Source organism: Parasteatoda tepidariorum, chromosome 6, assembly GCF_982258835.1.
Source record: "Parasteatoda tepidariorum strain Cologne lab strain chromosome 6, Ptep-v5.0, whole genome shotgun sequence".
NCBI classification, from domain to species: Eukaryota; Metazoa; Arthropoda; class Arachnida; order Araneae; family Theridiidae; genus Parasteatoda; species Parasteatoda tepidariorum.
The window spans coordinates 83032691-83098025 of NC_141760.1; the positions used below are offsets into that span (position 1 = coordinate 83032691).

Below are 65335 nucleotides of genomic sequence, written 5' to 3' on the forward strand. Positions count from 1 at the left end.
AGGATCACAATTTCTGAGGGGCCTCAAAAATTAGTAAAAAGTCGAATGGAAGGTGGGGTAGCTTTGTGTTGGTTTAAGTACTAAATAAAAAATAATTACAGCTTACAATAAAAAAATAATTCAGCTAATCAGTGACTTTTAGCAGAAATCACTGACTTCAATTGTAAGTGGTCACCAAACTATTTTTATTTTGACATAATATTGGTTTGTTGTTTTATATCTTGCTTTAATTTATAGATACGTAAACTTTATCGTAGAAAATAATCTTCAATCGTCTGCTTTCAAAATTTCTTAGAATGTTTATCTTGAATCATGCAGTTCATTATAGATTTTTTTCATTATTATAGATAATCATGCAGTTCATTATAATAGATTATTTTCTATTGTTAGGACTAATTACTCAAAATATTATGTAAACTTCAGTATTTTCAGTAATTTCAGAATATTTTGTAAGAGGCCGGGAGAATTTAGTGGGTCTTGAGCCTAAATTTGTTTTGATCGGTCCCTGTTCGTTGTAATTAGAAAGTTTCACATTAATAAAAGAAAAACAAACTAAAACATATTATGAAAGATTGAAATAACACGACAAGTATTCTTTAAAGATTTGAACTTTATTGGAAACATGAATGTCAAAAACAGGAAAAAGTATTCATGTACAATAAGTTATATATACAACAAATACATGATTTATGCAATAGGCTTCATCACATGAACTAATGAAACAATATGTTATAAAGAATGACAAGACAATGCTATTGATTATGCGAACAACATAAATTAAACTGTGAAAAATTGTATGTTTTTATTTTCTGCTGGGTCTTCCTACATGCATTCTCTGTTCAATCAAGACGAGATAAATATTAATTATTATCTAAGAAAAAGTATTAGTATGGGTAAAAAGGTGTTGTCACCAGCACATTTTTGAAAAGGTGAATGAACGAACATGTTAAGTTGGCTAAAGAATAACTTAAGAGTGCTAAGTTTAAAAATCATTGTCGGCAAACAAAGTACAAATAGTAGGAAATTATTTATAGGTAATTAAAAACAATTTGCCGAACTTCTAACGGTACTTTGTTAACTAGTAACGTTTTAGAACGATTTTTCTAATTCTAATCGAATTCTCAGTTTAAGAGTGCACAATAAGGGAAATAGAAAAACGATTATTTAAATTAATTATATTGAGTTTCCTAGAATACATACTTAGTCTTACAACTTAATCAAAAATAAAATATTAAAATTGAATTGAAATTAAAATGATTTTAATAAAGCTTATTTTGTAAAATAAATTACGTCATTATTAAACAAGTAATGCTAAAATAAGTTTTTGCGATGCAAATTATTTTATGACGAAGATTTTCTTTTCGGTATTTCTTGAGAAAAAAACTCTCTTTAGTATATTAATAAAAAAACTATAAATGTGGGGCGTTTTTTAATGTTTCAATATTATGGAGAAATAGTTTTAACATGTCCACACACCCAACTTTTCAATTGTTCTCGATTTCTTGCTCCATCAAAAAATATCAACAGCTAATAACATTTGAAAAATAAATCTCAGTTACCTTTTTTAACACGCGAAATAAAATGACAAACTTTTCTAAAATCTCATAACTGTTAGCTTTCAGTTTTTTAAAGAAATAAAAAGAAATAAATTTAAAAAAATAAAATAAAAAAACTTCTCTTTTTTGGCAAATACTGGAAGAGAAAGAAAATTATCTCAACTTAAATAATGTCTTTTAACGTTCTATTTCTACTTTGAAAAAAATTATTGTACATACAAAAGATGAAGAAAAAGGTTTTAAAATTAAATTCCTCGTAACTTGAAAAGATCGGTTTTTACATTTTGTTCTAAAAAGTTCAGTACTAGTATATAAATGTAAAAAAGTTTGATGTACTAGTACAACTATAACCAACAACACTAATGAAAGAACTTTAACGTGAAAATTAACTAAAATACGTACTAAACCTTTATAAAATAATAGCACAAAATTAAAAATAAGTGATATACAATGCAATCAGGAAGAAAAGAATCAAAACATACTGATCCATTCTCTGACCAAGGCAATGAGATAAATGCCGTCAGAATGACGTCACACAAAAACAGACGTCACGTCATTCTGTAGCTGTCTATAACTGAAACTCCTTCATAGCCTAGTTAGAGAATTGGTCTGATAGACTATGAATTAAATTATATTGCACAATTTTGTTAAAAGAATAAAAAAAAGTAAGTTTCTTTAACACTCTTTATCATATAATTGATCAATTCTTTACACTTTACAGTTGTTTTACAAACACACATACGATTGTCAAACCACATACCTCTACACATATCTCACACATTTCATCTTCTTTTTTTTAAAAAAGGAATAAATTTCATTCTATGACTGTATTCATTATTTATAAAGTCTTTTGCGTCGTCAGTATCTTTAGTTGCCAGCAACTTATCACATATCACATATTCAGTGTCATTCAGGTATTATGAATGCAATAGGTGCACGCATTACTCTGAATAACAATGGTAAAAACAGTCCTTAAACTATGAATTTCAGTTCCTGCAATTTAAGTAGCACAAAAGCATTTTAAAAAAATGAGTAACACGTGTACCACTTTTGAAATCTCATAAACCAACACATTTCTACATTTTACCACATATTTAGGTTTTCTTTAATTTTATTTTAAAATCACCAATTGGTGCTCTTTTGGACAGTAAGAAATTAAACCAAAATTAGGATGTGCGTTAAAAAAAAAAACTCACCTGTGCGTTAAAAATGAAATCAGGCATTGGCAAAATTTTAAACACGCTTTTTGCAGCTGTCGGGCAGTAACATCTTAAAATCATCTTACTTGCTCAACATAATAAAAAACATTTAAAAAATTTGAATTTTTAAATATCTATGAACAAACTTCTAACGACATTTATGATTAAGAAAAACTATAAGAAATTTTGTTGAGCAGTATTGTCTGTTATACTGATTTATAAAACATTAGCAATAAGTACGCTAATTGTTTAGTTCGTGCGCATAAGAGGTGTATGGAAACTATTAAGGAATAATACATCTTTGTAATAAAAAAGTTTCACTACAAATCAAATGAAAAATTTGCATTACAATATAAATTTGTCTTGATGTATTTATAAATTCTTCATTTAACAAATGCTCAAAGCGGAAAGTAGGCTGATATTAATTTAGTGTATAACAATCTAGCCAGGTACACACCAGTCTTAAAGCCTAGTAATATTCCTAAATACTTGAAATTAATGTGTGGTATATACATAAATAATAATTTTGACAATTGGTAATTATTTTTCATAAAAAGAATTGAAAATTAATTAAATAAATAAAAAAAACTCAAACTTATGGTATGATTAAATAAAGTAACTTTTTTATACCAATCGTTTATAAAGTTATACACCCTCAGTTTGCTTTTTTGAGAGAATACTGATAAAAGAAAACCATATAAAAAGAAGTTATTTCATGTTATATCAATCAACATATATTTTAAGTAAGGTAGATAAGTAAGTTCAACTTAAATTTAAAATGAATTCACGACATACTTTCCTCAGAACATAAATTCTAAACTTACTTCAGGAGGCAAGATCTATTTACATTATATATAACCTATCGATTGAGTTGGCAACTAAGTTCCCACCGTTTCAAACATTAATTATTCATCACGAATTATTCCAAATAGGGATTTTTATTGTTCGAGTTAATTTTCAGGTCATTAAAATGGAATGTCAAGTTGAGAAAAACAAGCATTTTTAACACCTTTTTTTTCTGGCCGTCCAATTGAGTTTAATGAAGAGCGTTTAAACCAAATTTTGTTCGAATAATTCGAGTCAAACGACAAAGAAACTGGCAGAAAAAAATAGAACATTTTCACTCATCTTTTAAAACATTAAAAAAAAACCATCAGGAACTAAGTTACTAACCCAAGAGTTTAGCAAAAGATGCCAATAGGTGCTGATGCTCACCAATGTAGATTTAAACACCTGTAGTTGATCTCTAATCTATCACTTAAGATTAGAGACTAACTATTAATTCGCTTAGAGACTTTCCGTTAAAACAGGTTCTATTTAATGTAACTAGTTCTTGAATACAACGCATCAATTAGCACAATTCTATTTTCAGATCTACATACTAAATCCCCGTGGCATTTTACACCGAAACCAACTTGGACCAGTCTACCTCGCAAAAAGAGGTTTGAAATTTCCCAACCACAATACCACAAGAAACAAGAAAGGGAAACAAAATACTCAAACAGCCCGAGCGAAAAGCGATGAAGTTTCTTCCATTTCATTTGTAAAAAAAAAAAAAAAAAAAAAAAAAACGAATATCATCAGCATGGCACAAGAAATAAAATGAAACACAGACATCACGATTGAAACGAAATATGAGTGTCGCATCCAGCATGACACGGATAAAAAAAAAATACAAAAATGTCATGAAATATTTTGATAGCAATCACAGTTACAGGTACCGCATTCTCATCATTTGAGCAATGGCAGTAAAAAACGCAGTTGTGATAATGTTACAAGCAACGGACAGAGGCACGCCGTCATTGTCCAGCGAGGCTTGCCTGGGAAAAGGTGTCACTACCGCATCGTTTTGTCCCATGTCAACGTCCAGCTTCTCAGAACCATCTACCGATTCATTATCGTCGTATTCATCGAATTTTGGCAGTTGCGTTGATTCAGATGTGATGTTAATATCGCCACCAATATAAATGGGATGCTGATCACCCTCGTTAAGGGATGCTTTGGAGAGATCTTCTTTGCTAGAGGATTGACAGTCGAACCACCAGACGGATGTAGAACGAGGATAAGCTGGATCAGCTTTGTCAACCTGAAAGACGAAAGAGAAAAAACTTCATAAATAAAATATTAAATTGATTTTTTTTAATTTTTTTTTGTAAGTTTAGTTTTATTGATAACGTTGCAATAGAAGATAGGGTATTCGCGACTACCAGAGATTAATCCATGATGATCCGAATATAACACGGTTTAGATTGGAGTAGTCATAACCACTTGGCCTTCGAAACACGCTTATTAACTGTGCGTAGATTTTTTCAACTTTGAAACATAACATTTGGGGGACCCCAAATCGCAACGACTCAATCGGAGAAAGTACAATTTGATCAGATATCCAATCATGGGAAATCGGACCTAGGTTCAAACGGCAAAAGACTTCAATTTTACCCCCAATGTCGTGTGGGCGTCAAAATTTTCTCAACATATGAGCTTAAACAATCGGTAATAAATAAAATAATTAGTTCAGGATGAGCACAACTAGATGTGTTATTTATAAATGCACAACCTGAAGGTTATGTAAATATAAAGTAGACATAGAGCAATTCATATCTATACATATACTAAAAATAAGGAATCAGTCAGTCTGTTAGTTTGAGCGCAATTGGAAGTAAAGGCAAAATGTAACTTATACAAAAAGTTGCATGGCTTTTTTTTTCTTTTTCAAGTTTACTTCGCAATTAACAGCACTGTTATGGTTAAAATTTATTGCAAATGATTTTGTTTATAAATGATGAAACAATATTAAAATCATTGTTGATATTAAAATGCTTGCTTTAGCTTTAATAAAACGGCTTGTTTTACTTTCGTACTTTTGGGAACTTTTTGGATGTTTTTTGTTACGGTAATTTAAAATTACGCGCGCTTTCTGAAACTCATTTTCTTAGTTCTTGATTTGAAATTGTTCAACGGAATGTCACGAAGCAGCGAGTTCACGAGACGACACAAAGCATTCACGGCAACGTTGCTGAAATCTGTAGGTTATATGTTTTTATGTTTCTCATGCCGCCTTCCTCACTAGTATTTAGACAGAATATGATTGCAGGGTTGTTTTTCCCAGTTTAAATATTAGTTCGTGACGCTTAATGAGCAAGTTTGTTCATTAAGGATTTTAAAGTTGTTCTTATCAAGAATTCTTAAAATATACATTAAAAGTGGTTATTCTGGCACACCTTATACATTGAAGTTCAATCTTTAAATATACAAAATGTTTTACTTGAAATAACGTGACATTGCAGCCCATATAGTAATGCAATGTTTTTTAAACTGCAAAATTTGCAAAGTTAAAATCTTAAGAAACTTACCGAGAACGACCTGTCATTGAACCTGTAGTATTCTCGGCCTTTAAAGAAATATGTTTTTTGGTTGACCCATTGCAAAGCGGCATTAATGTTTGAGGGTAGGCCTTCCCAAGTGCTGATTGGTTGGGGATATCGAGAACTGACAGGTGGCTCATTCCTGCTGTCGAAACGCCAGTAGTTCCTTCCTGTAAAAATTGAAAAACGAACAATATAAACTAATGTTTTAATTTCAATAAACAAATTTTGTCTGTTTCTAAGAAAATTGAACTCTTAAAGAAAAAGCTAAATCAGAATGCTATCGAAATCTGTTGAATCACTACTGAAGAAGGTGGTATTAGAAGTATCGAAACTTGTTTGATTGCCGTCGGAAAAGAGTAGAAAGATCTCCAGGTTTTATCAGGCAATCAAACTAGTCTTGATGATTTTAATCGCATCTTCATCATTAGGATTTGATGAATTATGATAGCTCTCTTATGTTTTTTTTCTCGCCTAAATATTAACTTGCGATAGAATTTTTTACTTCATTTTTGACAAGGATTCAAAAAGTATGTACTAAGAGCGGTGATTAGGAAACATTCTGCACAGAAACTAAGTTATTTTCAGTGCCATTTTTGAAAACAAGTAGTAAAACTGTTTATTTTCATCTTCCGTTATTCGTACGCTTTAATCCAAAGAAAAAGTTAACAATAAACACCAGGAAATAAGGTAATATATAAATTTTTAATTTCACATATCTATATTAAAAAAAAAGTGTTTGCAAGTATTTTTTATCTCAATAGTTTGTGACAAGGTCCTAAATTCTAGACAGCGGGTGCAAGAGACATTTTTAATTCCCAATCAGAAAATCTTTAATATTTTTCATTCATCTGTTTACACGAAATGAATTTTGAAAATGAATTTTTGTCATATAATTATTACACGTTGCTAGCTTACGGCTCTGCTATAATCAAAAAGGAGTTACACTAAGAGTTAATCCAACGTTTTTTATTGGAATTTTTTTATTAATAATTTAAATCCGATTTTTTTATGCCATGCATGTTTAAATAAAATTAGATGGAAAGTGGGGGGAGGGGGATAGCGGAGGGGAAAGTGGGGGGATATTACTGTATTAGCAAATTGGAAACTATCCGAAACCACGTGGTTATTAATTTTTTTTATGGCTAGACTCTTAAGGCGCGGTTTGATAAACCTAAATTAAAATCAACGAAAATTAAAAATTAAGTTTCCTACTTAAGTGATAATTCATCGGGAAAATTACTTGACTTAGGTAAAACTTGACCATCATGTGTTGGTCAAGATCAATAGCATCACTTTCGGTGCCGAATGATGCTAAATATAATTCTGAAAACATTTAATTTATTACAATTCATTGATTGCTTATGATTTTTCTGCATCCCTGCCTGAAGAACAGACAATCAGAAAATTATGTAGTGAAGAAGAAAATAAACTCGTAATATGCGATAAATAATTTTTTAAGAAAAATTCAATTAAACTTATTTAACTTTTTTTAATTATTACATAAAAAATAATAAATTTAAATTTTTAAAATTTTTTGTATATTATTGAATGTTTTTTTTTTAAATGAAGTACTTTTCATGATTTCTACATGAAGTACTTTTCAAATTTTACTAGATTCATATAATAAAATATTTATTTGCTACAAAACTGTCCAAAAAGTACTTGAACTGAATTTCTCACCGTTCTACAAATTTTTCAATGTAAATAAAGTCTACGAACAACGATAGTAAACTATAGTAAAATACGATAGTAAACTTTATTTGTTTCCTTGGCAAGCGCTATATAAAAGCTTACAAACAGAAAAAATAGTAATTTCGATGGAAGGGTAGAAGTAAAGTATTAAATCGAAACATTATATACACTTACCTTGTTCAAATAATTTTTTTAAAATAGTAATAGGAGAAAATTATACACTATTTTATTTTAAATATGCTCAAAGATTAGTTAAGTGTTATTTTATGTTTTATTTTATAACATGCGTTAAACAGCCGCCCAATTCTGAGTTTGCAACTTTCAACGTTCAACTCCGTAGACTTGCAATGCCAAACCCAACCCAGAAGACAAGGTAACTCCTGGATCAAGCATTAAAGCAAACTAGCCTTCGTGGAGAACTTTTAGATGGAACTAATCCACATTTGCGTTACATAGTGAGGAAAATCCCGAAAAACTCCCGTGGTTAGCTCTACCGCAAAGGGACTTGATTCTTTGATCCATCTACCACTGAGGATATATGTCAGCACTGTGGTCTTGTGCAAACCTTGAGCATAATTCGTATCAACAGTCAAAGCTGGGATTCGAACAGAGGTCACCTCAATGGGAGATGAGCACTCTAGTCCCTGAAGTTAAGGGTTATTTTTTATTTATAAAGCGAATGAAAAATATTTTTATAAAAAAAAAAATTTGATTTAACTTATACTTAGTTTTATAACCGTCGTTGAACAGCCGACCCAATTTTTGGGTTTACGACTACTAATGTTCAACTCCGTAGCCTTAAAATTTTGAACCCTATCCAGAAGACAAGGGAACTCCTGGATTAAGTATTGGGAGAAATTTTGCCTTCGTGGAGGACTTTTTGATAGAACTAACCCGCATCTGCGTTACATGGAGAGGAAGACCACGAGAACCTCCCACGGTTAACCTGACGGCAAGGGGACTCTGACCCATGATCCGTCTACCACTCAGGATATTTCACGTCATCAAAGTTGATTTTAATTTACAGTATTATTTTTTTCGATACTTTTTTTAAAAAATTTTTTTATTTTAACTTGTAATATTATTTTTTTACGATACTTTATTTATTTATCTTTATTTTTATTTTAACTTAGAGTATTATTTTTTTTCGATACTTATTTTTAGAATTTTTTCATTTTAACTTATAGTATTATTTTTTTTCAATACTTTTTTTTTATTTTTTTATTATTTTAACTTATAGTATTATTTATTTTCGAAACTTTTTTTTTTATTTTAACTTATAGTATTATTCTTTTTCGATGCTTTTTTTAATTTTTTTTTATTTTAACTTATAGTATTATTTTTTTGGAAGAGTGAGATCCCCCCGCACTGTGTTATTTACGCCACTTGAAATGTTCTCTGGTCTAGCATATTGGACGCTGAGTCTTAGAGGGTTAAAGATAGAAACTTATGTAAAAGAATTCTTCAAATGATTGAATGAGCGATAAAAATCCAGTCCCGAGATAAATGATTTCAAAACAAACAAAAGCTACTGACCTTTGAGAAAATAGGTCTTCCCATTTCCACTCCAAACAAATGCGGCATCAATATTATCGGGAATACCTTCGAAGCCAACAGAAATTTCCTTTGGGTATCCAGAGTCCATGTTTTTGTTTTTGAATCTCCAGTATTGGTGTTTCTAAAAATAGAACAGATATGCTCTGAATAACGATTCATAGAAGTACAAATTCATCAGAAACAAACAGAAAGGAAAAAACTGTTCATTTATTTTGAGCAGAGAAACGAAAAAGATCATGTGTCTTGGAGAGGAGCCAGAGCAAGAATTAGATCATAAGAGAATTATAATGGCTCCCCAGAACAAAAAGAAAGTTTATGGTTGTTGTCCAACACATGGCGATAATTGCAAGTGCTAGAATACATACTGAATTCTTAATCAACCTTTAGAAAATTATTACGTTAAAATATTTCTAAGACTATTATTTAATAATTTTAAATAAACGTTAAACGCTGGAAAGACAATGAGAAATACAGTAGCTGTATGTTAAATTTTTTTTTAAAATGAGTAGTGCCCTGTCATTATGTTATTTTTTATGAAGTAATGTTGCATTAATGCACAAAATGTTGCATTACCGCAACATTTTGTCTTTGGGAGCAAGAGGTTCACGGGTTTGGGGCACCACAGTTTCGTGACCCACGGTAGGATTGTGTCAATGTGGTCAGCATTGAGCACTGACCGCCTTTACTTCCCAGATAAGCTGGTATCCATAAAAATGAAGTCCGATGGTTAATAATTATAATGCATTTGTAAAATAGAAAATAGCCTTTTATGTAAAATGATAGAAATTAGCTCTTTTATTTTTTAAAAATTTTTTGATAATGCATATTTCTTACTTAATGTATTTTGTTTCAAATTCATCTTTTTTAAAAATATATAATATCGAATATAGCTATAAAAATATTCTTAAACTTGAAATTCTTTTTCGTTTTTTGTATACAATAATATTAATTTCTTATAACATAGATACAGATATGGCCATAGATCTAGTAATAGCAAGATATAGCATAACACAACTATCAATGCCGCTTTTTTTTCATTGCTTATAAGCAAGGGTTTAATTCGGTGAAATTTCGGTACGCTAATTGACTTTAAAAAAATTTTATATCTTAAAAATATACAATATTTCACCTTTTGAAAACGGACACATCAAAATCAAAAAAATCCCTCTTTCAAACAAATTGCTTTTATCCAAAACTAAAATTAGATTCACAAAAATTATGAGTAAATTTTTCACAATTTTACAGAAACCAAGTCTTAATGAAATGTCTGTACAGACTATTAAAAAGATTAAGCAATCTCAAAGAGTGACCAATACCTAAAGGTTACTCTGTCAGAAAAATAGGTTTAGAAATAAATTATAATGTACCTAACAATATTTAGAAACGTGCGACAGTATGTTTAGCTCCGAACAATGTTACACTTAATAATGGATAAATAAATAAATTACAGGTAAATATCGTTATAAATTTTATTTATTGAGGACAGCCAAAGGTATTCCAGATATTCTTTGATTAACCCGTTGACGCAGAAATTTTATTAAACATATTTTTTATTCTTTTCTTTTATTATAATTTGGTGTTAATTTTGGTCTTGATGAAATATGTTTCATGCTTTTTCATACTTTTACAAACACCTTTTTTCATTAATTTAGGCCAAAACAGGTGAAAAATATTGTATTTAGCGTTTTGATAATTTATGGTTATGAAAAAAAAGCATGAAAAGCCGGTGTCTGTTTTTGCGTTAGAGGTCAAATCTTCCAAACAAGGATCACTTACAAACAATAATTTTTAAACATTTGAACTATGTTGCAGTTATTTAGAACTAAGAGAAACAATTATTCATCGTTGAAATTTCTTTAACTTACGAAATAATAATTGATAAATTTTTGAATATCTATAGAAAAAATAATTTTCCAAACAACTATTTTTTGGATTTTATATTTTAGTACAAATATAATTCCGACAATCAAACAGATTTTTTTTAAACTTACGATTAAACTGTTTTTCATAATTAAAAAAATCCCAAAATATATTTTTGCTTATAATTAGAGAATCAAAAATATATAAAAAGGACACCGAAGCCCCATCTTCGTCAAAGGGTTAAGGATTCTTGCACATGATACTTTCGGCCAATAAGAAATAAGAATACAGTCGCAACAATAAGAAAGGGGTTTAGACCAGTCTTTTTTCATGTTATAAAAATACAACATGACAAAAAGACCACGCATTTTTATGATTAATAAATGCACCAATGAAAATTTGTAATTTCACAACAAATAAATCGTTCAGCTTCTTACTTTGAAGAAGAATGTTTTTCCATTGGTCCATGTCAAAGCGGCATCTAAATCTCCTGGTAGACCATCCCAATCGTCTGAAACCTTTCTCGGGTAGCCATCAGATATTCCAGATTCTGATATCTCCCAGTAATAATTTCCTGCAAACAATATGCACTCAATTTTAAATTTAAAAAAAAAATCTAACTGAAGTTTAAAATTTTTAAGTACAAAAAAAGTCAGAAAATATGTGTTAATTTGTAATATCACGTGTTGTAGGAAAACGAGGTTGCCAATAATGCTAAATGAAAGAATGATTCGACCAACTCTAACCTCTGAAAACATAGGTCCTTCCATCCTCTGTTTTGGTAGCTGCATCAATAGTAGAATCTTGACATAAGTCTGGAGAATCACCTATATCTGGAGTTTTATTTCGTGGTTTGGTTCCAGGAGGAGTAGGAGCTGCAGATTCCTTTCTTGGACGACCTGTAAATATTATTATTAGCAACTGAGAAATGTTACAAAAAATAATAATAAATATGGCAAAAATATGAAGTAAAACAGAAATATTGCGAACTTTTCGCACATTTTTCTGGATCACTTCTAAAATACTTAACGTTTATGTCTGATACGTAAGCCGCGATGGTACAATAATTAACAGCTGCTTCAGAAAGTGTTCCGCGGAACCCTAGGGTTCTGTGGATGAATGACAAGAAGTTCCGAGAGTTAGGATTTTTTTTAACGAGTAATAACTATATCTATATCCAGACAATAATTCATAATTTATTTAATATTTTGTTTGTTTACATAAACTGCCATTGAAAAATGCAATTGAAATAAAGTAGAAAAATTTAAAATTAAACAAAAAATTTTTTTTCAATAATAATCGTTTGAATAAATTATAAAAATAATGTTATGAATTTATTAAAATTCCATAATTATTTCGCATCGAGCTGTTCAATTTAAAATAAACCAAAGCATATGATAATCCAATAGTGCTAAAAAATGGTTCTTCCCGAGAGTTATTATTACACAGTGAAAATTACACAGTGATTATTACACAGATTTATTACACAGTGATTATTACACAGTGTTCCTGTCAGCACGCTTTAGTCGCTTTTCTCAGAATCTGCTTTCATGGATGTAAACCGTTCTTTCTCCTTGATTTTCATGTAAGTTTAAATCTTTATACCCAATATAAAAAGCTCTGACTGGAAAAAAATAAATTAAAAATTTAAGAATATTTATTTTCCTTTTGTGAAAAGTATACCACATACAGTATTAAATGTACGATAGAATAGAAAAACTATTTTGCGGAAATTCCTGAAATGTATTTTGGCAAACTTTTTCAAAAAGAAGAAGAATATTTTTAGAATTATTCTTAATTTATTTAAGATTATTTTAGTATTCTTAGCATTTATTTATTTTTATTATCCATATACCTTCTGTTGAAATTTTCAATGAGTATTCATCTCGGAAAAATTTATAAAAAGCATATCACACATTTAAGCGTAAAATTATCTGACGTGAATTAAAGACAATATTCGATATTTCAATTTTTGTTCAAATTGTACAAATTTTTTACATAGAATATTACGTACCATACAAAGCTTGAATGCCCAAAATATCATCTTCATCCAGATTAAAAGAAGGTTCGTATCCACGATAAAATGGCGCCATCAGAGATGCTTTAACGTCAGAATGAGAAAGACCCAAAGAGTGACCGAACTCATGAGCTGCAACTTGAAATAGGTTTGTACCTACAAAATAATTAGGTAAAACAATTATGTCACTTGCAATGGTGTTACAACAAATAATTAATTCAGTGGATTCAAATTTTTAAAAAAATATTCGAAGATTTAGTTATTCAAATATAACCACTTATAGTGGTGAAGTTATATATTAACTTACAAAAACAATCTTAAAAGTGTATTTGTTTATCATCTACATTTTAATATGTCTTTAAAAGAAAATACAAGCTGTTATGAGAGTCTATTAGAAAGTTCGATGTTCTGTCGTTCTCCCGCAGTGGACTGATCGTTAAGACACGGTTCCCAGCAGATCACTGAAGTCAAGCATCATTGGCTACGGTCAGTGTGCGGGTGGGTGACCACTTGGATCAGTCTGCGTAGGGACCGAGGGTGTGCGGTATTGGTCCTAGTTAAACTGTTCTACCGTAAAGTGCTCTACTTCGCGTGCAGGTCATCAGGCTACTGAAGCAGGGGTGCCATCTCCTTTGCAGAGGATCAAAATTGTGATGGCATGTCTTCGGATCATTCTCAGGGGTGTTTCCCAGACCGTCGCCAATAGCCCATTGCGTAGTAAATTAAAATTCTGATTCCATTTTGCAAAAAAAAAAATAATAATAATAATAATAATAATACTTTTATTTACACGAGTTGCTTCATCATAAAGTCATAGCAACCTGAAAACCACCTCATTTTCTTTTTAAAAATAAAATGAGACAAAGCCTAGCTTATAGCTCACACACAATTATATAATATAAATAAATGAAATCTATACTTTTAAAACTAGTATCCTATTACTAACAATAACACTATAAATAAAAATACTAAATATTAAGCAGGGAAAATAGAAATTTTTTTTAACAATTTTATTGTAAATCATATTGAGGCTAGAGTTTTGAAATTTAAACAAAAATTAGCAGCTTTATGATAACTGAATACAAGATTTTAAACAAATGAAAACTTTGAAATTAGCAACAGTTCAAAAGAGACATGCTACATCATTTGGAGTTATCCCATTGTGGTTTTTTTTGTCCATTTACTTCTAAATTAATTTTTCGGTTATTTTCCTTCCTTTTAAATGCAATATCACAAAATATTTTAGTTTGAATTACTTGAAATTTTGCATGAATGCTTTCTATGCATATGTTTAGAGAAAAGACTACCGACTGGTAGATTAAATGTACTTAAAATGTCATTTAGGAAAAAAAAAGTAATTTGGAGAGAGAAACTGATTGCATATTTGAAATGATCGACTTAAAAATATCCAAGATCCGTTAAAAAAAATCTTATTCAAAATATAAATAAAAAATTGTTCTAGAGTGTAATTCGCCATCATTCGCCCTTTCATGTGTTCAGATAATGCAGCGTTGGAGTAACTTTTCAAAAATTAAAAAAATTAGATTACATATGATTTTAATTTCTGCGAAACTGTGACTTTTCCGCTGACTAAAGATAGGCGCTACTAAAGATAGGTGCTGAACTTGATCTAAAAGATATGAATAATTAATTGTTCCCAACTCACAACAGTTAGAAAATTAGCATATTATTATCAAAAACGCGTTGTCAGCTTACAACAGTTAGAAAAATTAGCAAATTATTATCAAAAACGCATTGTCAGCTTACAACAGTTAGAAAATTAACATATTATTAAATAAAAGGGGTTGCCAGCTTACAACAGTTGGAAAATTAGCATATTAATCTCAAAAACACGTTGCCAGCTTACAACAGTTAGAAAATTAACATATTAATCACATAAACGCGTTGCCAACTTACAACAGTTCGAAAATTAACATATTAATCACAAAATAGCGTTGCCAAATCTCAGCGGTTAGAAAATTAGCATATTATTCGCAAAAAAAGCGTTGCTAACTTAAAGCGGTCAGAAAATTAGCACATTATTCTTAAAAAAAAAGCATTGAAAATCACAGCAGTTAGAAAATTAGCATATTAGTCATTAAAAAAACATTGCTAACTCACAGCTGTTAGAAAATTAGCATATTATTAACAAAAAGATCGTTATTTCATGTGAGGGCAGAGCCTTCGAAAAAAATCATTTAATATATCATTTTTCAAACCCTTAGAATAACTTTCAATTTTCTACAAATGATTGCTATATTAGTGAGAACGGAACATCCTGTGTTTAAAGAGAAACCTATAACAACTCCAATTACCATGAAATTGATTGATAGTCCATTTTTCTTCATCGTCAAAATGAGCATCGCCACCATATTGTGGAAAAAAAGCATGTGCCAGTGTCCTGCCTGGTCCATCAAAGCGTTCACCATCGCCATGTTCACCTTCTTCGAATCTTACATCGATATGTACTCTCCCTTTGTCAGTATTAATAAAATTAAGGTTAGTGACATCACTCCAGACCTGAAAAAAAATTATATTTGTATCGAACAAAACCAGGCTAAGATGTAGGTAAATGAGAAAATAAAAACTTTATTTGTACTAAAGATAAGATAGCTATTCTTATGCAAGTATCAAAGCAGAAAACAACGCAACACTCTCGAATAAAAATAGTTAGCATTCCAGATTTTTTTTGTACCAGACCTTGTTTTTTGTTACTTTGTGAAAATTATACTGATCATTTTGAGAATTTGTGTTAACAAGGTTCTTGTTTCGAAAAAATTCTGCTTGTTATTTTCTGGATTTATAATTACTGTCGAATCAAACTTCTTGTGCTATAGTCTTGTTTTGGTGAATATGTGAAATGAAAATCCTGTGTCATAAACTCAAAAATCACGACTTTAATCACGAATTAAAGACTTCTCTGATTTTGTTTTTCATAAGAAGTATTTATAGAATGGATATGGAAAATATTGCAAAGGATTCATTTTTATGATTAAATAACTTAAAAGGTCCTTTAACAGACACAAATGTCTCCTTAACTGTTGTATAACTGTATTTTATAACTGTTCTGTTTTATAACTGAACTATTCTATAACTGTTAGCTATATACTATGCTATAAACACTCAGCGTATACAGGGGTATTTTTTCTCAAATACACCCTGGTTAAGTTATATTAAGAAAAAGCACTATAGAGACATTTAAAAAACCGTTTATTTTTATTAGTAGATGTATAGAGCGAAAAAAACACAGACCATCCAGAACAACTATTGATCTAATTATCGAATCTTCACGCTCTAGTATTCACTCTTAATGGTTCGAGGAGGTGACCTCATATATGCTAATTAATTAGTGAAGACGGTATTTTAAAGTACACAATTTTTGGGTTTACGACTTCTAATGTTTAACTCCGTGGCCCTGCAACTTTGAACCTAATTCAGAAGACAAGGGAACTTCTGGATCAAGTATTTGGAGAAATTTGTCTCTGTGGAGGACTTTTTTGATGGAACTAACCCACATTTGCTTTACATGGAGAGGAAAATCCCAATAATCTTTCACGGTTTCCGGTCCCCCGGCGGCAAGGGGACTCTAACCCACTGAGGATCTTTTACGCCAGCACTGTGGTCAATACGAGCCGGGTGCGGAATTCGTATCGACCAGACATCGTTGGGATTCGAACCCGATCACCTCATTGGAAGGCAATCTCTATCCCCAGAGCCACCACGCCATGCCCATAAGTATTGCGCAAGTCCGACACACGCGTCAGTGAAACTGGGTAAATTCAAGTATTATGTATAGTCTGTGCATTAAGTATAACCAATGGAAAGGTCTTACTGAGAAAATACACTTACTTCTGACAGCACATTTGTGACGATTATCTATTAATTGGAAGGGTGCATTATCTGTATTTTTTTTAAATCTATTTTCAGATTCATTTTGTAAAAATGTTTGGTAATTGTAAAATAATTACAAGCTAAAGAAATATCAAAATTGCTAAATTTTTTAGCAACTCAAGACAAACGAAAAAAAATCAAAACAACTGGTACAAACGAAAAAAAATCTCTTGCAGTACTATTCATTCAAATATAGTCCAAGTAAAGAAGATTTATTTTTTATTGTTCATAATTTTTTATTAATTAATTAAGAAACTGCCGAAAAAACATAATAATAAAAAATCCACAAACAAGTAGTGAAAAGTACGATTTTCCGAAGATATTTTAAGAAAAGGAGTTTAGTTTTTACTGATGCTAAGTAATCATTCCTTCATCGAAAATATGACTTATAAAAAAATAATAACAAAAAAAAAAAAATAATTCTAAAAATTAGCCGATACGTTGATTATAGATAGACAATAAGAAATGTTACGTTTAAAATCAATCTTTAAATGTAATCAATAATGCATGCACTATCACCCAAAATAAACAGCAATTATCAGAGATATGAAACCACAATAGTGTTTGGCTCACTCAGATTAAACATAATAAGCGGTACTTAAGAATTGAGTGCTTGTTTTCCAACTAACTTAAAATAGAGAAAAAGAAATAAAGAGGGGGGAATCAAACCCATGACCTTCATCTAAAGAGGAGAAAGTGAGCTTCGCTATGTTGTCGGTCCATTACTGTTAGGCAGGAAACATTTTCCTAATCGCTTACCCAGTGACTCTAGTCTTTTACATTGTTAATGTCATAATTCGAAGGATTTAGAATTAAGTTTTAATCTTCCCTTATGCCTGCTAAACGAAGCGAGGAGACAGAAAATGTAAACAGACCATTCCCGAATCAAATTAAAGAATATAATTTTATTTTAATAATTTATTTATTTTAATCAATCATGGATGTTTTCTTATAATTTTTTCTCACATGCATGCAGTAATATAAAATGAAATTTGTCATTTATTTTTGATTTATATGGAAAAATGATAATGGATTAAAATATATGATATAGATGATTTTTCTTGCATTTCAAAGATATTTTTTTGTGATTTCATTCATTTCACTTTTGTTTACTAAACAAATTAGCTTATTTGAAGGTTGCACAGTTACTTTTAAAAACTTATTTCTCACCTAGGCAGAATAATATCAGGTAAGATAGATCATTTCTTTTTTATATAAAGAGTGTAATAATTAAAATAAAAATGTATATTTTATTTTATCAATTCTATTACACATTTTCCCTACATTTTAAAGATGTTTTTTTTCTTTGATTTATTATTCTTCACTTTGCTAGAGTCATTTTTTATGAAGATCAAACTTAACAAGCAATATGATTTGAAGGTTGCATATTTTTTTAAAAAATAATTATTTCTCCTCTAAACAGAATAATTTAAAATGCAATATATTATATACTTTTAATATAAAGTGAATATTTATTCAATACTAAAATAGTGTTTTATTTTAGCATTTTTCCTAAGATGCATTCCTTACATTTGAAAAAAAGTTTCTGTATGATACAATCTGCTGTACTTTTACAATCGTCAATGTCGATTAAACTTATTTAATTAAAGAAATTAACTGATTCGAAGATTATTTATAATCGATAATAAAATAATTGACGCGCATAATTTAGCATTTAATGCTTTTAAGACAACTGCTTTATGAGCATAGCATGAGCAAACGCTAACTATTAGATACAAACATTTCTAACAATAGTTAAGATAGACAAATATTAAATGTAAATAAAATTTTAGTCTTTTTACGACTCGATGTTTTCCAATTAAAAATTGCAATTTTTCTATTAAAAACTGAAATGCAATAGACTGAACAATTAGTGTCTTTGAAACATTCCATAATTTATGATATAGTTCAAGGCAAAAATTATTACAATCAATTTTACATTTATATAATGTTTTATTCATAAGCAATAATGGAGTGAAAAATTAACAATGAAATGATTATGATAAATTTCTTACAATAAATTTATTTAAATAAAGTCTTGTGCACTTATTAACTTTTACGAAAAAAGAAACGATTAATAAATGATAAATAAAATCGTAATTTTTTTTCTTCATAATTGAACTTACAGCATTGTGATTATCATACTTGCGTAAAATAACTATTAAAAAGCGTACAATTTTAGCTTAAAATTTAAATTTTAAAAATAAAAAAAGAAATTATACAACTTTAATAAAGTCATAAAAAAAAAACTTTTACTTTTAAGGCTGTTTCCAACCATGATATAAACAATTTGCATGGCTTAATTGCATGAAAAAAAATATCATTTTATTCAGTCAAACTTCATTATAAAATATCTTCATCTTAAATTAAAAGGAAATTACCTTGAATGCCTTAGCAATCTCTTTGTCTACTTTCTGCCTGTCCTTCAATCTTCGAGGATACTTGCTGATTCGATAGCTAAGATCAGTCACACGCCATTTGCTTCCTGCAACAAATAATGTATTGGTGATTTCGTTAGCACATCATGTTCACTTCGTTGTATATTGATTATGCATTATGAGATCATAACAAGAAACTGAATTCCAGTCACTTTAAAACACATTTTCCTCCCTTTAAAATTTATTTAGAAATGCAGAAATTATATATTATAAGCAACGGTTTTTTAAAGACATAAATCGTTTTTATTTAACCGGCAAAAATAATATTTAAACCTCTGAGGCCGTGAAATTTCTGATTATATGATGATTACTGATTAAAAGATGATGGTCGTTATAACCTTGATATTTGACATACTGATCTGGATTAATAAGAAAGAATTCATTAGAAGAATTAATAATAATTTATGAGGGAAAATCGCTGTTGTTCTTAAACACAAATTGCAAAGAAACATTTTGAATTTTAGAGATATCTAAAGTTCATCGACTAAAACAGTGTTTCCCAAAGTGTGGTACGCGTACCCCCAGGGGTACGGGAACAGTTCAGTGGGGGTACACGTTCTTATGCAAAATATATCTTGCAACCAACGAAAATTTCAAAAACATTTATTTAAGAACAAAGCTAGCCATGAAAATTTACGATCACGTATTTTTCTATTGACTATTTCTTGCAAATAAGTGGTGTCAACAACCAGCTGTGATTTTTAACTTTTGTGCAATTTTTTTATTGTAAAAAATACATTCATTTTCTTTATTAGTAGTACGCAGCGCTGCGAAAAATTTAGAAAGGGTACACAAAAGTCATAAGTTTAGGAAGCACTGGACTAAAATGAACAGTATTTTTCTACTCTATAAGCTATAACTCTTTTCAGTGATCGCTCAGATCAGACACACGACCTCAAAGGGTTAAAATAGCATTATCTTCATTAATACCTTCCTAATATTGCCGCACTTACAAGAAAGATACCCTAATCAAGTTGATACTTTTAATATATAATATAAGAAATTGTGATCCAAGGTGAACCACTAGTAGCTTCTTACTCGAATTTATCTTGTAAAAACCTCGTCAGTTTCATATCCTTATCAAAAGTATATAAAAGTTCCAAACATGAACGTGTTATATACATATAATGGTTCATATTACGCTAGCAATAATTTATACAATCCTATATTTAGTTCAACACGTGCTGGATGAAAAATAAACATGACCTTCCAGAAATGATTCAGTTTGTATCTCGTGCAAGAGGATTTCGTGGTCTATTGAACACATTTTGTCAGAGGCTGTAGGTTTTCAGGACTACCGACATACGTGCAGATCACCTTATAGTTTGTATGATTTTCCTATTATCGCTGATGCCCATGTTGTTGCTTAATGAATAAGCTTATTGTTTCACTCAAGCGTGGCTAATTTGATGTGGCTTGAATATAATTTCGAAGCCTTAAAGCGTTGGTCATCGCGCTAAGGATTGCAAATTATTAGCCAATAAATTAGCAAAATATCACTAGTATTCGTCAATTTTTGAAAGTCTGCAAATCTTAAAAAAATTTTATGATTACTTTTTTTCTCCATCGAAAACTATTTTACCGTAGTTTGTTTCAGGCTTATATTATTTGGACCCAATTCATTTCTACTACTACTACTACTGCAACTACCAAAATTATTGTAATCGAATAAAAAATACTGATTTGTTTAGAAAAATTCATTTTGACGTAATCTCGAGGATCGAGTTAAATACATATTTTTCTTTCCAGTAAGAAAAATCATTCGACAAAACATTATTTTATTCAACAAATTTACGATTTTATCGCATTTGGCAAGGTGGCGAATGCTTAAAGCGAGACCTAATTTAAAAAAAAAAACTTTTCTTAACAAAAACATATTAGGATTCTGAGAAGAAGCACTTCAGAAAATTGTAGTAATTATATGACTACGTGTAAATTAAGATGCAGAGATTAATGTTTTGGTATTGTGGTTTGACCTATTGCACGATTCAAGACACTCAACTGCGGTAGAAGAACTAACCAGAAAGATGAGACTGATATGATTATCAATCATTTAGCCAATACCCGGAAGGAAAAAAATTTTAACAAAAATATCATATAATTCAACTAACAATCTGTGTTTGTCTTTCATAATGATGTAATTTTCCTTAACCATTATTTTAAATATTTCTCAAAATTATGGAAGCTACTAATTAACTAGCCCACTATGACCACAAGGATTGCGTCAAACACCACCAATAACCGTATGGTTCATGGGCTATAGTCCCAATTCAGCCAGGCTAACCGGGAACAGTTTTTGTGGTTCGAGGACAAGTGGTTTCTTTGTTGCTCAAGGGTCTCATAAAGTCCTCCTCGAAAACTCTTGATTTGAGAGTTTCCTTTTTTTTCTAAATTGGTTTCCAGATTCAGTAGAGGATAATTTAAAACTGCAAATCATTGATTCAAATTGCAATGTGTTTTTAAAAGAAAATGTGCAGCATTTCTTAAGAGTGCAACTGAACTTCCATTTCTACTCAAATCCAGATTCTATAAAATACTCAAGAATCAGTTCCTATTTGATATTAAGAATCTATTTTTAAATTGAGCTCTTAACGTTCTACACTATTAGAATTTTCATCCTGAAATAACGGTAAAATAATCGGCAGCAGTCTGTCCATCTGACGAACCATTAAGTTCATGGTTATGAACATTTCGTTACTTTTACGGTTTTGACATTGCTTACAACTGGTATAGTTAAAATCTTGCGAAAGCAAAAATATACTGTTTGGATGCGTGAATGATAGTTTTGTCTAGGATCACTGATTGAAAAGTGCAGGACACTAGAAACTTTTCAAGTATTGAAAGAATGGAAGAAATATTGTAGTATCAATGCTGGAAAAAGAGTCCCTGTTAAGTCGGTCATCAAAATTGACCGATTACTCTCAGCTACAATATGTAAAGAGCCGCAGGGAACAAAATGCCTTTTAAGTTGGGTCTAGTTGGCGCCGATAAAATTCTTGTTAGGTAAAAACAGTCATAAATGATTTTTTTTCCAAACTTAACAGTTTTGAATATCCTCTTTTTTATGGTTATTTTACTGTTTTGGTTGAATTAAAAAATTGCTATTTAGGAGTTTCTACCAAAAAATTTCTAAGAGAGATTTGTTTACTTCTGGAGCAAAGAAAGCATAAAGCTAGCCATAGATAAGAGAGTGTGTTCCCTTAAAAAGGGGATGTTCCCAACAAACTAATTCGAATGGTAAAGATAATATTCGAATGTAAGTAAATCATGTTCGGGAAGGAAAAGTTAATTAGCGGTTGGAATAACAAACAAGATAAAGCAACGAAAAGGATTTCCGTTGCACGATTTTCATATTGTTACGTGGAAGGTTAGGACGTAGAAAGACGACTTTTTTTTTTCTAATTCTCAGCATTTGTTTCTAATTTTCAGCATTTCTTTCTTCGTGTTTTTTGTTCTTCCGAAGCTGAAATGAAATAATATTTAATCTTACTTAATTAATGCATTTCATAGTTCCAAAAATTATATATGAATTTATGATTTATGCAAAACTTTTGTTATCATTTTTGATTTAATTTAATAATATGCATCAAATTAAAAAGCTAATTTAATTTTTAAAAAAAAATACTTGAATCAACAATTTAGAATTTTTATTTAATGTAAAGGAAATATATTATGAAGCAGAAACTTTATAATTTTACAAGATAATATTGGCACTTTTAAATAAAAAGAATGTTTAGATTTTAATGATATAAAATCTTATTATTAAAATTCCGGGTATTTATAATCAGATTCTGGACCGAATGGACCAGGGTTCGATGCCACTAAGACCCATCGAGTGCAGGTGATACAGGTGCTTGTAAAGGAATCGGAAGTACCATTGCTGAGCAGTGTCACAGGCATAAAGATCTGGAGAAAATTTCCTTCCTCTTCAGCTCTATGTCTAAATTGAGAGAGTGGCGTCGACACAGGTGTCGAGGCCACTTCACTCACGTGAGTAAAAGTGTCCTCGAATGAGTGGTGCTGCCATCTCTCCATGGAGTTCTGAGCTGCGACATACTTTCACCCTCGCGGTGCTCTCTTGTCAAACGAAAGATGCACCTTCCTGAATTAATTCGCTAAAGACCAATAGCTACCGAGCTTGGCTTGTGTAAACGTCATAAAAAAACAACAACAAAAAACAAACTCATTATTGAACTAAAATTTAATTCACACAGAAAGCAAATATTTACCTCTAGTGAAAAGGTAAAAAATTTAGAAAATTTAATGATGAATAAAACAACGATTTAGTCATCATAAATACGAGTATTTGCAGGTAGCAACAATACACAAGGCCATTTACATTTAAATAGATGATTACTCACCAAATTCTACTCCAGGGAAGTTGAATTTCAAATCAAAAATCGAGCTTTCTACGTGATGTGCATGAAAATAAGTCGCTAATCTCTCTTTTATATATGAAACATTAAACATTCATTATCGAATAAGAAAAAGAAAGCCGGTACAGCCGAAAAAATAACATAAACTAGACATGCAATAAGTGAAAAAATTAATTATTCAAAAACCACTTTCCTCTTAAAGCTGTATTTCTAAGAACAGCTCTATTTCCGACTAATAGGTATTCATTAACGCGATTGCGTCAAATAGGGAAGTTAAACGAATGTTTGCAGTGTGGTGGGAATGATTTAATGATGGACGGACTGGTCGTCTGACCGTATCCGAAAAAGTGTTAAAAATTACCTTGCAGGGCGTATCTTTTCTTGCGGGCGGCGTCGCTGTGACCAACCTTGTCTCGGACACCGCAACGAGGCATATTCATCATGGTGAGAGTGGAATTGTCTAACGAACCTGTGGAAAAAAAAGAAAGGATTGTGTAATAACAGAAGGTGGAAGTAGGATGTTACATGCTGTAACAATTAAATTATTTGACATGTACTGAAAGTGTTGGATTTAATTTCTTTGAAATAGAGGAACCGGAAGGAAAAATGAACTACACGTGTTTCGAATGTTAGAGTATATATATATATATATATATATATATATATATATATATATATATATATATATATATATATATATATATATAGATAGATAGATTGATATAAATGTAGAGAAATATATTAAAAATGTAGAGAAAACATGGAAAAAATTACAGATCAATGAAAAAAAAGGGGGGGAAAAATAAAAATAACAAGAAACCGGAAAAAAAATATCCGGAAAAAAAAATATCCGAAAAAAAGGAGAAAAAATTTTATAAAAAATAATAAAATTTTATTTAATAATAAAAAATTATTTTCCTCCCCCCCCCCTTTTTTTTTACATAGTACTGTAATTTTTTCCAGGTTTTCTCGACATTTTGAACTTATTTTATGAGTTCTATTTACTTGCAACTTATGCGCATTAAATAAAACTTATTGTTTTCCTTAATATTCTTCGTGTTTTTTTTTCTTTTTCATTTTATATATATATATACATAATCAATTATGAAAAACAGTCTAATAGTTACTAAAATATTTGTATATTTGTTAGATTATCGGAATTACATAATTAAAATATAAAATCAAAAAAAAAAATTCAAAATAAAATAAAATAAAACACTAAATAACATGTCATATAGATCAGAAAAAATAATATCATGAGATAAAAAAACAAAAATATTTTCTCAAGAAATGCATTTAGAAACATCTTTCATGGTTTAACTATTGGGTTCAATGTTGACGCTTTAAATAATAACGATTTAAGTATTAACAATTTAGCATTTAAAGCGGCCGGCATTAAGCTTTTCATTACTGTAGTTTCTCCAGGTACTTCAAAAGTCAACTAATCAATTTTGTAAACTATATGAAACAAAAGAAAAAAATTTAAGTTTTCAAATAAAACAACAGGTTTTCAAAAATGAAACAATAATAAAATAAAATAAATTGTTTACAAAAATTAATTAGTGTTAACTATAAATCAAATTAAAAAATCAGACACAAAACCGTACTTTTTCTGAGTAAAAATACATTTTTACGACTGTTTTGAAATTTCGACCTTTAATAAAAGGGTATCCTCAATTCAGAAAATATGGTCCCAGTAGTTGATTTAGAAAACAGTAAAAAATTTGAATCACTTTATTAATTTCACTCTTTTTTAATATTTCGCTGCATCTTTGAAATTTTTGAAACGAATCCAATTCAATTTTTGCTTACAATTTTAAAACTCGTTTATCTCAAGTTAATTCCAAGCAAAAAATTAAAATTTAATAATGTTCTATTATTTCATTTAAAAATGGTAAAAAAATTATTTTATTGTAAAACATAAAATTTTTTACAACAATTCAATTTTGTTGTCGAATGAGCAAAATGTACTAATACTTACCACTTTCAGCGATCCCTGCAAATCGCTGAAAATCTTTAACAGCTGCTTCTACGGCTTTTTCACTAATTAACGAGGCTGAATTAGAACTAGATTCATTCATGTATCCATATTTCTGAAGATACATCTGAAAATAAATTTTTTTCACCAAATAAGAATTTTTTCACATTAAAATGGTAAACGGTAAAAAAGGTATCGGTAAGAAAGTGGGAAAATCTGTTGGGAAAGGATCTTTTAGTGTGACGTATTTCTTCGCTATTTCTAATGCCACTTGCCAATATCAGCAAGCCTGTTTGATGAAACTATTTAAAGCATAGGGTACGTTTCTTGTTTATCAGTGGAGCCACTTATGGCCAATAATACGACCTCAGCCACACACACGTCGCTGCCCGTTTATAGGGTAGACCCAGTCATTCATCCACAGATCGTAATTTTGACCTGAACCAGAGAACGATCAATCTCTAATTCAGTATCCCCAGAAGCATAATTTGTTATGGGAATATGGAGGGAATATAACGTGCACTAGCCATCATTTACTAGACGAAGAGTCTTCGGCCGGAGGGGGTCGAACTCACGACTTGCTGGACATGAGTCTAACGCTCTACCAACCAGGCTATCCCGGCAATGTTTTTCTTTTCTTTCTTTTTTAAGAAAAGGATTTATTTAAAATGTTTTTTTTTAATGGAAGACATGTTATTTTTTATTTTAATTTATTTTTGTAGAAATAGTTGATATTTGGATTAGCTAATTGAGATGAAGGGAAGGGACTTTTTCATGACAAGCATTTATTTTCCTTGTTTATTGAGAAAGGGATTATTCAAACATTTTTTTTAAATTATTTTTTCCTATATATCCGTTAAAATTAATTTTAGGTAAAAAGTATTTTGAACACGTTTTGAAAAGTAAAAACTTTATATCATCTATCATTTTATTTTATCTATTTTTTTTTCTACTGATTTTCTCTTAATCTTTCCAAAAAAAAATCTCGTTACTTGTTAGAATTAAACGTCGTGGTGACACGCAATTTTGCAATAAATCGACCGATGTATCAACATGCTATTCAGGAAAACAAGCTAGAATAAAAATTTCCTAAAACTAAATTGAAACTTTTGTTTGAACCTGTACTTAATTCATACAGTCCTATTCTTAGTTTCCAGATTCAAGGAGAGGATTTATTAATATTCCATGAACACCTAAACTTGACTTCCTGTCATTTTTTATGTTCTTAAATTTTAATAATCTATTCATCATAAAAATGATAATAAAAAATAATTTTTATAAATAGTAAAATGATAAAAGTATGAATCAATGGTCAAATCAACCAGACTTTTTGTGAATTCGTACAAGTCTTTCAAGAAGTTATAATTCTAAAATTAGAAAATTAAAGACGTATTTGACTCCAGTTTAAAAAACAAATTATAAATGTTTCATTTTTTAAAAAAAAGGAAGAACTGTGAAGAATCCGTTTTCATGATTAAATAATTATTAAAGGGTCGGTTAAGGACCCCAATTACTCTTAAAATAATTTCAGCTTCTGAAAAGCATCTACAATTTTCAAATTACGAAACAAAAAAACACTTTATTTATTTTTTGAATTTATTAGAAATCTTAACTAGATTTATTACTGAGCAATACACTGAGAAAAAAGTATAGGTAAAATATGATACAATTTACCCAAATATGATACAATTTACAGTGTTTCTGGCGCTAGATGAAAGTGTAATGGGAAAACCAAAAACTCGATAATTTTCGCTGGTTGACTGAAGAGCTTTTGCAATAATTTTGGTAAAATTAACATTTTATTGTATACGTTAAAATTTAGTAAATGTAATAAAATTTAATAATTTTATCATGAAAAAACCATTTGTTCGACTAAATTTATTTTTCGGTTTTGTCTTTTTAACTAAATGTATGGTAATAAGAACTTTAATTTTGAAAACTAGAATTTCTGGGAAACAGTCATCATATACAAATGGAAAAACTATCAAATGAATGGTTTAAATACCGTAGATTTTAGTTTCATTACTGGAATTATTGTTCCCAAAAATGTCGTTACCATACAGTACTGTAATTTTACCAGTATTTCTTTCTCCATGTAGAAACAAATCAATAGAAAAATATAGAGTGAAAGTTGTTTTTTAAATGTGATGCTTGTAAAAAGTCCGAAACTAAGAAAGAAAAGAGAAACGAAATCATTCATCTGGGGATAACTGTCTTCACCTTGGCTCCAGGCATTGAACTGGAGGGAGCTCAACACCCTTTCCTTCAACCCCGCACTGGACATATCCTTTGCATGTGTTGATTCAAAAGATATAAGAGAATGAAAAAAAAAAAAAAGTCTTTGAAAAGCATATTTTGAGGGAGTTGAACTTGTTTTGATTATTTTATTTGCAAAATAACAAAAGATGCGCCAACTTATCTTGAACGTTCTATATAAGCCTGGAGACAAAAAATCATCGGTACCCTTCTAGGGGTAGCCAAAACCTACATAAAGTTTGCAGCATCGTTAAGTTTTATTAAAATTTTAATAAAAAAATAATAAATTTTGTTTAGCTTGTTGAACTCAATAAATTTTTCAGCCATAATCTTTTGCTTTATTTGACGAAAGAGCAATAAAGTAAACATGGGTGTTGTTAGTCTTCTTCTTCATCAGAGGCACGATAGCCCTAGGTGGGCCCTGGCCTTCTACAGATGTCTTTTCCAGGAGTCTTTCCGTTTGGTGACTGCTCTCCAATTTTTGGTTTACAGAATATCCATGTCTTTTTCAAGACATTCAATCCATCGAAGCCTGCTTGACTAGAAATAGTTTTTGGTATTTCGATCTTCTTGCATTCTTATCAGATGTCCAGCCCAATTTATCCTTTGAATTTTCAAGTATTTCACGATATCACGCTATTCTAGTCTCTGCTAGTCTCTTCTCTCTATATATAAAAGCTGAAGGCAGTCTGGATATATGTTCGCTAGTAATTCGAAAACGGGAGCACCCATTAGGATCATGTTTTTTTTTTAGCAGTTTTCAAATTTTCAAGGGACGGTTTGTATACAATCCCCTCTTTCTCGTTATGCGGTTCGAACACAGTATCGAAAATACGAAATTTCATTGGAGAAAAAAATTAAAACGTAAAAATTTATTGATGAAAAAAATAAAAATTTAAAGATCGATTAAAACGAGTGCTGTCTAATGAAACAGCATTTTTACTAAATATTTAAAAAATAGAAGACAAACCCACTAGAAAATTTTGATTGCAGCTCTATAAACCCGTAATTTAAGGGCAGAAGTAAAGCGTACTAGAAACAAATATGCAGGCTAACATAAATGATCGATAACTGAAGAAATAATGCCTTTCAATTTTCAGTGGTAATGGTAAATATAAATATGCTTATTTGGACATACAGAGCTATAAGCTAATGCAAAGAGCTCATCGCACTTTTTTACTATCTACAACCTAAATATGCTTATTCTTATTCGTCCAAACGACTTTTCTATTTCAAGGCTTTAAATTTATTAAATTTTATTACATTTTAATATCAGCAATTAATAATAATAATTAATTGTTCTAATCTTTTTGCCCACGAATTTTAATTTCTCAAACTTTATATTATTAATCAATTAAATTAAAATATCATAATGGTGGATATTAATGGGTGGTTAAATTACGTATGTCAATAAAATACTCATATTATCTTAATATTTGTTTAAAATCATGTCTTTCGATTAAATTCAGCGTAATTAGTAATTTTATACAGTGAGAAAAACTCAAGGATGAACATTCTTTGTCCTATTTTTTTTATTCTTTTACTCTCAATGAAATAAAATAAAATAAAAAAAGATATATTAATATATAAGCTACTGATGTATTTCATAAGCAGCGACAAAATGTAGAAAAAATCATAAAAAAAATTAAAATCGGTGTATATTTCATAAGTGGCTTTTAAATAAAAGTAAGAATAATTCAGAATATGAAGGTCAAGTACCGCGGTTTGTCTGCTATTTTACAAGTGTCAGCATGGACCTTACTATAGACAAGGTTCAATTGTTTGACCACAATAACAAGGTTCTTGAAACTGCAGTTGAATTAATATTTTGTTGTTCTCATTGAAGAGTTTCATAAACGGAGTTTTTATTTTTGTGACCTTTCTTTAGTATTCTCAGTAAGTACCAGACTATGGAAAATATTGGGCAAATTTCTTTGTTTTGAAACCTTCATTAGTTGAATAATTATTGCGATTCTCTTTATTAGAAAATTGCTAATGATACGATGTCTTACAAAAGAAATGGCATCAAATGTAACAAAATTTTGATGACCGAACAATCAAACATAGTAACTTTAATCTGAATTAAATCAAATCAATTTACAATTAACATTTCAAATTCATTTTTTATAAACGTCAACAACATTAAAAATATAACATCAAAAGATAACACGTGGATCGGTTTTAATATTTTTAATTAATAGTGATATATTTAGCTCATAGTCATTAAAATTGTTTGGAAACCAGCCTTAGCATTTTATAGTTTATTTCAACTCTTTGCACCGCAAAAGTAAATCATGCCAGTCTGTGAATATAATTTTTTTTTACTCGGTGTTATTTCTTGGTTCTTACTAATACAAATCTGTTGGATGCTTCCACACAGCTTTTTTTTTTAATTATTATTGTTTTTTTAAAAAAAGAAGAAAAAAGGCGTATTTTTTTTCTTCAAAAAAGCCTTGTAGAATCAGATTTTTTATGGTTTAAACCAGGTTTTTAAGCTTTATCTAAGACAATAGATTAAATAATAATTTACGCTCTAAACGCTCGCATTTAAGCATTCAATGAAAATTTTTTCAATGAAAATTTTTTTATCTACTAATTGATATTATCAAAAATTAATTCAAAATATATATATTCAAATTCCTTCCATAAACATAATAAATAAGTTAAAAAAGAATAAGTGAAGATTTTGAATTTGCTTACACATTACTTTACATTTCAACTTAGCATGCAAATAAAAATTTAATATTAAAATGTTATATTAATTGAATGAGTTTCCCTTTGTTTGTCAGACTATATAAAAAATCTCATACTTTAACATTAATTAACTGTATACAATTTGCAACATTTGCATAAATTTAATTTAATAAAATGCTCAAATTTTTTTCCTAATTAAATTACACATTTTCGAAAATTTAAGGTAATATAATTTTTAATTCAAGAATATTTTAAAATAATGGAATGATGGAACGGTCTAAAAACATCCAATTGGCTGCTTACATATAAGTAATCAGTTAATTAGATATTTTGCACTATTTTATACCCGAATATGTGTGTTTATAAAATAGTTAAGTGAAGTTATGTTGTATTACAAATGAATTAATGATAAATTAGGAATACACTACTTTGTTATTTTTTAACAAAATATAATATTTTCATCATGTCAATATGCTTATAATGTATATCAATATGCTTATAATCATTAAATAAAATAATACGCTCTAATAAAAGTTTAAATGAATTTTGAATATTTTAAATATTTTGAATTATTCCCTTTGACCTAAGTAATATACTTTAAGAATATTAGAATCACTAAAAACTTACTGCATGCAATAATAATTTAATTAAGCTTTTACAGAAAAAAATTTGTTTTTACAGAAAAAAATTCTAAAGATAAATTGAAAAATTAATTATAAAATTCTGTAAAGTACCACATTTTAATTTTTGCTTTTGATTTTAGTAAGCATAATGTTTTCATATTTGATACACATCAAAAGCATACTTAACAAGAATAAAAAACAGAGAAACGTTTGATCTTAACTTGCTCGATAATTGCATTTTTTGAAACATTTTAAAAACTATCTGAATAGGGAAATGATGATGATCTGTATTATTTAAAGAATTTTTAGAGACATTGTAACTTGGCTTAAAATGTATACTCATATTAATTATTTTAAAATTTTATTTTAGCAGAAAAGTAATAGTAGATAATCATTTCAAACAAAAACTACAAATCACAAATTAAATGAGAGAATTTTTGCTTTAGTTTCCCCATAGAAGAAAATCGTAAACTGCGAGAAATAATATTTACTATTCTTACATCAGTTTTTTTAAATGCGAACGGATATGTGTATATTTGTGACGACCTATAGATATTAGTTATTATTAATTCTTATTACTTGTTAATTGATGTACAATAATTTTTGTTTTCCTCATTTCCCATGATTTAAAAGAGCAAGCAAAAAGAAGGCTGCGCAACGACGTTTCAAGAGTTGGCGATGTTGGTATACGTTCACGCTGGGAGCTTGACATCCATTTGGCGTGCACTTAGATGCAAACAGGCTCTCTTCATAGAGATAATGGTTTTTTCCTAACTTGCTACAGAGTATAGTATATTATAAGAAAAAAAGTTAAGAGTTGTTTGAGTAGCATAAGCAAAATGCATGCATTTTTTTATATTTATTATTTTTATTTTTTACTTTTTGTTTTTAAACTTTCAAATTTAAACAACAATTCTTCCATTTTTAGAAAAACATAAAGGAAGAAACATTTCAACTGAAAACAGAACTACTTTACATGAGGCAAAAGAATGGGATTGGGAATGAAGTAAAATAAAAATTCCAAAATAGAATTACTTTATGCTTTTTAAAAAGACAATTCTTTTTTCTTGAAAATGATTCAAATCAGAAACAGTTAAGCCGAATGATAGTTTCCTCTGATTGTAGCAATCACTTTCAATAAAACACGTGAGTCAAATAGATACCTGCAGATGTGATACTGTCTCGCTCGAACGAATTCGACATGTGAACGACTCGACAGAAATAATAAAGGATCTCATAAGTATCGCGAATGACAGGCAGAAATGAATTGTCAATGAGGCTTTCCTTGACCCCATGTTAGCCATCCAAGTGGACAAAACAAATAAACGAAGGATGTGGCAAGTGCTTTGTCATCCATCCGATTCAATTTAAATGAGAAATAGATTCAGTAATTAAATAAAATATTTTATTTCCGATGTTCTATTAATTTTCTACGAAGTAGTTTGGACAAAATTCTTGAAGAACTAAATTACTGCAACGAGAGTTCTAACAGAGATAGATCCACTTATTTTAGTAGAAATTCTTGTTTTTAAGAATTATGAAAAACTGAATTATAATTTTGTGAATTTTTGATAACAGGGTATTAGTTTTTGTGTGAAAAATCACAAAAAACTGGTAGTCAGTCCAATCTTTTTGTGTGAAAATTTCTACTCATAACTTTCTGAATCTAAAATTAGCGTATAATCGGATTCTTTCTGTTATGAGAAAATGAGGTTAAGTTTTTGCTGAAAAAAAATGTCTTTCAAGGAATTCTAGTATGAAAATTACGAATTAAGGACGTCACCGAATGAAGAAGTTTATGAAGGATTTGTTTTTAAGGTTTATTTATGAGTTTAGTTTCCTTTATTTCGTTAAATGCCTGTTTTTAATGACAAAGTAATTTGCAGTCCTAACTTCATGTCCTCAAACTCACTATAATGCCACCTTAAACGTTTTTACGCTTCGATTTTCAAAGATTTAATTTTCTCAAGCTCACTGAAATGTTTTTAATAATTTTTTCACTTAGCTTTTCGAAAATTTGATTTTCTCAAACTCACTGTCACTTCGAACGTTTTCTTCTCTTAGCTCTTCAAACATTTGATTTTCTCAAAATCACTAAACTTTTTTCCTTTTAGCTTTTCAAAAATTTTATTTTCTCAAACTCACTAAATCATTTTTAAGCATTTTTCCTCCTAGCTTTTCAAAAATTTGATTTTCTCAAACTCACTGTCACTTTAAACGTTTTTCCTCTTAGCTTTCCAAACATTTGCTCACTTTAAAGGTTTGTCCTCTTAGCTTTTCAAAAATTGGATTTTTCACAAACTCACTGTCACTTCAAACGTCTTTCCTCTTAGCTTTTCAAAAAAATTTCATTTTCTCAAACTCACTAAGATGTCACTTAAAAAGTTTTTCTACTACAATTTTCACTAATTAATGCTTTTTACTTTGGTTTTAAAATCACCGTGTTTAAATAATAGCTGATCGTTAACATACCATGATTTCAATAAAATTAAATAACACTGCGTTTTAGTTAATTTTATGAATAGATACTCAGAGGGGAGTTTTCCACGAAAATAAAGATAGATCGAATCTGCAAATAAATTGAGCGCATTTAGTTACCATTCTCAAGATTTGTCTTAAATTCACCAAGGCCGATTGAGACATTAAAGTGCTCCTTCAACGAGTTTTTTGGGTTGGCATGGAATCCAGCACCCAATTACATATGAGTCGGGGGTCCATTTAAGAAAGAAAGAGAAACAAGCAATGAACTCAAAATTCAGAACTTATGCAATTTTCCTTGACCTTGGATATATGCTAACCACTTAAATTCAACTGTGCAACGACATTCCGGCTATTCAGATTACGTATTACGAAGGTAATTGAAGGTTCACTTTCACAAAATTTATCAATCTGTCAAAATACCTGAGTAAAAAAGCATTAATTACATTTAAAAACCTGTCTTCGAGAAATTGGAAAATGACGTTCTTACTTTCAATGTAAAAATAGGTCTTACAACTTTCCTTTGTGATGAGCACATCAAAACAGCATGAGTCATTTTAAAATATATATTCAATGAAGAAAAAAATATATTCGGAGGATCAAATGAAAGTCAGGGGAAAAAATGTATACGATTTTGAAATAAACTGCTCATAGAAAAACAAACAAACAAACAAACTACCATTATATTCACTTTTAAAAATAACATAGAAATATAAAATACCATTTGATTCATTTTTAAAAATATCATGTAGCAAACAGTAAAATACGAATCGATATATCTTAAAAAAAGTAGGAAGAGATAATATAACAATCGATTCATTTTTTAAAATAAAGTAGGAAAAGATAAAATACCATAGAATTCATTTTTAGAAATAAAGTTTAAAAAAAAGATAAAATACCATAAAATTAATTTAAAACGTAAAGTAGGGAAAGACAAATTTACCACAGAATTCATTTTTGAAAATAAAATAGGAAAAGATAAAATACCAAAGGACTCATTTTTAAACATAAAGTAAAAAAGGATAAAATATCATAAGATATATTTTTAAAAATAATGTAGGAAAAGACAAATTACCATAGAATTCATTTTAAAAATTATGTAAGAAAAGATAAAATAATCTTAAATTCATTTTTGAAAATAAAGCAGGAAAAGAAAAAAATACCATAGAATTCATTTTCGAAAATAAAACAGGAAAAGATAAAATACCGGAAGATTCATTTTTGAAAATAAAGTAAAAAAAGAAAAAAATATCATAAGATACATTTTTAAAAATAAAGTAGGAAAAGTCAAATTTACCAGAGAATTCATTTTTGGAAATAAAGCAGGAAAAGAAAAAAATACAACAGAATTCATTTTTGAAAATAAAGCAGGAAAAGAAAAAAATACCATAGAATTCATTTTTAAAAATAATGAATCTATACGTTTATGCATTCATTTCGTAAAAAAAAACTCTCTTTCGACTTTCCATATCTATTTTTATGCAATGTATGCTTTACATGCAAATTGAAAGTATAGAAAGTTTTTAACAAAGCACTATAACATATGTGTTATATAGAATTGAACTGAATAATATTTTGTTCATTTTAGTTCAAGTAAATATATATTATTCTATGATACTAATTAATTAAGAATTATAATGCATTTAAAATTTCGTGATTTAAATGTAAAAAATAATGAAGACACAAAGAGGACACCCTTTCCCTTTAATATATTTTTTTTCAGATGCTCAAATTACAAGCAAAAGTATATTTTGGTATGTTTGGTAATGCAGAAAGAAAAACACCGGTGTTTCAATATTTAGCATTTTATAACCATAAATTATTAAAAAGATAAATATAATATTTTGTATTTGTTTCGACCTAAATTAATACAAAATAAGGAAAAAAGTATGAAAAATACGTTTAATAAAAATTCTGCTTCAAAGGGATAAAACGCGTGACTATTCTATTTTTTTTTTAAGCTCTTATTCAAAACATAATAAAAACTATTGAACATGTATGTTTGCAAGTTAGATTTATAAAAGAAATCCGGGTCGTCTACCCTTTAAGGTGTTACACTATCCGATATCAGTCAAAACTATAATTCAGTAATTGAATTGAAGGCGTTATGAGATTTGAAAATAATTCTTAATAATTTTCTTTTAACAAAAATTCTATTCGTCTTAACCCGCGTACACCCAGTTTATTATTGGTTATTCGAAACTTGAGATAAACAAAACCTGCAGCAAAAAACGTCTTTTATTTTTTATTTTTAAGGAAACTTTTAGAGGTCAGTTTTATTTATAAAAGTGAGAGAAAAAATTAAACGCGTTTTGGGCAAAGTGCGTTGTTCTTGGGGAAGGTCACGAACTCGTCCAGGTGTGTCATTTTTAAGAAGAACATACACGAGAGTTTCAAAAAGTCTTTTTGTAATTAGTATGAGTACACTAAACTGTAGAAGACATCATCCTTCAAAAAGGTATCATCATTTAAAAAGGTGTGTTTCGTGTATAACAACAAATTAATACTAAAATGAATGAAGTAAAAAAAAATATTCAAAATTTTTTGCAACTTATAATTATTGAATAATTTTAATAGCCATATTGCTTTATTTATTGCAATATATGTTTTTAAACTTTATACTTCTGATTCAAATTTTGTATTTCAAGAAATAACTTAGATAAAGTTTAAACCGTAGAAACAAGGTAGTCGAGTGTATAATGAATCATATCAAGATTATTTTCTTCGTCAAGTTGTAGGTCTATATTGAAAATTAGTTTTTATTCTGATTCCACAAGTTTAAGTAAATTAGAATGCATATACACTGTATATGGCATATTGGCCATTTTAATAATTATTAATTATATATTATTATGTATTTTATTACTATGTAATAAAATACATAATAATATTCGTATATTATTATAGTTTTCACTTAAAGAGAAATTTTATGTAAGATTACTTTTATCTGTTTGTCAAATTTGTTAAAATTCAAGCTAAGAAAATAAAAATATATTTTCAAAGCGTATCGCCAAAGGTTGAAAAATCAGATTCGACGAGATGAATCTATTATAGGAGACAGTAATTGGTGCAAGCTACCTAATTCTTAATTTTAATTTATCAAATGAGTATAAGTGGTAAACATATTATACACCATTGATCCATGTGTGTCTACAATGTCGGCCGTGGAACATTGATAAACCCTTCAAAATGGATTAAGAATCTAAAATTGCGAATAATATTAAAGCAGTAGAATACCGTTTCATCGACCCATGTGTGTCTACAATGTCGGCAGTGGAACATTGATAAACCCTTCAAAATGAACTTAGAAATTTAAAATTGTAAAGGATATTAAAGCAGTAGAATCCCGCTTAAACGAACAATGATTCAAAGAATATTTAATTGTAGGCATTTTTCCATTTGGTGTATATCAAAATACTGCATTAAAAAAGCATTATCAGAATAATTTTACTATAATCTACTTTTTAATTTGATAACAGAAATTTCTACCGAATGAATTATCGTTATAATTATCGTTAGCAATAAGATGCACTAAAAAATAAAACAGGATAATAGTAAAACAGCTTATATTGTTATGTTAATCATTCCAACTTCTCAATAAAAATTCAAATTTTTTTTTAAAGAAACAACGCTAGTAAAAAAAAATTACTTAACCTAAATCGGTAAACTATTTTTCAGTTAAATAATATTTTGTGTGATTAAGTTTTGTGAGGGTAACTAGGAAGCCGAGAGAGTTCCTTTTTAAAATGACCTTGAGATGGTGGAGAGTTTGTCAGCATCACTTAGATAAAGTGGTCAAGCTCCGTTAGATTTTCACAGCGAGTTACATTATTTTGATCTCAGCATGTATGTCGCCAAATCAGCATGCGGCCTCGCCAATAGGGATTTATCGGCAACATTATTAGGGCGATGAATTGAAACTCAAAATAATCTAGAACTTACAAAAAGTTATCTGAAATCAAATCGAATATTATTTATTTTAATAGGTCAGCTTACATTACAAAAATTTTGTAGATTATTTATAATTTCATAGAATAAACTGTTACTTATTTGAATCTATAGCCATTGAAGAAGTTATTTGAGGAACAATTTTTTTGATCAGCAAAGTTTTATTTTGGAAAAAATAACAAAATCAACATATGTTACGCGAAAGAGAATGATAAGAAAATTTCATATTTGAAAATAATTATGCGAATTTTTTTAAGAAAGATTAAATGTAGTTTTGTGTTTTTGTAGAAATAAAATTCCAAAATGCCGAGTATCGACGCGTGTATAGCGACTTTGAAATAGGAATATCCTTCATTTCCCCACACAATCAGCTATTGCACATCACTATACGAATATACAGTGAAGGAATATTCGTTCCTATTAACTTCCGTTAAACTTCCTATTTGTACGGATCTTCAGCCTTAACTGTTAATCCTGTATAATACAGGTATACTGCGGCCCACTGGCTTTTTATTTATTTATCTTTCTGCTACTGTTACCGTTTAATTTTGTATAGATTAGTAGCAGCATAGAGTTTATAATTGAAACGCTTTCATCCCCAATTTTATTCAGTTTTAAACAATAATGCAATGCATATTTGTTAGATTTACAAAATAAAAACATAAGTAAAATCAACAAATAAAACAAAATCCATCATACTCATCTCAAATAAGCTCCCAAGTCATTCCACACAAAATAAAACATTTTTATATAGAAACCATTTCTCCGGATTTCTCAGAGTTTTTCGAAACTTTCAAAATTTTATTAAGATGTTCTTACATAAAGATTACAATAATTTGAAATTTGTAAATAAGAAATTAATATATCATGCACATTAATTACTAAATGCTAGATTTAAAAAAAAAAAAAACTCCAACGGACTCAGTTCAAATAAGCCTAAGCCTAAACTAAGCTAAGCCTAGCCTAATATAAATAATCCTCACAAAATAAAACATTTTTATATGGAGAGCATTTCTCTGGATTTACCAACACAGTTTTCATAAGGGTGTTCCTTACTAATGTTTCTAAATTCTACTGATATTTTTCTTGATTTTTCTAAATACGTTTCTTGATGAAAAGTGCTTTTCTTAATCTTATGATATTGTTTTTCTCAATTTATATGATATGCTGTTTAGTGTTTTTATTTTATTTCATTTTTAAATCTCAGAATTTTCTATCCGTTTTTTTTTCAATCTCTTAACCCTTTGACACTGAATTTTTATCAAAAAGAGTTTTTCATACTCTTTTTATTAGTTTGTATTGATTTAGGTCAAATTAAGTAAAAAATGTTATATTTAGCATTTTAATAATTTATGGTTATGAAATACCGCATGAAACACTGGTGTCTTTTTCTGTGTTAAAGGAAAAATCTTCCGAACACGGCTCTCTCCCAAACAATATTTTTTTCAAACTTACACTTATTTACAGTTATTTTGATCTAAGAGAAACAGTTTTTCATCATTGAAATTTCTGTAATTTAAAAATTCAATGATTGATAAATTGCTGAATATGAATGAAAACTTTTTTCTTCAAAAAACTACTTTTTTTGAATTTTCAAACTACTACTAATTCAAACAACTTTTTCTGAATTTTTTATTTTCGTACAAATATAATTCCAATAATCTAAAAAAAATTCTTAGCAACTATTAAACTATTAGGCTGTTTTTTTTTCTGATTAAAAAATATCAAAAATGCACTTTTGATTCTAGTTTGAAAGTCAGTATATACATAGATATATAATATATATATAATGGATAAAAAATACATATATAAAAGGGACACCGGTGTCATTTTTATACTTATTGGAAAAACTCTCGTTTTAAAAATTTCTGAATTTTGTCTGGATTGCGTCAATAATTCTAAACATATAAAAACTTTTATGCATGTAAAAATTAAAATAAAATGGGCGAAGAAATCAGTTATTGACCTTGCTACTTTTTATATTAAAAAAAAGTAACAATTCCTGTGGGCGAAGTCAACGGCATAATGAAAGTTTTTTCCGTGTGAAGAGATAATGTTTCCTTTGATGACTATAAGTGGGTGCACCTTAAACAATTACTGACTCGTGTGTTACGAGAGTTAAAAAGCAAACTAGCTTCGTCTCTCATTTGGCAGATAAAAATTGATTATTTAATTCGAATAGAAATTATCTAACAAAAATTATGTTTTATCTTAAGTCATCAGTAAAAATGCATTTTATCTGATTACTCTGTTTATTTGCGGTTTTAAAAGTGCTGGAACTATTGAAGCTCTTGAACCCTTACTATTGCATGCGTTTTTACATATTTCATTTAAAATACTTTCACTTTAAATCAAAGTGTAGGTCATTTAAAGTAAAGAGGAAGAAAAAAAATAGGTTGCCCTGTTAAATTTGCCTTATTCCTAATATTACCTGATTTAGGTATTTCAGTTTTTATATATAGTTAAATTTGAATAAGATGTAAATAAAGACAGAATAAGTTAAGTTTTCTATCACGAAAAAATGAAATTAAATGAATTATAGAAAAAGCTCGTGACAGTGTCAAATGAAGCTTCAAAGCAATTTCTTATCATTCATTATTCAAGTTATTGTACTTATCATTTTATTTTGCTCATTATTAAAAGGAATCTCAAGAAAATAATTAAAAAACTAATCATTTATGTACTTTTTTTTAATTATCCTTTCTGAAAATGCAATGAACCTTTGTTTTACCGAAGCATATTTAAAAGAAAATACTAAAACCGAATGAATAAATAAAACTTTAACAAATTGATTTTTTACGTAAGTAATATTAGAATAAATTTTCGCGACATAAATTTAAAATTAAAAAAATAAATATATATTTAATTTTAATTACATACTTAAAATTGAAAATTTATTTCAAATGAAATTTAAAAAAATATATTCTTATCTTTGCTATGATAAATTTTAAATTACAAATAAATTATAATGCCGTAATAATAAAGCATAATATATTATAATAAATTATAATATATACCAAGGACAATAATAGATACAAGAATAAAACTATGAATACACTCCATCAGAAAAATTTTAATGATTGCCCGATTAAATTAGGTTTTATGAAGAGTGTGAATGACGCATAAATGATTCACTCCATTAAGAACCGTGGCTGTATCATTAAATTAACATTTCTAGGAAATCCGATTCTAGTTTATTTATGCATAAAATATACTGAATTTAATAATATTTATATATGGAACATTTAACAAAATTTTTGTAGAAAAATAACTGTAATAGAACTATTAAAGAACCGTGGCTGAATCACTCAATTAATATTACTATGAAATACGATTCTAGTTTATTTAAGCATTAAATATACTGAATTTAATAATGTTTATCTGTGGAAAACTTAACGAAATTTTTATAGAAAAAATAGCTGTAATAAAATAAAATAATATATACATATATTATATTATATTATATTATATTATATTATATTATATTATATTATATTATATTATATTATATTACGAATAAAATATATATTTATAAGCAAAATAAAAATATGAATGCACTTATTCAAAACTTCAGCGTCGTCCGAATTAAAATTAAGTTCAATGAAGTGCAAAAATGACGCATAAATGATTCAACGGAAGTAGCTCTTTAAAGAAGCGTGAATGAATCATTCACTTAATATTATTATTAACCCAATCCTAGCTGATCTATGCACAAAATATATTGACTCTAACAACGTTTCTGCGCGATACATTTAATGACAAATAATAAAAATAAATAACAAAAACAAAAAATAGTATTCTAACACTCAGTCTCATTTGCTCACTGAGTCAATTTGTTGCGATGAATAAATTTGAAGGATGCTTTAACATTTGTTATGACAAGTCTTGTGTTCAAGGTGACGCAATTCATTTAATGTGACTCATTCTTTCTTTGATTTTGATCGAGAGAGAGAAAAGTGAAGATCAGCTGGACTTCGATTACGTCATTCTTACGCGAAAGGATGTTCTCTTTTACTATGACCTGATTACAATATCTTTATGAATCATTCATTCATTCAAATATGTGCTTGGGAGAAAATTTCCCTTTTCTTTATACTACCTGTTTCTAAGAAAAAAGATGGAATAGTAGAAAATTCATAATCGTATTATTTTTTCAGTAGAATACTATAAAATTGATATTACATTTATATTTGCAAATAACATTACAAAGCTTTCAGTATTGAGGTAACTAAAAATTTTAAGAAATCACAATCATCCAACATTATAAATTTTTAAAGCAGCTTAAAGATTATTGATTCGTTTTACTCTTAAACTTCTCGAACAAATTTTCCCTTTTTTTATTAATTAAAGAATATTTTAATGATTTATAACCTAGGAAAATAATATAAATAGATTTTTTATGCACTTCTTTAGTACAATTTAGTTTTTATTAGTGCTTTTAATGTTTTAAATGGTTGCTATAAATCTTCAGGAATAACAATAAATATATATTTTAAATTTTTTAAGTAGATGTAAGCGGTTTTCTTTACCCTTTTTTAACCCTGTTTACGCTTGCTTTTTTACCACATCTGCCAGGTTTTAATATTGAATAATTTAACAATCAACAAATGAGGAAAAATCAAAATGGATTTTTTTTTGTAGTTATGTAATTTAATTTTGTTTTGATTTGTGCTTTAGATAATATTTGATGAAGAAATGATAATTCTAATAGTCTAAAAAATACTTCTTTAGTAATAAATAAAAATTAAGAAATTTATAAATAATATAATATTCCTTTGCTTACATTTTTCGAAGATTGTCTGATCGAAGATAGTTTCGAAGAAAATGTGACAACTTCTAAGCACACTGCGATTATAATTCATCTTAAAAATATTTGATGAGCTTTAAACATTATCAGAAGCCTATTTCTATGTTCATGAAATAATACAAAGGAATTGGAAGAATGCACGTTTAAATAATTTGTAAAAAGACATTATATGAAATTATTTCGAAACATTTTGCGCAAAATTATTACATCCTGCGACTTGGCTACTTTCCTGCAATACAAACTCACTATTCCCTATGTAGAAAAGGTGCATGGAGGGAAAGCAACCATACACGCATTTGACACACAGTGTTAGAATGTAAAGACATTTAACATTTTTTTTCTCTCTCTTTTCTTTAAACTTACAAGGGTTAGTATTTAAAATAAAGGTATAATAATAATTTTTTAACTTATTTTATGGGTTCAATGTACATGCAGTTTATGCGCAGCAAATAAAAAATTTTATTATTTTTCTTATTTAACTTTCTTTATTGTTATATATGTATATAAATAAATAATTTGTTAAAATTTTAAAAAATAAATATAAATACAGGACATGTTAACAAAAAAGTAAACCTTTTCTTAAAAAGAAATTTCAATTTATAAAAGATCGGTATTTAGAAAAAATTTAAAATTATATCACAGTAGCTAATAATCATATATTAACAATAACTAACAACGTTTTGAGCAATAAATATTGATGTTTGCAATACTTAATACAGTTCTGTAAATGGTAAAAAAAAGCGCAATGATAATCCTAGATTTGAAGAAAAATTATCAATAAAGACCTATGCTAGTGATAAGATTGGTCTTGATCCTTAGTTTTCAACAAAACGTCAAAAAAATATTATCTATGCCGCATAACGTTTATGTAGTAATTGAAACAATAAAGTAATTTAACTAACAATACCAATTAATATTGACTCTAAACAATTAGTTATTAATTTATCATTACTTTTTTCATAATTTTATGAATTTTTACTCTTAAGCTGAATGTCTCAACAATTTAGAATTGGAAAGAAATATGCAGTTTTAAGATATAAAATACAAATGTATAGATAATAATACATTTAATTGAGCGTTATTTTCCTAGGTAAACAAAAGTAAAGTACCATTTACTACCGATACTAAAGAAATACTCAGTGAAAAATGTTGAATTGATTCGATAAACAAGATATTGAATGAGTTCTAAAAAAACTTGTATTTAATTTAAATAAACATTAAGCTAATTGGAAATAATTAAAAGAGAAATACCAAACAACAAATTATTTAACATGCAACTGATGAAAAATTGTATTTTTAGTCACATTTTCTTTTTTTTTAATTTTATTTAATAGTCTATTTTAAACATAAAATAATTAGTTAGACATTGCTTTTCTTAAAACCTTCAAAAAACAAAACAGTAATAACATCTCAATATCAATGAAATTAGGTAATAAGATATTTTCGAATTAATTGATTTTGCTAAACAACAATTGATTACAAAAGAAATAATATTTATATCAATAATTCTTAAAATTTAAATTATGTACATTTGTATTCTAAATATTGACTGGTTTTTGCTCAAAAATAAAATAATTTGTGGTGACAAAATGCATCGAATAGAAAGATAATAAAATTCATACTAAAGTTATATTTTAAAATGCATTAAAAACTAGAAAAATTTTCACAAAATGAAAAAAAATTGCAAATTATAATTATTAATTAAAATAATATAGCGGAGAAAACTCACCATAGCTTGAATTTCAGATGCTATAGCCGGTGCGGCCGATGTTAGCTGCATATTTCCAAAATGTGGTAAAACTATCACACTTAAAAAAGCGCGGAAAACATAAAACAGATATTGAACAGACACCATCTTTTACCCCCTTTGACTAGTCGAAAAGTGAATGACTTTATCCGTAAGCTCCTACGGCTGCTGATGAAAGAGGTTTGCCTTGAGGTCCGGTCTCTCAGCCGCTTTTTGACAGAAAAAAATAGTTCCAGATTTCCGACCTTATCGCCAATATCTTGGCGAGATAACAAGATAATGTTTGTTTCTCCGTAAATTATCGCGATTTGATTGTTTTGTTTGTGTTAGAAGAAAAAGTTATGCGAGGTGCTTCTTCAATAAATTGGAGGAAGCAGTAAAAATAAAATTTTCTTGAGAATTGTGTGAAAACAGAAAGAAAAAAAACTCTTCCGTAAATATTCTTTTCCTTTTCCTTAAAGTTTTCCCGTGAAATCGAGCAGGGAATGTTTTATTGTGCAAATTATATGTTATTGGGCAGATTCTGCGAAATGAAAGCAATAGAAAGGCTTTGAACTTCAAGATCAAGGCTACAAGCCCATTTAAAAGATGTTTTTGAATGAATATTCTCAGACTAAAAATAATTTTCACGCAAATAACTTTCGTTCTTTTCTTCCATTATTATCAATATTGTTGTGACAAACACTGAAGATAAAGCATTTTTATTCATCTTGCATAAAAATATAGCTTATAGAATGGGCAATAATAAACAACTCTTGATTTATTAAATATTTCACCATCATTTCATTTTTTTTCATTAATTTTAATTTCTATACCATGCGTAGTTGCATAATTTGTTTGGCTTATTGTATAGCTTTATTTAGCTATACTGTTCAGAGCACAGTTTACGCAAAAAATTGTTTTCCTTGAGATACTACAGAAAATTATTCATTATTCCAAAAATAAAATATGTGTAAGCGTATTTAACGAAGGAAAATAAACCATATTTCCTGCAAAATGTCATACATAAATAAATAAGACTGGAATTATACCTTGGAATATTGACTTATCCTTTAGATATTCTTACGCAATAAAATACATTTTTTAATCAAGTAACAAAAACACTCAATGTACCAAAACACCAAAATTAAATTGGTTTTAAATGTTATCATTTTCGTATTAATAAAAAAAGAAATTGTAGCAATTTGGTAACTTTCATTCCAAGATTCGCCTATGAATCTCACAAAGAAACATCCCCTCATCAGCTATGAAACAATTATATTAGAACTATGGGCTTTGTTTTGTACGAACTGCAACAAAATAAACAAAATTAATATAAAGTTTGAAATTTTAAAAACAAATCAAACTTTTTCTAATCATTCACAGAAGAATAGAACCAATTCGAATTTTTTTTTTTTAAAAATAAAACATATATGTGTGGTAGGTCAATTGAATGATCTGGCAGTTTGTAAACAGCCTTTGACATTTCCCAATGCGCCATGCTTATTGAAAAAGATTAGTGTTGTCTAATTAGTCTGACAGAGTCGCGGTGGCTCAGTGGATAAAGCGTGTGCCTCTCAAAGAAGTGACTTCGTTCGAATCTCAGCGTTGGCTAAGGGATGCGAGTTCTGCTCCCGTCTCGCACCGACCACAGTGGACGTAAAACATCCTCAGTGGTAGATGGATCATGGGTAGGAATCACCGTACAGTCGGGTTAACAGTGGGAGCTTTTTGTGATTTTCCTCACCTTGTAACGCAAATGCGGGTTAGTTCCATAAAAAGTCCTCCACAAAGGCTAATCTATCACAATATCCGATAAAGGAGTTTCCTCGTCTTCTGAATTTGTTTTGAAATTACAAAGATATACGGACTTGAACATTGATAGTCGCAAACTCAGAATTGGGTCGGCTGTTCAACGACGGTTATAATAAAAAATATAAAATTAAATTCAGCCTGACACTTTCTAAGCTCTTTGCACTAAACCATTTGTTCTATTAGCATATTTTCAGGTAGTTTAGAAAAATCGCGAGAAATGGTGGCTTATTAGCCTTATTAAAGGTTTAATGCAATAGGCTTATGCAGATTCAGTTTGTTTGAATAATTCTTCTCGCATTACCTGCTCCCTTTAAAGGCTGATTGTAATAAACTGATTAGCCTCGAACAGATTAGAAATTAATGCTTTCCTATATTAGCAGTGTAAAATGCCGAAGACGTTTACAAAGAGCTGTATTTTTTAATTAGCATGCTTATAGTTACGTTTTATTTAAGTTATTTGGTTCTGGAATGAATGGGGTTTTTAAGGATGAACCCGCACCCCTCCTTAAAAAAGTATAATCTTTCCTTTTTACTTTAATTTCATTATTATTTGATTTTTTTAACTAGCAGGCGGGTACACTGTTCATGTGTTCACTGTTTCTTCTGGGAATATAAGCGGTGCTGAGTTGAAAAAGGTTGCAAAACAATGGTTTATTCATATAGTTCCTATATTTAAAAAAAACTTCGAAAATTCTTCTCTGAATTTTTCTTTCAAAATAAAATTAACTACGTCATTCTTGAAATAAGACATAGTATTTAAGTCTAAGAGATGTCTCATATCGACAGTAGACTGAAATGTTTTCTAATCTGTTGCTTGTTGTTCTGAATCGGAGAACCAATAAATAAAGGAATCAGTAAAGAAGGAAAATAAAGAATAAGCGAATCAATAGTTCAGCTAACAAAGGAAATAGTAAATCACTGCGAATCCATGAAGAAGTAAATCAAAGAGTTGGAAAACCGATTAATAAGCTAATCATTGCATAAGCAAATCAACGAATTAGTAGGTAAATTTAGGAGACAATCAATGAATCAGATACTAAAAAAATCACTGAATAAAGAATCAATAAATTAGCAAATCTATCAGCGAGAAAATGAATCGGTGAATGCACACCGAGCAATGCAATGAGCACATACAAACAAACGAACAAATTCGTCAGTGGATCAACAAATGAATTAATAGATGAATGAATAAAGGAATGAATGAATAAACGAATGAATGAATAAAGGAATGAATGAATAAACGAATGAATGAATAAACGAATGACTGAATAAACGAATGAATGAATGTATCAATCAATGAAAACGTCTATCAATGTATGAACTAATACACAAATGAGTTATTCAGAAAAATTTTGTATAAAAATATAAGCGATTTCAATAAGCAAATTAACGAAGCAATGATATAGCGAAATGTATAAGCTCATTGGTAGATATGAGATCCCTTAATTCAATAAATAAGTGTATCTATAAATCACAGAATTAATGAATGAGCAAATTAATAAATACGCAAATTAATAAATAAATAAATCAATGAATAAGTAAATCAAAAAAACAAGCGAATCACTGACTGAGGAGATAATTTTTTCATTCATTGATTCGCCGATTCATTAATCTGTCGATTCACTTTACATGGATTTACTGATTTACAGATTTCTAACTCCGCTCATTCATTGATTAGCTGATTTACGGATTCACTCTTAGGCTTATATTTTTTGATCATAACGGCAACCGTAATATTTTTCATATCCTGTATATAAAATCTTATATATGAAACTATGAAAAGAAATATGCAACATATACATTTAATACATTATGATAAACAAGCAATCCCTTTCTAAATCCCGGTAACATTGCAATCAAGAGCTTGAAATTACTACTACTTGCATTTGTATATCATGATGATTTGTAATTACAATTACTTGATTGCTTGCAGTCCTTACATGGTGGTTATGTAAGCCCTTTATGGTGGTTATAATTACTGCTAATCATGATAAAATGTGGTCGTAAATTAAAGTTAATTGTATTCTCAATTAATTACATTTTAAATCATATATTTCGATTACTTGTAATCATTGCATACTATTATTATTAGTAATCCTACGCACTTATTATTTGTAATTAGGATTACTTGTTATTTCGATTATAAGTAATTAATAATATGCAATAGTTTTCTATAATTAATTACAATTGTAATCGGTTCTTGCAATCGAAGCCTAATATACTTATATATACTCAAAAGAATATCCAAAATCCATTTTTTATTTAAATTGAATGAGTTACTATTTTAAAATTCAAAAAGAAATTCTATATTTTAATTCTCTCATGAAAACTTAATATCATTTCTGCAAGAGCTATCATGAAATACAGATAAAAAACTTATTGAAGATATAAAACTATCGAACAAATGCAAAAAATGATTTTTCTTTGCTAATACATTGTATTGCCTAAGAGCCGCCATAACGTACATTTAACTTTTTTTCATACAATATCAATAAAAATATGATTTACTTTTACTTATTTAGAATCAATGCACCTTCATAATGTCTATAATGTCTGCATGAAAAGAACAGTTTCAATGCTACATAAATCGTTGAGTTTTAAAGTACCTAATGCCTTTTCATCGAAAATTGTATAATAGGATGAGCATCAAAGCAATAAACTTTATTTCATCAGAGTTTTGATAAATGTTTCATTGAAAAGACTTGAACTGAAGTATATCTAGCAATCTTAAATTAAAATGTGTTTATGTATGCCTTTAAGGAGATTGAAAAATCTGGCCTATTGCAAATATTGATAATAATCGCTAGGCTAATTGGAAAAGTATCAAGTATTTTCCAATCAGCCTGATGTTTTTTAGGCTTATTACAACCAACTTATATGACTTAGGCTAATTAGAAAATATAAAAAGTATTATTAAATCAAACTGGGTTTAGGCTAATTGCAACGATTCTACTGTTATGCTGACTCTTTTGTTGTTCAGTGAATCACCTCAAAATTTATAATTGATTCCAGCAAATTGGAGAATGACAATATCTTTGACAAATGTGCTAAACATGAATGCAAATGTCAATCTTTACTACTTATTCTTATCATGTTTTTAGTAGAAACGTTTTAAAAATCACAAAAATATCCGGTGATTTTATGACGAAAGCTAAAAATAACGAAAACTGCGCAAGAATTGCTGAATCGTCCAAGATAGTTTGAAATCTGTTAACTAAGATTATTTCATACGCAGGTATAGTTTAGACTACCTTTTGCTTGAATTTTTCTTTATTTCAATCATTATTTTATATCTCTCTATATTATTTCACATAGCTTATTGCAATTAAATTTTACACACCCAAAGCACTGGGCACTTAACTAGACTATATACAACCTTCACTACTCTGAGCTAATTTTAAACGACCTTAAATAAAGCAGGCTAATTGCGCAGTGAGTGATATATTTTCTAACTAGCCTAAAAGCTACGTGGGCTAACTGCAATAAGTCAAAAAACTGTCAGTTTGATTTGAAAATACTTGATAATTCTCCAATTAGTTTGGAGTATTTTATTTTATTTTATAACCGTCGTTGAACAGACAATCCAATTTTGGGTTTACGACTACTAATGTTCAACTCCGCAGCCTCGTAATTTTGAACCAATCCAGAAGACAAGGAAACTCCTGGATCAATATCCCCAGAGGTATTATTTGTTATGGGAACATGGAGGACTTTGAGACTCGACAGATTTAACGCTATCAGTCACCATTTACTTCACGGGGAGTCTTCGGCCTGCGAGGATCGAACCCACGACCTCTTGGACCTGGGCCCAGTGTCCTACCAACCAAGTTATCCCGGCCCCTAATCTGGCGTATTGAGAAATCGCGTCGATAATTTGCAAAGGTTAAATAAATCAGGCTGGATGAAGTGAATTTACCGCAAAAAACTTATAAAAATATTGACTAATTAGAAATTACTGGATAACTCACGATTTAATCTAGCGTACTCCAAAGTGATGTCGGGGTTTTGCAAAGGCTAAATAAATCAAGTTAATTACGCGATGAATGATATATTTTCAAAGTCACAATGCTTCGTGGACTTATTACAATATCCCTAAAAATATCAGACTGATTAGAAAATACTAAATTCTCCAATCCTGTCATATTGCTAAATGGCGTTGATGATTTACAAAGAAACGAATTTTTGAATTAGGTTACGACAATCAGTTAGGATTGATTCGATGGTTATTTGGTTCAATTGGGATTTATAATTGCTTAGATGTATCATTAGGTTCAATTAGAATTCAGTCTCTCCGATATCGACATCTTTCAGCTAAAGATCTGAGATATACCTTCAAAACATATTTTCTCTATTTTTTGTTTATTTATTTTTCAGAATGAAGAACTGCGAATGATCTCTGAAGCTGCGGCTTTTAGGTTGAACAAAACTCTTTGGCCAAGTTTTAAGAAGTACTACTTACCAGAAACCTGTTGTTGTTGACGTCGGCCATTAAGAGGCAGAGAGGCTGCGATTGTTCTTCTTTTCCAGTGGCGCCATCTATGGCCAAGAATTCGACATTTGCTCCACCCATACGTCATAACTATACCAGAAATCTGAAATGCTAATAATTAATTTTGGAATACAATATAAAATTTCGCAAAATCTCCGTTTTTAACCCGGTAGCGAAAATTCTTTTCCCATAATGTTGTTTTGCTTTTGCCTTCTTATCAATATCTTATGAACTAATTTCCTGCACCGAAAAAATTTATGTTCAAAATTATTATTTTGTTGATTTATAGATAATTGTACCCGAAAAGTGTTTGTAATTTTTCTCCTTTTTTATGTAAGGATCAAAAATGTTTTGAATAATTAAATACATGTACATCATAATAATCCATTTAGATAATTTTTTTTATTCTCTCACATCTATTATAATTTTATTTCTTCTCCATGATTATATAACTTACATAATTTTGTCAAAGGCCTTTTATTAATATAATAGTCAAGGAAGTAAATATATCATGGATAAAAAAAATTCATTGCGTATTTTCCTGGTATACGTAAAATAATATTGAAAAGTAAAAAACTAAAAAAAAAAAAAAAAAAAAAGCATTTCGTGCTGTGCTGTTTGTATTGTACGGAAAAAATAGTATTTTTAAAGAGAAAAAATTTATTCAAAACAACAAAAAAAACATTAATCTCTCTCAATTCCAATAACTGGTTAGTATATGAAAACATCAAAAATTCTTATATCATTTTCATTTCTCGTAGCGGGATTTCCGTAACAGTGTTCAAAATAAAAAACGGTCAGTCAAATAGTTCCTGGGAAATTGAATTTTTAAAATTTCATTCCTCAAGAATTATTCAACCGATTTAGCTCAAATTTTGCATTTTGAAATTTAAAATTGCATTCTTTAAGAAAATGTATACCTTACCATTCAATAACATTCTTCTTACTATTCAATTTAACCATATTTTTTAAATATTATTAAATAAAATAATAAGAAATGATAAATATTTACTAAAAGTTATTTTTTTGCATGGAATTATCTTTGGATAAAAAATTTTTATAATTGAGTGCAAATTTTTTTTCATTTACTTAAGAAGTTCTCGAGATATAGTGAAATACGCAAAAAGTAAAATTAACATTAAGGGGTCCAAACTTTGAACAGCTTCCTAACCAAACTATCGGGACCTTATTTCCCAGATTTCGGTTAATCCCTATATTTTGAGGGTCAAAAATCTGAATCCGTTGAAAATAAGGTAGGTTTATTCGGAGAAAGACTGTTTTTGTGTCTGATTTTCGTAGCTTAAAATATCGTTTGCACTAATTAATGATCATATTTGAGATCACCCCCTCGTATCTTTAAAATTTAGACCTAGAGCTTAAAGATCACACCATTAGATCAAAAGTTATTTAGGTTGATCCATTTATTTCCAAACATAAAAAAAAAACAACAAAAAAACTCCACTTATTTCAAACATTAAAAAAAAACTTACATCGTTTTCAATTCCTGCAATGGGCTAATATACACAGCTAAATAATAATAATAATAAACCATACCTCAACAAAGAATCAACTGACTCTCCGACGTTCCAAAAATGTCTACATCTATTAATTCTTTTTCTTAATCTCATTGTTGATCTGGTTTTACTGTTTTTCTATTAATGCGTGTATTGGCTTAATATTCGTAGAACTCAATAGCATTATTCCAATTTTGTTATATCACCAGCACAAAATGAATTATATATTTTTGTTTTTTCAGTTTTAAGTAAAATGAAATTAATTAAACAGAACAATTATATTGCGTATTTTCTTAAGATGAATTTATGAGAAATGATGTAGAAAATTAAAAAACACAAATAAGCAACAGTTTGAAAGTAAAAACATGCTGTTAGTGTTTTTTCTACTTACATATATATATATATACGTAGAAAATTACCAGTGCTGGTTTTTATCACATCATGTAACCAAAAACGTATTTTTAAATAAATTACCTGTAATTTTCTAGAACGAAAGTAAGAAATAAAAAATAGATACATATTTTACTGAGCAATATAAATGCAAATTAAACATTTTAATTAAAAGAATTGAATGGAGTCTAAAATGATTTAAAATGGAACAGAACGCATTATAGCTAGCTCAAAATAAGATACAACATTCATTTGGGTTAAGTTTGGTATGTTTTTAACTTATGGACATTCATGTTTAGTGATTATTGGGAGATTTTATGAATGTTAAATCTTAAAACGGTTTTAAGCACTTTTTTAAGCTACAAAATATTAGAAAGAAAGTTCAAAAACAGTATACTTTTTTTAAATCCACATCGCACAGATTTAATCCATGGATAACTGAGCTTATTATCGATTTTCATATCTTACTAAGTACCACCAGTTGAGAAGTTAAAATAAAGCGGAACGTAAAATACATTAAGAGTTTTCGGATGTATTTCCTGTAAAATACATTGGAATCTACCCCTTTTTTAAGATTCCCCTTTTAGATAGATTTTTGAAAAATCAAAACATATTTTCTCTGGCTTGACTATCGCTTGTTTAAACGCAGAAGCGAAAAATAGAAGTAGTCATCACAAAACATCTATTAGAAAACATATTCTGAAGATACTACAATATATAGTAGCTTTAAATAAATAATCCCAAAAAACTTAAGCGTTAATATTACTTGATGCTTGATTAAAAACTCCTTTCGTTTCAAAAATAAACAACTTGGAAGTAATAGCCGACATATTTCAAGCACTCAAAAACAAGCACCCATTTTCAAGACTTGCCAGACGTGAATGAGAAGAAACGAAAGTGATTTGAAATCCAAAACTTAAAGTTGCCAACGAGCCGACTAGCCTGTGTAGGGGTTAAGGAGCTGCCCTTGCATCAGAAAGGTTCTGGGTTCGAATCCTGGGCAAGGCATGGATGTTCTTTCTTTCTCTGTACTATCTGTCCTCACTGTGGGAGCAACGTTGGCCCACCTAATATGGTACCCCTTAAAGAGTGGTCAGCAAATCTGCCCTTCAGATGCCTGTATGACCTAGGTCATTCTCCAGGTGCGCATTGGAAGAAAAAAAAGTTGCCAACGAAAAATGGACTTATTTTTATATTTTTCTTTGGCAACTGTATGTTTTATGTTTCAAATCATTTCATTATTAATCATTCAAATATTTATCATTTAAATATTTTATTAATTATTTGAAATTTAATCATTTAAATATTCTATTAAATATTTGAAATTTAATCATTTAAATATTTTATTAAATATTTGAAATTTAATAATTGAAATATTTTATTTCTTCTCATCCATATTTTGTTGATTCATTCCATATTTTCTTAGCAATTTTATGTTTCATATCCCGGTTTCCTCTCGTTCACGTCTGCCAAGTTTTGAAAATGGGTGCCTGTTTTTTAGCACTTGAAACATGTCAACTGTTATTTCAATTCGTATATTTTGAAGCGAATGAAGTTTTTATTCAAGTAATATATAGCAGCTTTGCTTATTTACTCTTCATTACTTTTAAAATACATCATTATAACATTAGCTTTTAAGCGGTATCACAGTTTGGGCTGAAAATATTTTTTAATTGTATTTTGATTAACATATGTCAAAGCCTACTTCTTTATATAAACGGAAATGGACACCTACTAAACTTTTTTTTAATTCACAATAAACCTTGATATATCGAATGACTTCACTAATCTCGAAATAGGAACATGTAGGAGCGAAAACCGCAGTTCAATATTCGTTTCAAACCGGTTATTTTCCGTTAACAATCCAGAGCAATAACGCATCGTTGAATAATTAAAGCTAAAATTGTATCTTTTTCATCAGTCACGCATAATATTTGTCCAGGTGGATGATATAATTCAAATATATCCATGTATGCTTATTATGTTATCATAAAGAGCTAAGAGACACATCATAAATATGAAAATATTAAAAAGATACTGTTTTTAGGGACATTTTTTGCCATTTTATTACCTTTAAATATTCATCCATGGCTACGATAACGTATTCTGTAAATTGTAGTAGATAAACTTTCACCACTCATAACTAACTGGAATTATTTTTATTTATTTTAGTTTTAAAAAGCTATCTCATGATCCTATTATGTTTGCTTTATAGTTGTTTTTTCATAATCTTAAAGCATAGAGAAGTACAGAAAAAGTTCTACTCTAATGCTAGAGCATGTAAAAAGGCGAGATAAAATGCAAACACTCTCCGACCATATATGAACAGCTCCCCACTGAGGTAATTGGCTTAATTAATGTTGACGATTAATTTATAAAATCGAAAAAAATATTGCAGAATAATTTCATATATTATTGCTTGCATAGCATAAATTCTCACAATCCTAACTTAATTCATTAATATTTATTGAAATGAAGCAAAATAAAATTCTTAATTTTAGAACTATTAATATAATCGTAACATTGTAAGAAAACTCATAGAAATAAACATAATCATGACCAAGACATTAAATTATAAATTGTAGAACGTTTACTCTTCAAAACCATAGCATAAATTAGCCGTTTCCTTTCAACAGTGAGTTTGGCGATAAAAAAAAACTTTCATAATTGCTTTAGAGATGCGTACTTTAAATTGTAACTGTTTATTGTGTAAGACAATAGTTTAAAGAGTGAAAATAAATAACCATTTTTTGATAACGAAACTTGAAATCGTTTATAAATCGTCTATCTTTATCTACATTAAAATAAACAATATGAGTCTATGTTGCGTAGTAATGAAACGGGAGCACTTACCGTAATGAAATGCTACGTAATTGCATGTGATGTCCGGAAATAGTGCATGCTTAAATCCGATTTGCGAATTTTTAATTAAAACTGTTGCTATGGATTTTTAAATATTTCTTTTGGATTAACATGATACAAATTGCAGTTGAAATTACGATAGTTTTAATTGTCTCAAAATTTTGTAACTAAGTTATTAAACATTTTTTTAAATCATTAGTGGAGTTTAGATAGAGACATATTTGTTTTACTTACATAATAAAAAATACTATTCAAATGTTTTTTTTTTTTTTTTTTTTTTTTTGCATAAATTTTTGATTGAACATTTTTAATTTTTTGTTTATTTCATTGTAAATTTTCCAATTGAATTAACATTATATAATTATTGCGGATCTTAATTGTTCAAAAAAGATACGACACAATGAATCATTTCACCCTATGGAATAGCAACAGATATGATTGATTTCAAAATCCATCTTTTGCGCCGTGGTAGCTTAGGGGATATAGCGCTCGCCTCCCAATGAATTGAACCGGATTCGATTCCCAGCGATGGCTGGCCGATACGGTCATCCGACTCACACCGACCACTGTGCTGACATAAAATGTCCCCAGAGGTAGAAGTATAATGGGTTATAGTCCCCTTGACGTTAGAGGCCGTGGAGGTTTTCGTGGTTTTCCTCTCCATCAATGCGGGTTAGTTTCATCAAAAAGTCCACCACGAAGATAAATTTTTCTCAATACTTGCTCCAGGAGTTCAGTTCACTTGTCTTAAGCTCTAAATTGGGTCAGCTATTTAGCGATGGTTATAAAATCCATCCTTTGCACTTAACATACCAAGGTATGTTAAGCACAAGAATAAAAAAAATTCATATTACTCTCGACACTAAAAGTTTCTGTCCTAAGCTAGATTAGAATTGATTCCAAAAAATTTATTATATTTTTTTAATGGCAAACAAATGCTGGTCTTTTTGGACTTTCGACATTAAAGCAAAGGCGGAGAAACGAGTGAGGGCTGGCAAATGTAGAATGGAAATGGAGTATTTACTTCACCAAACGAAACACTATATATTGAAAAATCCTGATGACAACAGATGATGACAAATCCGGATGGCAGCAGATAGATTCAAACACTACGCCCGACAGCATCAATCACAGCATTGACATAAAATATCTTCATTGATAAATAGATCATTCTCTTTTAATCGAGCTAACCGTGTGATGTTCAAGTGTTTTTCTCTGGCTGTAATGTTAATACGGTTTAGTTTTATCGAAAAATCTTTCCAAGACGGAAATTTTCCCTCAATATTGAATTAATAATCCCCTTGTTTTGGATTAGTTTCAAAATTAAAGATCTATAGAGTTAAACGGCATTGATATAGACACAAATCTAATATAGGTCGGCTGTTTAACAAGCTAGTGATAAATAAAATATTCTATTTATTTATCATTCTTGTTTTTCTCTTCTCTTCTTTCTTTATCAATATATAAATATAGATAATTTATTTATTCTTATTTAAAATGTATTATCTTACATCACTTGTTTCGATTTTCAATATGATATTTCACTATTTTTTGTATGTTTCATATATTTAATCCAACATAAAAATATATATATTTAATTTTTCGTCCACGTTCCTCTAGAATTTTGTAAAATTATAAATTTTCGATGGCTGTGAAAAGGCTGTGAGCTTTTATTAACTACCTTGATTCCTTTCTTTAAAGAATTTTTTCGACAACAACAAAGTGTTATTTCAATAATGCGCAATTTAAAATTTTTTTAAATAACAAATGCTTATTTAAAATTCTACTTAACTAAAATATCAAAATTAACAAAGTTTGACAATTAATAAAAATATAATTAATAAATTAAAATACATTAATAAATCAAATAATAAAAATATAATTATTTTTATTAATTGACTACTAAATAAAAATATAATTAATGAATTAAAACTTTGTTAGGGCATTTTGATGTTCTTTCATCACTTCATACTTAAAAATAAGCCTAGTTCAAAAACGCATAAATCATATATTTATTAATTTTTCCCCACTGTAGAGAAACAACTTCAGCCTCATACATTTTTTTAACCTAAATAATATTTAAAATAGTTTTCACAAATATGGATCGATCGTAACGAAAATAACTTAATCCAAACAGTACACGAGAAAAGGCATAAACAATTACGAACTAATACGAATAGTTTTAAATATTTTATAAGTGATTAAAAGAGATTTTGGGGCGAAAACGCGTTCTAATTGAAGCTCACTCCGTATCTAAATCATAAAGCAACTCTTACCACAGATGTTTAGTTGAATTTGTTTATGATCTGTGACTAATTATTAGTGTTAAGTTTTATCCCTTGATTAATCGGATACTTGTTAATGATTCATGAAGCTGTTATTGGATATCAACATTTTAATTTCGGATGTAACTTTTTAAATGAATCAACTGTGGCCTTGATTGGAAGAAAAAAAACAGTCATTTTATGACATTTTGTATATTTTACTGGTTAAACGTGTAAGCAAATATCAGAAATAGCGTTTGAATTAATTTAAGTTTTTGAAAGCATTGTAAATGAAATGACTCATGTTGGCCTTGATGGAGAAAAATAGTTATGGTATGACTTTGCATCCACTACCATCTAAGTGTGAAGACAAATTTCAACAAATATCTTCGATATTATTATTTACTACAAAATTTAATAAATTCACCATAAATTAATTAAAATATTACTTTATGGTGATTCCGTATATAGTACATTAAATGCAAATGAAAAAACACCAAAATTAAAAAAAGAAAGCAATTGCGAAAAGCGACAGTGATTTCTTCTAATTCAAAAATCAACTAAACTTTAGCGTCCTCATTTTACAGCATTTTATTTTTAAAAAAAGTATCTTAATTAAATCATCCCAAAAAACTTAATCGGTAATATATTATTACTTGATTCAAAACATCATTCGCTTCAAAAATATACAAATTAATAATAACAGTCGACATGTTTCAACCGCTCAAAAGCAGACGCGCATTTTTAAGTTCAGTTTCGACAATGCCAAAATTATTTCAATCCCAATCACATCAGCTCATCTTGATGTCCTGGAATCTTGTTTTATTCATACTACTGCTGATTCTCTTGTGGACGATGTCAGTCAATCACCATCTCTCCCTAGCGCGTGGAAATACACTTTATCCTGACATGCCCCTTTCGGCCACTGTTGTTTTTCTAGTTTTGTTTCTCACCTTTATTTTTCTATTTTTCGTGAGCGACTGTATGTTTCATGCCTCAAATCACTTTTGTTTCTTCGCGCTCACATCTTGCAAGTTTTGAAAATGAGCGCCTGCTTCTGAGCGCTTGAAACACGTCGATTTTAATTTCCAATGTGTATATTTTTGAAATGAAAGAAGTTAATGCATCTTATTGTCTGAGGTGGGCGAGTCAATATTATCCTCGAGTGGGCGAGTCAAAATTATAAACAAATAATTATTTATTTTCATTCTATTACTAGTTACGAACATTAAAACTTTCTTCGAAACATAAAAAATTATTAAAATTTCTTCTAAGCTAGGAGGAAATATTTGATTGTATTAAAATTTCCCGAAAAAACAATGTTTACGCAGCACTTGATTGTTGGAAAAATTACATTTTTTACTAAATTCAAAGTGAATAAACTTTAAAGTTCCTTTTAGAGAATTATAGTCAAAAATGTATAACTTTGTTGGGGTCGTCCGCAAATGATGTGACGCTTGGAGCGGAGGGAGGGGTTCGTGAAATCGTGATAGTTTGTGACAAATGGAATTGAGGGGGGTAACAAGAAATGTGACATCAGGTATTATGGTAAAAATAAAATCATTTAAAATCAGCAGATTAAACTGATTATATTTCATGATTTTATATTTAACAAAGGAAGTGTGTGTAACATTTAAATGAAGGAAAGGTGGGTATCAAAAATATTGAGAGAAAAAAAAGTGTGCTACGCAATAGCACAATTATGAAATAAGATGAGAAATCTGTCATTTCTGTCAACAAACTTTTAATTTACATATTTTTTCATAATCCTAGCTCAATCCCCAACAATACGACACTAAAAAACTTACCGAATTCTTAGGTAATTACTGTCAAAGCAGCAGAATGATATTTTGTGGGTGGTGAAAGTAATGTAGAGAACACGTAAGAGAAAAGAAGAACAAAAAGTGCTCGTTGATATCGACTTTGAAGCGCTTACACTTTAGAAATAATTGTCTTTAAGAATAACTGTCTTATTTCAAGTGCTCGGGGCTACGCTTTTTGTAAAATATTTTACAGAACATTTAAAAAAAAATAAAACTTTCAGATTTTTATTTTAGTTTCGAAAACATTTCATGCGAACTTTTGAATCACTAGTAATGGTGGGGAAAACAACTTTAAATCATATATATAAAACAAAGAACCACACATTAAAACACAAACTTAGCTACCTCTAGAAGAAACTTTTCAGAAAAGTCGTAATAAGTTGGCCGTTTTGAGTACTATGAATAGCGGAATTGAATTTCCAAATGTTTTAAAAAGTTAAATAATATATTCTAGGAAATTCGACTGAAAATTTCATTTTTAAGGTGTGCAACTACTTTAAGACTATTTTTAGTTATTAAGGGATAAATAGAAGATAAATGTAGGATTTGAAAAAAAAAGTAATTATGACTTTTTTAAATCATAAAGAACCTTAATGATCGAAGTTTTTATGACTATTATAACTTATCGACTTATTCCACGGTCAAAAATTGGATTAAAATTATGGATAACTTAATTTTTTGCTGATAGTTAGTTATACTAAAACACAGAAAATTATTGAAGCCCACAGAAACGAGCGTGTTTTGTATGAGAAGAGGTGTGAATGATCAAGGTAATTCAAGTTGCAGACTATTTCACAAAATCTGGCGTTCTAAATCCAAAAGAAAAGTTTTGAGCAATTAATAAAGTTGTATATTGTGAAAAAATTAGTTACAATGTTTTGATAGTTTCGCCGATTTAAACCTAAATTCAAGTGATTACTAACTAACGAATGTAATTTCTAGTCCTTACATGGCACTTTTTAAGAGATTTAGGAAAAATCAGGACTAAATTCGACAAGTGTTTGATAATACTTATTCAACGATTCTTGGTTTTCTTGAATACACTTTCTTTGTGCAGAAACAACAGCGAGATGATTACCAAGAATTTTTGGAAGTTAACTATAATCTTTCTTGGCGGTATTTCGTAGAACGGGATATTATTTAATATAACAGAAACTGTAAGTTTTGATAGGTGTATGGCAACGGTAATTTACAAACTCAGGATTTACTTATTTCAAGATTAATTTTTTCAAGTTTAAAAGATTATATATTTTTCTTGCTTGAATGTACGTTTGATCTTTTCTATCATCGAAAGAAATTAAATCACCTTATCACAATTTCCAATTCATGCGTGAAATGATAAATTATAGGAATATTGCCTAAATCCTAAATTATACTACTTATTTAACCTCTGTTTATCGAAGCTTCTGTCTCCAAGGAAAATAGAAAAGCCATAGTTTAAGTGCCTTACACTTAAAGCAAATGGGATGATTTTAAACTATGTATATAATCTTGCAGTGAAGAATTATCTGGGCTTTAGAAAAGACAAATAACTTAAATATTTTTAAAAGCTATTTAACTTTTTTAAAAATCACCAATCTGGCAAACTTTTTCCAGGATGAAAATCGTCAAAATCAGTGCCTTATTATTAGTTTTTGATAATTTTTATGAGCCAGGTACATAGGCATTGGAGTAAGTTTTTAAATATTAAATTAGACCACAAACGGTTTTTATTTTCACAAAACTGTGGCCTTTCTCCATATTGACGTTTTACGCCATTTTCAAAATAAGCATATACAGCGCTGTCTTTAGATAGGCTAAACTTGACCTAACAGTCATCATGAGAAACAGTTGCAAATTCACAGCAGAAAAATCATTATTTCATATTACGACGGAGCCTTCAAAGAGCAGCATTAAATTCATATATTGTAAATTCATTCGTTACATATGTTCTACTGTTCTTACATATGTTCATATGTACTACATTCATTACATATGTTTGTGAATTGGTATTATTTTAAATGAAACCTGTACATCGTTTAAGTTCATCTATAAATTTTTAAAAATAAAAATCACTTGATTTTTATTTCCGAAATTCATCAAATGCAAAATGTTTATTAAATGTCAAATGATTACGTGCTTATTTTATTATCATAAGAATGCCATTTCAGTTTCTCCTCTCAATAATTTTAATAATATTTCACCTTTATAATAATTTATTTTAAAAATACAACTCTTCTTGTAGACCCTTCATTTGAAATATCGGAAAATAATATGAGATACTTTATTTTTGTTTCAATCATTCTTAACTGGAATTAAAAAAAATAGTTAAAAAACAAAGCATACGTAAAAAACGAACAAGCAACTGAGAACTTGGTATTTGAGAGTAAAAATAAATTTAAATTAAAGAAATGTGTACAAACAATAGCGAAAAAAAATCAACAATACTAAAGCAATATGGAACATGAAATAAAAAGAATCAAATCATAAATTTAAAAAAAAGAACGATTAAAAGAAGTTTTGAAAAAATCGTTTCAGAACCAGAATTTGACAAAAAAAAGAAAACATTTGGGCGAAAAACGAACAAGCGATTGTAAACGTTGTATCAAGGACAAATAGAAAATCAAATGGGAAGATGATGAGTAGCAATAACGATATTTGTATGGCAAAAACACATTATTTAAAGCAATATGATCCGCAAACTAAAAAATAAAATTAAATCGATAAGAATTAGTTACACATTACAATTAAATTACAAACTTCATGTAATATTATTAATTAATTCAACGCTCTAATATGAAATCTAAATCAGCTAAATTTTTGCTGCGTTAAACATCTGTTTGAAGAAAAAAAAATTACAAATACTTATAAATTTAGTCAAATCCATTTAGCGCTCGGAAGAAAAGGTCAACGGTCGGAGGCGAAAAACTTCCAAACAAACTGTTATTCAAAGTGATTCGATTATACTTAGATTTCTCTTTCACATCTTGTCCGATCAAACAATACTTTCTCTTTTTTCAAATAAAAAAAAATTTCCTTCAGAAAACCGTTCCATGCGCAGTCAAGGTCGAATTTTAGAAAATTGCCGAATACATAAACATGGCTACGCTTCGCCGACTATCATTACCGATAACACACGGGGGAAAAATAAAAAATAAACAAATAAAAACTCGGAAGCAAAAACAATGAAATAGATCTGAAATACAATCATAAAATTCTCATCCGTTATTTACTGCTGCCAGATCCAGTTATAAAAATATTTCTTCCAGAAATTGGCGAAAACGATACCTGAAAGTGACACTTCTAATCACTCGCCAATCCTCTTTAAAATCGCCATATGTTTTAGTAAACTTTGAAGCAGGTTGCTTGCCCTCTGAAGAATTTTTTGTTCGTTTCCTTTGTAATAGGCTGTGTCATCCAAGTAGTATGAGTGTAGGTTGGGCTCTTCACTTGTGGCTAGGAAATGTTTTTTACTGACTCATCTTGAAATCTAAAAGTTTTTGTTTTTATTCTGGGATAGCCCCAGATGGTTGATTAGCAATAAATTTGCTGAGCTAGGTGCTTCTAGGTACGCTAAACAACGGGATATGTAATATTTCTGGCAATAACTAGGGCGTTATAGTATTCTGCGGTATAGACAATTCTAAAAATACTTTTTTTAAGAAATGAAATTTTTATAGCTGTTAAAAACCTTTACTTAGAATGTCACTTCCTAGGGAAGCTTTTGCTTCTTACGTCCCTGACTTTGATAGTAACGTCTATTTCGCGCATAAACGAATTTTAATGTGGACGGTGGAGAAATTTTTTTGTTTTTATATCTGACAAATGGTAATCTAATTACAGAGTGACTAGAAATTAGCCAAAATTTCTGCTCGAAACTTAAATGCAAACATTAAAATCGAAAAATAATTATTGATGAATAAAAACTAATCGATATGGCAAAAGAATGTTGCTCTCTGTATAACTAACGTAATGCTTATGCTTATAAATTTCTTTGCATATGATAAGAAAAGATTAAAAAAAATTTTCCTTTGCTACCCACTGTTTACCTTACTATAAACTATTAGGTTCTCACTTCCTGACGTAAGATATTTTATTTTATTACCATCTTTCAAAAACCGACTCAATTTTTTGGGTTTACGACTACTAATGTAAAACTCCATCGCCTTGTAATTTTGAACCCAATCCAGAAGACAAGGGAACTCCTGGATCAAGTATTGGGAGAAATTTGCCTTCGCGGAGGACTTCTTGATGGAACTAACCCGCATTTGCGTTACATGGACAGGAACACCACGGGAACCTACCACGGTTAGCCTGTCGGCAAGAGGACTCTAACCCATGATCCGTCTACCACTGAGGATATTTCACCTCAGCATTGTAGTCGGTGCAAGCCGGGTGCATAATTCGTATCTACTGGGATTCGAACCCGGTTCGCCTCATTGAAAAGCGAACGCTCTATTCCCTGAGCCATCGCGGCTCAAGTATTGTTATTGGAGTTTTTTACTATTCCTCAATCATTTAACAATAGGATGAATAATTCTTTCAATTTTGGTTACATTCTCTCTAGGTGTTGTGTTTAGCAATAAAGAAAATACATTTTAATATAATAAATGGAGACAAATAGTTTAATAAAAAAGGTATTATGTTTGAATCGGTTTATTTTTTCTTTAGTGTTCATGAAAATTTTATTTACAGAATTTAAGTAAACAATGATTTTTTATTAATTTATAATATTGCAAGGGAGATGCCCAATAATCACGTGATTCAAAACCCTGGTATCGTGAATAGTTTTCCACATAAGGGAAACAAGAGAACCCGTTTCAAAATTAATACTGATGATAATTTTCTGCTTTATGTGTGTTATTCAGATTTAATAAATCACAATAATTAAACCTTGAAACCATCATTTTAAAGTATTGTATAATTTCTCTAATATATCATGGAATATTTGTCTAGTTTTGCCTCAACAATTCTCAAGGCAAACTGATAAAAAGATTTTTCAAATTATTGTAGTTTGATGATAGGCGGCTTGCGCTTGATTGACAAAGTTACTTTTATTTTTAATTTCATTGATCAAATATTATGGATTCGTTTTCAAAAAAATAGTCGATTTTTCCTCTTTCTGCTTTCAAAACTACTTTCATAATCCCATCACCAAATACGAGTACAATCAGAAAAACATCATGAAAATATGTATTTTCCCACCTGTTTCGAAACTAACAAAGAAATCGTACTTCCTTCCCACGCAAAACAGAACAGAACAATATCTAGTTTCATTTATTAAAAACCATAAAAGCAATAAAAATGAATAAATTAAAAAATAAAGCACTCAATCATCAAAACTGATTGAAGAAAGTGAAAGCATCTTTCTGCAGAGTTGGTAACCTTGAAAATCTCGTTTCCATTAATGACCATTTAATTGCAGAAAAATTTAAAACCTTTTTATATATAATAATTTTGCTAATTATCATAGTAAAATTTCAACGTTAACTTATCATTAAGTGCAATGCATGAAACCATAAGCATAAATTATAGTTTTAGCAAAAATAAATTAAACAATGAATTTGTTATTTTTACTAATTTAAAACGAATTTTAAATTTAAAATGTATAATAAAAGCATTTGAGTCAAATGCTATTATATTAAATATGCCTGACTTAATGCTTAGATTTATTGCATATGTTTCGCATGGATTTGAAAGCTAGCGGTGACAATTCTTATAAATTAACCGAAAAG

At 29.0% G+C, this 65335-nt stretch overlaps 1 protein-coding gene across 1 annotated transcript; it reads right to left on the minus strand.

The window, feature by feature from the left end:
* Positions 1-2343: 2343 nt before the first annotated feature.
* Positions 2344-44706, minus strand: LOC107450852 (matrix metalloproteinase-28). Its single transcript, XM_087166114.1, has 11 exons — positions 44468-44706; positions 25936-26059; positions 24316-24423; positions 19522-19625; positions 15565-15769; positions 13247-13405; positions 11979-12131; positions 11670-11806; positions 9352-9493; positions 6109-6290; positions 2344-4841 (listed from the first exon to the last, which is right to left on the minus strand). Exons 1-11 carry the CDS (start codon positions 44591-44593, stop codon positions 4467-4469), a joined length of 1815 nt encoding a protein of 604 aa, XP_087022240.1. The 5' UTR covers positions 44594-44706; the 3' UTR covers positions 2344-4466.
* Positions 44707-65335: the final 20629 nt, after the last annotated feature.

Excerpts from the sequence above, each read along its gene's own strand:
- LOC107450852 (XM_087166114.1), bottom strand. The coding sequence starts at position 44,593 with ATGGTGTCTGTTCAATATCTGTTTTATGTTTTCCGCGCTTTTTTAAGT. Across the intron at positions 15,770-19,521 it reads AGATTGCTAAGGCATTCAAG|GTCTGGAGTGATGTCACTAA; the intron begins GTAATTTCCTTT and ends ATTTTTTTTCAG. Across the intron at positions 12,132-13,246 it reads GGGCATTCAAGCTTTGTATG|GTCGTCCAAGAAAGGAATCT; the intron begins GTACGTAATATT and ends TAATATTTACAG.